Below are 68,849 nucleotides of genomic sequence, written 5' to 3' on the forward strand. Positions count from 1 at the left end.
ATCGACGAATGTAAAGTCATGATCTCTAGATTTGATCTTGACGGGGATGGGGTTCTTAGTTTTGATGAATTTAAGGTAATGATGTTGTGATGTTCCAATTCTTTCAATCATTATTCTTTGTTCCTTTGGGTTGCTTTGGTTTTTTTTTTTAAAGATTCATGTTCGAGTTAGAAATATCAATATTCTTGTGGACTAAGCTCCTCCGGCAGCAGGTTTAGACTTGTTAAAGAAGGCCAAATGTCCTACTTCAACAACCATGTGATGGTTATGGGCCTGCTTTGACTTGAACACATTAGCTCTTCAAACGATGGTTTTAGACTTGTTTATAGAAAATTAAACATGTATCACATTTTATTGAGTTGAACAAATTTTGTTGACACCATTTGTTATGGATTTTAATGTGTTCACATATATGGTCTCTTCTATCCGAATTTCACAATTTTTTTCTTCTTATCTCTCTTTCTTCTTTTTCCATCATGACCTATATATATATATATATATATATATATATATATATATATATATCTTATTTTATCTCTCTTTTATTCTCATCTCTCTCTAGGTGCTTTAATTTGATGCTTTGTATTGTATTATGATGATAAAAAAAGGGTTAACTATGTTTTTTGTCCGTATAAAATGAGTGAATTCTGATTTTAGTCCCTCGTAGGTGAAAAATTAATTAGAAAATCATCTAATTGCTTTTGAAAAGGAATCATAATCTTTAAATCATAAAAAGGAATGATATACATATAGAACCCCTCAGTGTACTCAGCACAAGGCCGAGCTCGAAGGAATATACATTGAATAAGCTACCCTTCCTATCTTCCTCAAGGCCTAGTTCAAACACTACTTCGGGTCCCTAAAACTTCTCTATCTACTCAACATAATCATTTAAATAGGAACCATTATCCACAAAAACATTATCCGAATTGAAAGGTATTTGCTGAGGAAAGGTCACTCATAGTTCTAAAGTCCTCGACTTCTATCCAGATTTCCTCAAATAAGGTTTGCAAAGACTCAAGGGTAGAAGATAATTTATCTAAATCTTTTTTTTCTTTCATAAAAGAAATAGGTTCTATAGTTCGAAGAGGAGAATGTGAAATTTCTATGGTAAGTTTTGGCTCATAATGTTTATGGCTACTAGACCATGAAGATGGAGGTTCAAGAAGGATCTCCACCGAATATAAAGTAAAAGAAGATGCCAGAATATTTGATGAAGTAAAACATAAGCTCAGACTTACAGAGTGGGCATTTGAATTCAAAGACATGAAGTAAAACAAAAGCTCTACATGAAGAATGTTATAAGCGAATAACCTTTTTATTGAAAATTTTAAAAAAAGAAATGTCAAACGTTTCGTATGTGAATACAAGATAATAAAGAGATGAGAAACTGAAGTGATTACTTTTTAATCATCATGTTTATCGTGATAACTTTGTAATATATCGTAACCATCAAATCATAACTGTTAAAAGTGATTACTTCTTTATTATAACGGCTCAAATTTCAAAACTTAACACCAACGAAATATAACTATGAGCACAACAGCTCAATCATAAAAAACCATGTCAAACACTTTATATAGGCTTGAAGGTAAACTTTGAAACGTTGATTTTGTATTCATCTCGGAATACACATTTTATTTGTTTATCTTAGATTGAGTCCTTATCAAATTAACATTGTGTATTCATCTTGACATTTCATTTACATTACATGTCATGTTATTGGATGATCTTGTTCTGGTCAGTTCAAACGACCACTCGTCTCTATATTATACTGGTCGGCTCGAAATGATTACGTGACTAATGTTAATCAAAAAGTTAGCCAACCTGGACGACGAAATACAAAGTACAACCAAGATTAGAGCATGGTTTCCATTCTTCTAACTAACTGGCTAACCACAAAGCTATGTTGTTAGAAGTGTGGTCAAGATAAGTTGTTCATGCTTAAGACCTCAATATAATGTCACATAATTGACAGGTTAACAAACGGTCAACCGCCTTCATAGCAACATACATTATTATATAAAAGCTTGATTGCACTATAAGAGATTCAAACAACTCTTTTTCTTCTCTTATTACTCTTCTAGATTTTGAGTTTCTCTCTCTGATCTTGAGTTGACTTGAGCATGACTTTTGTAGGTACATACACCCCCAACGTTGATGTTTTTCACGCCGCCATGCTCACTCCGTGCTCTCTGCCATACACCATTTAGCTCAACCAGAGATTGATCCAGCTCGAACTCTGAAAAATCTACATGTAAATGCAGGATACGGATACCACCTATGGCCGTTTTGGCCCATTTTGTCAAGTGATATATGCCCCCAGAGTTAATGCTAGGAAAATGTCAATTCGTACCGGTATAATAACAAAAGTGTCTGCTAAAACGCGTATAATTAATGTATCGGTTGAGTTTTCTGATCTTTCTCGAACCATAATTGCTATTTCCTAATCTATGGCTGAATCAATCAAAATATAATTTTTCTATAAAGACTCAAGAACAAGAACACCATTCTCTATCTTATCAAATATTAAGGAAAACATTGAACTACATAAGCAAAGGGCAAGAGATTTTTTTTAGGTATGCATAGCCTACAGGCACTCAAATATTAAACAAGGGCTGAATTCAATGACCAGAGACTTAAATCATTGTGTCTATATGATCTTTTTGAGTGGATTATTCACAGATTGTCCACAAGAGGTTTGCAAGAGCTTTCACTTATTGACACTTTTTGTTCCCTTTCTGGTAATTCCTCCACCAATATTGATAGCTTCTCAACAATTTCTCTTGCACTTGGCCTCAAAGATGAATCTTCCTCCACACAAGCTCTTGCAATTTTAGCCACTGTCATAGCTGCATCAATTGAGTAGTTCTCCCCTAATGCACTGTCTATCCACTCCCTCAGTTCATTCACATTTTCTGACACCAAAGTGGACCTTACTTTTTCAGTAAGCCAAACACTTCCTTCCCCTTTATCATTTGTCCTGCTTATAGGTGTTTGACCAGTTAAAACCTCCAACAACACCACCCCATAAGCAAAAATATCAATGCTTGGAGAAATCACACCTTGGTGCACATATTCTGGTGCCAAATAACCCAAACTCCAAGAGGCAGGGTTAGTAGAATAGAAATGAGGGTCTTCAGTGTCATAATCATTCTCAACACACCCAAAATTGCCTATCTTGGCACCAAATTCTTCATCTATAAAAATGTTCCTGCTCTTCACATTTCTATGCACATAGCTTGGGTTCATAACATGGTGCATGTATTTCAAGGCATTGGCTATGTCTAGGCAAATCCTGAGCCTTTGGCTCCAATTCAGGAAACAATAGCAGGAAGCAATGAACTGGTTCTTGATGGCTAAGCCACCATGAAGCCAATCTTTCAATGAACCATTTTTAGCATACTCAAGAACCAGATATGACTCTGGCCCCTCTAACAAACATGTCCCCAGAACCCCAAGGATGTTAGGATGGTGGTGAAGTGAAGAATAGTGGAAGAGGCTAAGATCTATCTTTGACACCATCTCTGTCTTTGTTCTTTTGATTGCTATGTCCTTCCCTTTTAAACGGCCATGAAACACTGATCCTTCAATTTGATTGCTTGAACTGAAATCCTCAGTTGCTTTTCTCATATCTTCAACAGTGTATGTCTCCAGCAACATCTTATTGGTATCAACCATTTTCCCATCAAGAGTGTCCTGTGATCCCTCAAATGAAATCTTCTTGTCACTTGTGGTTGTGGTTCTCACACTTTGATTCAGATATTGCAGCTCCATGTCTCTTTCTTTGCTTGAATTCTCTTTCACCTTCTTTTGCTTCAACCTGATCACAAAGAAAGCTGCTGCAAAAGCAATGAAGACTCCAATTGCAACCCCAGCTAGTGCAATGTACAATTCAGTTTTCCACATTGCTGACTTCTTGTGTGTTGGGATTCTGGTTGTTGGAAAACTTGAATTGGGTTCCATGGGTTTAGCCAGTGGACCAAAAATTGGTTTACCATTCAGTGGAATCAGAATAGAGGTAAAGGGTGCAAGTTTTTTTGGTCCAAGCCCTTCTAGTGATATGTTATTTGCAGAAACTATAGCTTCTTTTGTAATATTGAACTTTGAGGCCAAATTGGAAATTGTATCACCTTCCCTTACAATATAAGAAAGCAAAATTCTTGGTTCAGATGAAAATGGGCAAGCACACCTCAATGGGATAATCAATCTGAGATTATCATCAAGATTCCAAGGTGAAACATCAGGGTTATTTTCCCTAATAGCCTTGCAGGTTGTCAAGCCTTCCAGTGATTCAGCAATGGAATAAAAGCTCTCACCTTTGATGGTTGTTTTGGTTAACTCAGCCTGAAAAAACTCACCTTTGCATCTACAATCAATTGGTATGAGAAGAGGGTGATTCTGAGGGAGGAACTCAGTTTCAGCAGAGAATCCATTTGCTTCTGCTATGACAAACCTATTGAGTCCCAAGTAAAAGGTGAGGTTGGAGAGAGAAGGGTAGTGAGAGTTAGTGAGGAAGAGTGCAAATGTTCCACAATGGCTCAGTGAGTGTGACACTTTTTCATTGCAATGGTAGTAGCCAGAGGCATCATATGGTGATGTTGTCTCACAGGTTAGCAGGTTTTTACCCAATGAAGGGACAAGGAAGCAAAGGAAGAATACCAAAGCTCCTCCCATGTGGAAGGGAATGATGATCATTTGTTCTACTGTGCCAATGACCACTCAGCTAGCTCTAACATGGGGAGTGGCCTATTAAAATAGAAGGTTTTTCTTCTCACTCTTGGAGAGTGAGTATTTTGGGATCTATACAATGAAAGATAACAGAACTTTTCAAATTCAGAGACAGGGTTATTGGGAATCACTAATTTTATTTTGTGTATTTTGACTTGCTTCCAGCTGTTTGTAATAATCCTTTGGACTTGATTCCTTTGGCAAAGGATCTGCACCAACACCTCCCCCCTCCCTCTGCTTCACTTGCAAGAGACTCTAGCCTACACCCTTTTAACCGCCTGCTCTTAGAGGCGCTTCAAACCTGACTTTATATGCATTTCTTAAATACATGTAAAGAAGGTCACTCTTTTACATATCATTTATATGCCAGTGATGAATATTTATAATGTTGGAACGTATATACATAGACCAAAGATATGACCAAAAAAGTATTTTAAAAAGGGTAAAACAATCTTACTTCTAAACTAACTTTTAATGTGGAATTTGGCCTAACTCAAATTCTAAGATAATATTAGAGTATATCTTTATTGGGTCACCGGTCTGTTACACTGTGCTTGGATTTACTAATCTTTATTGCATGATGATACATAGATATAAGATAGCAGGATTGACCTATACATGTGATGAGTGCATGCAGATCATCAAGAATTTTAAAACGATGTATAGCCTTTTAAAGCAAAAGAGCAACATCAGATGCTATTTGAGGGGCCAAGGGAGAATAGTACTAAAGATTTAATTGTCAAAGTATATGACTTCTGACAAGTACATTTGTACTAATTAACATTGATCAATTATCTGATGGAGAATAAGGTTGGAATAGGGTAAGAACTGGTCCCCATGGTTTGAAAAACGATTTGATATGAAACACATGGTTTTGTTATAAATATTTGGTACCTATGGGCATGTAAAATGACCACATTAGATCGGACTCTTCTAAAATCGGTGTAATAATAGTATTTGATTGATTTAAGTAGAACATGTTTGATTCTTTTAAAATAAAAATTTGGATTGAGTTTTGTATATGAAAAAAGAATTCTTAACTTAAAGATCTAGCTGCACTTAGACATGAATGTTCCTTGCTTTGGGATGTTTCACAGGTAAAAAAATTGAAATCTCCCTTTCTTTAACCATGATTATCTTTCACCGAGTCAATTTTGTTTGATTCTGATAGGATTATTATGGGCGGTAAAACTCTTTCTACTTGACATTTAACAGCTTCATTTACATGGACTCTAACTTAAAACCTCTGTTTAAGCTAAAACAATCATGTGTGTTAGATAATCGACAAATTTAGTTGTAAATCGGTCTTTGCTTTTCGCTCATTCAATCAAGGATTAAATTATCCAAACTTAACATCTTTATCTTTATTTTCCCCTACTGTTCACCTTCAATATCAATCAAACGCCAAAAGTATGAACAAAAGACAGCCAAGGCATCAATATCAGCAACGACGGTCTCCCATATAAATGCAAAAGAAGCTTACACGGATAGCATTGTGCCTCCCTAGTACATACAACTTTTACACATAAAAAGCAAAGACTTGCAGTGCAGCATACAAATCCCAAAGAATATAATTTGTGAAGCAGTGTGGATAGAAATGATGTAAGTGGTAGAAAGTTTGGGGATGTAAAAGGAAGAAAACAGATTAGATTAAGTATAATGCATGGTAAAGTTAAGGCATAAAAGAAAGCCTAGGGAAAGAGTGGTCAGTGAGACCATTGATATCCTAAGTTGACCACCACCACTACCATGGAAAAAGACCGCCCATGCCTATAGCCATATTGCACTCAACATGCCTTATCTGTATAACCAAGTAGAGCTTATAGATGAGCAAAATCTTTTTCATTTTCTATGAGTTTATTTCCGCCCACCCTAGCTTTAGTATAACAGAATACTATGTAGGACACCATTTTTTTCTTTTTATAATATTAGGAGTTAGTAAGTTGTATGGTTTTGATTCGAGTGATCGAATAGTCACTTGTGAAAGATATAGAACTAGTCACTTTTGTCTAGGCTTGTTCATTAACCTTCGGCGTAACATGAAACCGAACAATCTGACGTTATCTTTCAAGAATCATATTGATCGTGATTTCAGTTTTTAAGGTCTAATAACCGTTTTTCATTTTTCACTGATGATTTTGGTTATTTCCATTTTTCATGGACCATATTGATGACTCCATATCCTTTAAGGACCAAATTCACTCTTTTGTTTCATGGATGAAACTTAAGTACAATAGTTTTATAGGTATTGTTTTTTCTACTATCCAATAATAAACACATCCACAACTTCGAACAGTAAAATCTATCTCTTGCAAAAATGTAGAGAATACATTTTATCGATTCATTAAGTGGTCTGGCCCTTCCTAAACTTGGCGTATAATAAAAGATATGATAATTTGCCTTGAATTTCCATTATTTTTAATTGGACAACCGTGGGAATTGTTTGGGTATTTGGGATTGGAAGTGTACCTGAGTTTTCTCCTTGAATCATATATTGAAGTATATTCTTTGGTAGTGAAGTATGGATTGGAAATTGACACGTATACAAAATAATTCATAAATACAGATACAATGATACAATGTTTAGGGTGTTTTATATATTGTGATTTAAGAATATATGTCTTGTTGTGTGTGGTTCAAGTATTTGATACGTGTGTTACGCATCTCTACTTCATAACTGATGGTGGGAGTGGGAGACATAAAATACTCCCTCCGTTCCTGATCTTTTGTTGTTTAAGGTTATGCACATTGTTTAAGAGTGCAATCATTGGTATATTTGTTGACATAAGCACCCCTATTTAATGTTCTCTTATAGTGAAGAGAGAGAATTATAGTTATTGGTTAAGAAATTTGTTATGATTTTGATTGGTGAAAATAAGAGGTGGTAGGTGAGAGGTATAGTATTAAATGAGGGTATATATGGAATAAATTGAGAAAAAATGCATTGGATTTGTAAAACAACAAAAGTTTTAAAATTTAGGCCAAAAGTTAAAACAATAAAAGATTAGGAACGGAGGGAGTAATGTAGAAAGTGATGAGGTTGGCATCTAGAACCAATAGATTTGAAGGAGGCAGAAAACTCAATGTGATTGGTACTTTATCTGCAATGAAGTGTGTAAGTTACTGAAAATGTGGTGAATGGCCTGGCTCAGATTCTCAGAAACTATTATTTTTGTACCAACTTTTTGCTCAGCTCGGATTCAGTGAAGTCAAAAGCAGTTCACGGGTATTCTTAAATATTTTCCTTGTGTTATTCCCCTTCACACATCTTCAAGAACTTATTATAGAACAGAGGAAAGAAAATCTGTGGCATTTGATTATGTTGATCCGGAACAAGCTTTTAAACAGTTGCCAAGTGGTTGTCATCATATTCTATTACGTACTCTGGCCTCAAGACTGGATTACACAGCAAAACTCATTGTGTTATTCACTGCACAATGCACATGACCCCCCAAATGCTTTATATTTCACACACACACAAGAACTTTTCTTAACACATTTTCATGAGAAACAATTCTGTTCTGGCCAGAAACATTCACATTCAGATAGAGTATTTTTTCATGTACAAAACTTGAACCTGACTTAAAAATCAAACATGTATCATTTAAACCAACAACTAATTTGTCAGTCACTTTTTTGCATGACTTTTTAATTTTTATTGATGCTCTTTCCACATTACCTTGATAGCTAGTGAGCATAGCTAGAGATAAAGATTAACCGTGTCTTTCTCTACTAGATATAAAAGGTGTTCATGTAAATGTTTACTTTCCGTATGAAATATCTTTTCGAAGATTTATTAAAAATAAAAAATAGCTTTGTTTTTCAACTAAAGGAGAGCTCTCTCAAGTCCCTAATTTGCAAATTTAAAAAAACTTATTACTTTAGAGGGGTGTATTGCTATGTCATGACATGGCATTATATTAAACTAAGCAATTATTTATTGGTCAATTATAGAAGAAAAGAAAAGAGTGGACATGGAAAAATTTTCCTTTTGTCAAAACAAGCTAATCTGTGGATCATAGCACAAACCAATATCAATTATCATGCATGTAATGTATTATCCCTCGTTTTTCCACACAAGATGTATAGTATGAGTTCAACTTACTTTTGGAAAAAAGCATGTTTTTTCATATTTGAATTCTCAGCAGTGAAAAGAATCCCGCATTCACACAATTTAAGTTGTAATACTGATAAGTAACTTGGAATGGTATCTCAATGTGAGTCATCCAATCTTTAATCAAACAACTCAAAATGCTTGAATGCATGAATATAAGATTTCCCTAGTGGGAATCCAAATCCATTTTTTTCACACGATCAAAGTATGGGAACTGAATGAATGGCACAATAAAGCGTGAACTTGCACATGACAACACATGCTACCCACTGTTCTTTGTAGACAGAAAATTAAGCAGATTTTAGGCGTCCTAGGAAACAAAACCCACCCCTGAAGACATTTCTAATTTCTTATTATAAGAATATGAAGGGTATCAGCAAAGATAATAGTTTAAAAAGGGTATAAAAATTGGGAACTTAAAATCTATTAATTCTGTCGATGAGGATGATTTGGTACAATTTGTGTGAAAAGAGACAAGTTGGGAGATCTATTCATGTAAATTTAATTTGACTTCCATCCATTCAAGGGGTTCAAAGAAATTGAAGGTTGGAATATTGAGAAATAAACATTGTGATCAGCATCCATTTAATCAAGAAATAAATATATGCTAGATTTCATGCGCCAAATTGTGCTGATAATCCCAAACAATAACATGCACTTCCATGAAAAATTTGTCAATCAAACAAATACGAAAGCAACACTTTCTTACCTAAGGATATTGTCAAAATACTGATATAGCATGCAGCTTCCTTCACACATCCAAACACCATGATAAATGTATCAAAATTTCAATTTAAATTTCAGCATATGTTCTTTAACAAGGGAATTGGTGAAAGCATCACATATCAATGATGTCATCACATCCATCCTTAACATGTTTATGAAGTGCAACACTATATAAAGATATGTATACTAAGAGTATTGAATCACTTGATCTTTTATTCGATTTATCAAAATGACAGCACATTAAACATGTTGAATATGTGAAGTTTGGAAGTGTACTGCAACATAAAATGAAGGATCTTTACTGTATCAAGTTAATGTGTTTGCTGGCCTTTCTCAACAGAATTCCTCAGTAAGGAAATTACTTGAGCTGGCTCAGGGGCTCCAAACACTGAACTTCCAGCAACTATGCAATTCGCCCCTGCAGACGCGGCCATGTCTATAGTTGAAGGCCCTAAACCACCATCAACCTGCAACAGGAGTAGGGCATGTTTTAATCACAGCAAAAGTTTATATCACATGCGACATGAGCATGCTAACACCACAAAGATTCCATCATCTTTATGAAGCAATAATTTAGCACCTAGAAATGAAGGTAGAAAGGAAAGTTTTGGTGAGAAACCTATATAAAAAACAAGTTTAAAATGCATAGGCAAGGAGAAATAAATAAAATTTAGATTGAGACTATTGCCACTCAACGTGAAAACATTACAAACAAAGGAGTTTAACGAGTTCAAGAATCAATCACAAGTGAAAATACTTAGTTTACAACCACAAAGAAAATATGCATTTAATTCAATAGGAAAGAAGTCACAGACAAGAAAACAGGCTGAGATACCTCTATGTCAAGTGATGGATACTTCTTCCTCAATATTCGTACCTGGTTTGAAATTTGAAAAGGGAGTTAGGGACAAAAAATTAACCAAAAATAGGTGCAATTGATTTATTGATAAGAGTTGTCAACCACAAAACATAATTTAAGAAGCTAAGAAAGAGTTATGGTACCTTGTCCATCATCTCAGGCATAAATTTTTGTCCTCCAAATCCAGGTGCTACAGTCATCACAAGAACCATTTCCACAGGATTTTCAGCTTCAACCTGTGAAAAGAATTAAGATGACACCACAGAAAAAAAAAACCGTCTTACGACTAAGATCCTCGAGGAAGAGATATTTTATCTACTATCAAGTTTATGCACAAATACTCATGAAAGTCAGGATACTCAAAGAAGATTACTGATGATAATAAAATCCTGCTATACAGGTATTGCCAGATGAGAAACAGAGGGAAAAAGTCCACACCAGAGGATAGACATCTTCGATGGGTGTCCCAGGCTTTAATGCTACACCAGGCTTCATGCCCTGTGACTTAATTCTTTGGATAAGTTCTTTCCAGTTATCTGTCCACAAGAACCATTTGTAAGAAGGAAGAAAAGAAAATGTTACGTAAATGGGGCAGAAAAAATAAGAATATGAGGAACATAAACCAAAAGAAGTTCAAGAAGAAACCTTTTGATGCCTCTACATGAAATGTAAAACCAGAAGCACCTGCTTTTCCCAAAGGCTCAACATAATCAAGAGGATTTGTAACCATAAGGTGACAATCCAGATATGCCCTGCAAGGGTTGACGACTAAGGACTCAAATGCATATGCGAATAGGTAAAATCTTTTCCGCGTAAAAACATTTATATCAGTGAATAAGTAAGATCGTTACTTTGTGTGCTTTCTCAAACTTTCAATGACCGGAGTGCCAATAGTTAAATTGGGGACAAAGTGCCTGCATAGGACAAAAAACGGGTAGGAAAGGAAACATGTTCAATAATTTAATAGTCACACACAAACAGAGCATAGTAAATGTTAATAAAAAACAAAATTAAGCACAATGAGGAGGCTCACTTTCATCCACAGCAGCCAACTCAAGTTGATGAACAAAATTTTCTTCCTTTTATTATGAATATAATTAGCAGCCAGACACAAGCTTGTTGTACATTTCATAACTATGCAAGCAGAAGCTTGAAAGAAAAATATCATAAAACCTCTGCTGGAGTGTGTCTTAAATAGCTCCAATCCAATTAAGACATCATCATCCAACTTGAGGTGTTAGTTAAATGTCCAAATTGTAGTCCCATTCATGTCACGTGTATAAGAAAGACACTCTTCCTAGGTTCGATATATCAGAATAACAAGTATGACTACAAGAAGTCTCACATTGTATAGATAAGCAAGTGTACAATAGTATATAAGTTTAAGGACCCACACACCCATTTCCTTGAGGTTTTGTGGTCGAAGTATATGGAAGATATCCTAATCACTTATATTAAATTCTAATATGGTATCAGGGCTGAAAAATATAAAAAAATTGATAAAAAAAATATAAAGAAAAAGGAAGCAAGTCAGATAGGCCTCTGAGTATCAAGTTAAGACAAACGAAGAGAACACGGTTAAATGATTATTAGCCAGAAACAGCTACTAGGTTACAGGCATATTTGAAATAGAGGAATATGAGATAGACCAACCTACTTAACAGGGTGCATGAAATAGTATACTATATAATACAGGGTAAGGTGAGGGAAAATTCAGTCATGGCCTCAAGAATGAGTCACGTTATAGGAGATAAAACCACAAAATTGCCTATGGTGGTTTATACATATGTTATCCAGTATACCAATGCACTATTGAGTATTGACTAAACTGTGAAGATTAAAATCAGGTTAAGTAGGAATGCAATAACTACAACACTACGGTAGTTGATATTGTGGAAATTTTTAGTGAAGAAATGAATACCCTAGCACAAAGGCAGAAACTACACTGAGAACTTGAGGTTGCTTCGGTCATGCTATTGTAGTTGAACATGATGAAGATAGACATCCTCTTTCTTCTGATAGCACAGCCTTTATGATCAGCATGATTTAGAATGCGGTATTCAGTAATATTCATGAATAACTACACCCCAATAGATAACATGGCAGTGTTGGTAACCAAGTTAGAACATAGTATATGGGTTTGCTCTTTGTTCGGAGCATATTTAAAGTACAACAGAACAAGACATGAGAGAGGAAACATGGTACATTTCAGTTCCAACTCTTTAGGTGGAACCAACGAGAACAAAATATAATAGATCGTTCTGTTTTATTCCATCTACGTGCCAAGCACTACAAGTGAGACTATTCACCATTGAACATGAATTCATAACCCTAATGGTATAAGTGAAAGTACTTAGTCTAATGAGCTAAAGAATATAATATTCAATATTAACCCAAAGCTACAACAACAAAAGTCATTTCCAATTAGGGGAGTTGACTGCATGGATCAAATAACGCAACAATGTCCTATCATAAAACATGTAAAATGATAGACCACTTTAATTAAAAGCTTTCCTAGTGGCTTAGTTTATAATTTGCCTAGCTCTCACTTCACCTGTAAATGATGGACTATCATCCATTTAATTTACCCTCCTTATTGGGGTTCCTATAGGTCTTCTCCACACATATCGAAACCACCTGAGCCAAGCCTCAATCATCTTTTCCACAATAGGTGCTATCTCAACTATCTTTCTAATGCTTTCATTTCTAATCCTATCTCTTGTGTGACTACTCATCCATCATAACATTTTCATCTCTGCAACACTAAGCTTAATTTCTCGTCGGCTCTTCACCATTCACCATTTAATTCCATACAACATTGAAGGTGTTATAGTTATACGTCCTTCGGGCTTCAGTGATGCTTTTGTATCACAAATTACACCCAAAGCATTCCTCCATCTTATCTACCAACTTGAAACCTATGGTTTACTTCTCCCTCTATTTCTCCATCATTTTGTATGATGGACCCGAGATACTCAAACTATGGGACTTGTGAAATGATATAGTCTCCAATTTTTACTTCTAAGCTAAAATTAGTGCCCCTTCTAAACTTGTATTCATATATACTATTTTACTTTCAGTTAAACAAAAGTCTCAAAGCTTGTCTACACAGCTCTAACATCTCATTTCTTTTTTCCTCTTGACTCTTCAACTTCTTATAATATCTGCAAAACGCATACATTGTGGCTTAACACTTACCACTTGGATATGTTCAGTAAGGACATCAAAGACGAAAATGAAAAAAATGGGGCTCAAAGGTGACCCTTGTTGCACTCTTATATAGTCTTCTACAGCCCTACCACTATAGGCACCCTATTGTACGCCTATTCAAATATACAAAAACCATGAGTAAATCTTTCTAATCCCCCGATATCTTTCCATCAGCCTGCTAAACACCATCATGATGGATACCCTGTCATAAAACCTAGTAATATGAGTCTCTTATTTTAATCCCTTCTTAATTTTCCTCTCCTATAGCTTCATAATATGGCTTATGAGTTTAATCTCCCAGTAATTTTGCAGTCTTGTATCTCACCCTTATTCTCATAGCAGGGGATTCAAATACTTCTCCCTCACCAGAACAGGACAACAATGTAAAAATAATCCATAGTTACACTTACACTGGCAACAAAACTGAAAATATAATCAGGCTAAAGACATTAAACAAGAGAAACCCAGTAAATTAGCATGTCATAGCAATCTCAGAACAAAGATATTAATAATAGCAGTGACTCCTTACCCATCCTGCAAATGAACCAAAATGAGGAACATCAGGAACCATTCTTGCTGATGAAATAAAACATGTAACAAATAATAGGTAGGGAATGAGTACCATGATGTCCATGTGGAGCCAATCGGCGCCATAATCAAGCATGCGTTGAGCCTCGGAAGCCAAATTGGCGAAGTCCGATGAGAGCATCGACGGAGCAATTTTGGGTGTCACTCCCATCGTTTGTTTGTTACGGCGAGGAGATAGAAGCGCGTTTTCGCGGTGGTGGGTGGTGGTTGGTGAAGGAGCAAACAGAACGCAGTTAGACACGCTTATGTTGTGGCTGCTTTGACTTTACGCTGTGTTTGTTTTAGTTGAAAAGGGGAGGAAATATTGAAGATGGAAGGAAAATAGGTCTAAAATATTTCTCTACCATTTGGTTCATTTGTTGACTCTGTTGCATTATTCTTGTATGTAGGATATAAACTAGTGAAACATTCTGATCCCAAGCCAACAACATTCTGATACGCATGATTGTTTTCTCTAACCAAGAAGGTAGAAACATTAAAACTCTCATTAAGAGCATTGACGACCTGTTTGCAATCCGACGCACAAGTAATAAACGTATGGCCAGGATCTCAAGCATGTTTCAAACCAACTTCCACGGTTAAAAGCTCGGCGAGGAATACACTCCCAAGCCCAAAACTAACAACCCCGCCTAAAGTCCAAACACCCATAAAATCCTTCAAAATTTGACAACACCCCATTTGGTTAAGGCCTTGGATTATAACTTTCATCAACAAACAAGAATTCGTAGCATTAAGGGGTATTTTCGCTGCAATAATAGAAAGGCACAACAACAGTCTCCATCGTTAAAGCTTGTGTGTTTGGCCATTTCCTTAAGCTCGCAACATCAACAAGAACTTACCGCAACAGAAAAATTAATCTGCCAAATCATGTCACTAAAGATACCATTGTTCTACCATGACCATGCCCACCAAAGAACCGCGAAGGCCAGAATATTTTGTTGCAACAAAATAGATTTAAGCTATTGTTGAAACAACTCGAGTGGCAAGCGAGCATAATCACACCACTTTGCGGGGAAATCCGAAAGACATGATTAATATCCTTTGTATATGCCTGACATCTATGACAAGTTACATTTTTAAACAAAGCAATAGTGTTCATCTTGTTGGGGGTAGGGTTGTTTTCTTTTTCCCGATTTTGTGTTGATATAAGATTGCTTCAGGGTTCTTTAAGATTGTTTGTTGTACGATATTCCCTTTGTAAAATTTTGTCCGCTATCGAAATCATGAAATGATAAATCTGTTTCATTCTATTATAAAATGTCCCAACAATGAAAAGTAACTTTTATTCCACTTCATTTTATCTTGTTCCATTTCATTATGTTTCCTTTTGTTCAAAATATAACTTTAAGTTTAGGTTTCCATGAATTCTTAGATTTGGATCATCTCAATCAAATCTCCCTCAATCTCTCAATCCATATATATGGATTGTTTGTTCTGCTTCTCTTTCTCTCTCGTCAGCATTCGATCCGAGGCCATCATGGAATCATGGTATATTGCTTCGACACAATTACCATCAAACCGCTCCCAATAATTATCTATCCACACCTCTAAATTGAGGTGGAAAGAGGTGAAGGAGGAGAGAGATAGAAAGAAAAGACAAAGTAAGAGAGATAAAGTATAAGATGTGATAGATGATAAGAGGAGAGAGATATAAATAAAAATAGGTGAAAATGAAGTGTATAAATAAGGAGGTGTATATATCATTACTCAACCGCTCCCATCGGTGATTAGCTGATTATGGGTTTGTTTTTGCCACTTTTTGGACAATGTATTGTAGGTGAGTTTTGGGCCTTGCCCCCTCCTTTCCACAAAAAAGAATTGAACTGGTTTCCTGGGCTTTTTGCTCTTTATTCTGCTGGGCCTTTGCCTTTTAATATCATTCTACTTTTACCAAAAAATAAATCAAATAAAACTTGTTTCGACCAAGAATTGTATATATACAAAATGTCATGACCAAAAAAACAATAAAGATCCGATCATATCTAAATAAATAGAACTGTCAAATTTTTTTGTGGGAGATTGCATGCCGACGGTCGCTATCACTGCAAAAGAACAGAATCATTATAATTAAAAAAATATTTTTAAATTCGTAAAGCTCTTAATAATTTTAATTATAACAAATTAAAAAAGCCACAGTCCTAATTATTCTTTCATTTCCATTATACATGAAAAATTAATTTTTATACACATAACTATTACAATTGATTGTTTAAAAAAAAACTATTACAATTGATTGTAATATTTTAGATTAAATTATAATATATTGTGAAGTATAAAAAAATAAAACTAATAATCATATATAAAGAATATAAACGTAAAAAAAGTAACATACTCAGACCTTGATTTATTAATATATATTTTCACTTTAAAATAAAAATAAAAATAGTAACCAATATTATCTTGTGTGTGGGAGTTTTTCATTTATTTATATTTTTCAAAATAATGTTATGTATCACAACTTAATTTAAGGATATCCCATTACAGCGGAGATTGGAGCTCTTAAGCATGGTTTGGTTTTATTATGGAACGCCAACATTCGAAAAGCGATCTGTGAAGTCGATTGTCTTGAGATTGTGAAGGCTTTATCTAAGAATAGGTATCAGTTCCATGAGTATGCCTCAGAGCTCCTTGATCTTAAACTCTTGTTGGATCGAGATTGGTGCATAGAGCTTACCCATATTTCTAGGGATGCAAATGCAGCAGCGGATTGTCTTGCTGGCATTGGGGGAGGGCTCCAATGTCCTATAGAGTATCTTGAGGCTCCGCCTCAGCAGTTAGCTCCCATCTTGGCTAGGGACTTGTTAGCCTTGTAGTTTTTTTTTTTTTTTTTTTTTTTTTTTTCTGTTGTCTTTAATTTTCCGATGTACCAAAAAAAACTTAATTTAAGGATATATACAGTAAATATGATTATACAATATAAAAACTAAATTTAATTTGTTCGTATATTGAGCAAATTAAAAATAACACAAAAAGCATTTTTTGTGTGGATAAACAAAAAAATTATTTATCCAAATAACTACCTCTACGAAATGATAGCTATCAAACTTCAAGTTGTCTTTTAATTGTACTTTATCATACCAGACTCATTAATTTCCATTTGAACAAAACAGAGAACAGAACAAAATGGCATTCTATAATTTGTGTTTAAATAAACCAAATAGCCCTCATGAGGGCCCACTTTTTTGTTTTATGCAAACAAATTAGTCTATGATAGTAAAGAAGTTTGAAAACTAAAAATATCCCATGTCACATAATCAACAACAAGCTTGAAAAAAATACATATTTTGTGCCTAATTACCCATAAGGTCCAATATAGTCTCATACAACCCAAATATTCTACAACTAAGAGTATCTCCAATGCAAGGTTCTTAGTTCTTATTTTGTAGTTAAGAACTAAGAACTAAGAACTTTACCGTTGGAGGTGCTGACATGGACTCCTTAGTTCTTAAAAATAAGAACCCAGTTTTATATAAGAAGTTTTGTTTTTTGAATTCTTAGCTTAAAATATTAATTATTTCTCTCTCATCCAAATTACTTATTACTTTATGAGTTTTGTTTTATTACTTTATGAAAATAAAAAGTATAAATAATGTGGTTTGTGAGACCAAATGAATAGTGGTAAGAACTAAGAACTAAGAACTCATGGTTGGAGCAAAATTGCTTGAGAGTTGCTTAAACAGATGTGACAATACGGACCCACATGAATAGTGCTAAGAACTAAGAAATAAGAACTATCATTGGAGATGCTCTAAGTGAACATTACGTTACTAGTGGAGTGATTATAGTGAAAATTTATATCGTCCAATTAACTGAATTAAACAAAGTCAATACGCTTGTTAAACAAATAAAGCTACTCAATCATAATTATAATCTCAAAAGTTTTACATAAAGACTTCTTTGAGATTCCACTTTTAATCATGATTCATATTCATAATTCATGCGTATATCCAGGAATTGAAGCTTAAGCTTGCAGGTAGTCAGTCGAGAATGCAATAGGCCGGCAGATGCCCTCGCTAAGATAGGAGTTCGATCAACTTTGGTGGACGTTTGCTTCTTGAAAGATTCTCCTCCAGATGTTGAAACGCTAGTCCTTAAGGACTCTTTGTTTATTAGCTAGTTCTAATAGTTTTGTCAGTTTTCAGATGAAGTAAAGAAATAATTCATGCGTATATGTATTACTCATTTTACTATTTAAATATTCTTCCAAGATAAAAAGTGCTCAAATTAGTTCAATTTCTGAGACAACAATATCTGAGAATCACAATTATTTGTTGAATGGGGAAACTTGAATTAATCACCAATTCACCACCAGACGAAGACACGCTAGTGGGTCGGTGAGAAACAAAAAGCATAGCAACCGGGCTTGTCCCACACCACCAATTAATACCATAATAATCTTAGCTTTTATTCTTGTTAATTTGGAATTTAGCACTTGGATTTCGTGGTGTTTGAGTAAGCACCTACAATGATTTGAAGTGGGATCACATCACTCAAACTTCTTTATTGCTTATGGGCAACGAATCCCTCACCCTCCAACCCATGAGTTTCTGATTCTCACACAGTGCCTTGTGTTATGCTCATGTCTAAAAAAGTAGAAGTACCCCTCATTCTACTTAATATGCTAGAGTTATACTATTGTAATTAGTGTCCAAATTTTGAAGCTTTGCTCTAATATGAAAAGCCCTTAATACCGGTGTAGACGTTGATATTTATCTCAAGTTGTAAGTGTAACCTATATATAGACAATGTAAATAAAATAACTTAGTAGGAGAATATTATATAGCTAATATTTGTCAAATCATGGTCAATTAATTAAGGAGATAAGCCAAGAAAGTGACAAATTTGTATCAACTCTTTTGATGCTTAACACGTATTTGGACTAATTGCCACAAGAAGATACTAGCCCGCGACATGCTTGCCGACCCTCTAATGATGGCGCAACAATTCTTTTGATCAATATTTTGTAGTATTCTCACATTATGAGTAAAATTATTGAATGTGACTTCTCATATGATTTAAAACTTTTAAATTCATAGAACAAAAATATAAAATTCAGACTAGTATAAGTGAACGATTTACCTGTCAATTCATATAATATCTCGATTATGATACCATATATATATATAAGTCAAAATCCACGTCAATATCAATAATGTATAATTGTATATGTATTTCTTTTATGACTAATTTAGTCAAATTTAATTTATTAGATTTAAAATAAATATTATATTTTAAAATCAACTTTCTAACTTTTCTAGAAAAATGAATTTTATATTATTGTAAGTTGGAAATAATAGTTATTTTACATTGATTTTAGATAGTAAATAAACTAATTCTAAATAACTTTGTAGGCTCATATGAACACAAATTGGACTTGCAACACCTAACTTTTAGACACACAGAAAGCCATCACCTACATACCCTTAGTTGGTTTTCGTTCCTTTCGATGTTGATAAATGTGTATATGTTAAATCTTTAGATAGTGAATGTGTTATTATTTTTTTTATGTAAATGATATGCTTTTTTGGTACTTGCATTGAAATTGTAATTAAGACAAAATAAAAATCTCTCGTCAAAATTTGACATGAATGATATGGGTGAAACAAGTGTTATATTGCGAGTTAAAATCACAAGGAAGGGAAATAGTATCATACTATCCCAAGAACACTATGTGGAAAAACTTCTTAGGAAGTTTGGTTATTATGATGTAAAACTTGTGAGTACCCCTTATGATTCTAATACTCAAATGAAGATATATAAATGAGACCTTGTTTCTCAATCGAAATATGCTAAAATTATTGGGAGCTTGCTATATCTGATGAACTTTTTCCGACCAGATATAGCATATGTTGTTAGCAGATTGAGCAGGTATATATACTCATAGCCCAATAAGGATTATGATATCAAATATAGTAGATTTTCCGTTGTACTCGAAGGATACAGTGATGCTAATTGGATCTCGGATTCAGACGAGAAGAAATCCACTAGTGGTTATATATTTACACTTGGTGGTGGTGCGGGTTCTTAGAAATCAACAAAGCAATCTATTATTGCTAGATCCACTATGGAATCAGAGTTTGTAGCTCTGTAATTGGCTGGTAGTGAAGCCGAGGGGTTGAAAATTTTACTAGCTAATTTTCTTTGGGAATGAAACCCAGACCATCGGTGTCAATGCATTGTGATAACCAATCTGAAATTGCAATTGCTAAAAACAAAACATATAATGGAAAGAATCGATATGTTTGATTAAGACACAATGTGGTAAAGCAGCTGCTGAGAGATGGAGTCATCTACATATAAAGATTATGTAAAATTTGAGGTAAATTTGGCCGACCCTCTGACTAAACCCTTGGGTAGAAAATTGATCATTGATACATCGAGAGGAATGAGACTTGAGCCAATTGGAATCCGTGAATAATGGTAACCCAACCTTTGTGATTGGAGATCCCATGAAGAAGGTTCATATGGGAAGAACAAGTTATTAATATTGATCTGACATCACTAAATATTTTATGGTATAGTTCATTCCTAGGGTGTAAGTGTTGTGATGCATCTAGAGAGGATAAGCTCTAAAGCTTTTAATGATTTTCATAACCCTTATGGGTGGTATATAAAGTGCGACATATACTTGATGGAATCACCTATACGAGTGTCAAGTGGAGGCGCTTGCATGAGATTTGGCTAATCTCTAGAGCACTCAAAGAATACCAGACAAGTGCATAGCTGTTTAGCGCACCACAACGACAACGATGAGAAAATCTGGGGGTGTGATAATTAGTAAGGCCTCTAGCACACACCAAAGCGTCTTGGGTTCATAGAGCTTGCTCCACCAATTCACTTGTGTGTTAAGTCTTATTTATCTAGGTCTGGTTCATAGCTCGAAAGGCACCAGATTCGAAAAATTGCACTCTCGGTGACTGCCCAGGAAATCTTCTCTTAAACCCTTTCTTGAAACTTTTGAAATATGTGGGGGGTTGTTGGAAAATTTGAGATATTTGAATAGCTTCAAGTCCCACATTGCCTAGCTCACCAAACTTTCAAATGTTTATATATCTAGCTTCCCATTGTGATGGTAAAGAGCATAACAAAGGGCTTAGGCTCGCGTGCATGAGATTGGGCCTCATGGGCTCAATACAGTGGAAATTGGTGGATTTCCCCCTGTGCGCACGATAATGGGCCTTGCTGGCTTTTTGCTGATTTTATTTTTGCCCTTGTGAAGCTTATCTAAAAACCCTCATTTTTCACATGTGCACCGTCCATCACCGTCTAACATTGGTTTCTCCGTCATTGTTGACTGTGCTAGAATACCTTGAAACTTTCAAGCCTAATTTTTATCACCCGAAATTCACACAGCAAGAGCATCCCTTTTCTCAGAGCCTCTCCTCTATATCCCTTACCTGTTCCAGTTCCTGAGCAATCACAATTTTATTTTGTTTCTCACCAATTCTATTACCCGACATCACCGGAGGAAGCTGTTTAATCCTGAAAAGGTGTTATGGGTGTACCAAAATAAAACCTTGAAGGACAATGAATCGATTTTCGCAAGTCAGCTTGTTTTGTTGTTGCAGGTTCTATTCATGTAGCTTCGGTTCAATTTTCCCAACAATAAGTCTGCTATAAATATTGCCAAAATTCCAATCTTACATGTAAGAAGCAAGAACATAGAGACACACTTCCACTTTATTACAGAACATGCAAAGAAATGGAAATTGACATTAGTAAACTATCCAATTGCAGAACAAGTAGCTTTTATATTTTGACCAAGGCTGTGAACCAAATCAATTTGTGAATCTGAGAAGGGAACTTGGAGTTGTGTCATTTAGATAGTTTGAATTAAGGGAGTATGTTGTACTGAGTTAGTTCGGAAGTTGGTGAGTTTGTTAGTAATAAACTACTTGATGTGTAAATTGATAAGTGTTAAGCCAACAGTATAATTAAATACAAAGACTTATGTGCAATCATGTCTGTGAATAAAAGAGTTTCGCATCAGATGCAATTACAGTTGATTGCACCAACACATTCATCATACATGAGAGAGGGAATTTAGAATCCACATCATATATGTATTCTGCACATTATTTCAACATGATGTATGCATGATTTGAGATATAGTTATAATCTTACTACTATATTCTAATCCGCTTTTCATGTGGCTGCACCAAGAAAAAAGTTATTTGGTGGCTGACTTTGATCGATGTAGCCGCCTCTGATTTTTGGGTCACCAATTAAATGTGTTCAAAGAATCAAAGGTATAGAAAAATAATTTTACACTCTTTCCATCCGCGCGCCTAATGGAAATACCGAAATATAAGAGTATGAGAGAAAAATAAAAAATATATATTTATGGTTTGTTTGGCATGTAGAAGAAGAGTAAGAGAACAGAAAATGAGAAGAAAGAAAGAGAAAGCAAAAAAAGAGAGAAAAAAATGAGATAATTTTTAAGTTGTTTGATTAGAGAGAAAGTGATATAAAGTATAAAGATATATTTATAAAATGATATAAATATCCTTAAAGGAAAAATAAAAATGATATTAACTTAATAAAAATATTTTAAAATTATAGTCAAATGTTAATTATCATAAATTATCATTAATATTTATCAATATTATTTATAATTATTATTAATTTATAAAATATAAATAAAGCTTATAATGGTAAAATCATAAAAGTGGCTCCTTAGTTGATTTCTTCATGTTTAGAACATATAGTTGGAAAAACAAAGTGTTAATGATATGAAAGGAAAAGAAAAATATGAAATATTATGAAAATAGGTGGAAAAGGAAATGGATGTTGATATATCAAAGTTGTGTAAGGTCAAATTCAATTACCACTATACTAGTTTCACAATAAAGTGCTCATTATCAATTTTGAATAGAAACTACAATCTAAGGACATATTTAGTTTTTTTTTTAATAGGCAAATGTTAGTGGTTAGTTGTTAGTAAGTTAGAAAATCCCTTCAAAGTTCCCTTCCAGGATTCGAACCAAGTACCTTCCCCTCCCCACCCTTATGTCCCCTAGCTCTTACCACTTGAGCTAACCCTCAGAGACATATTTAGTTTTATGATTTGCACAAAATTCGATTCACATGTACTCAAAAAATAATAGTATGTTTGGATCATTTTTTATTTTCTCATAGTTAATTCTAACACAACATTTTTATTATTTGTGCAAGTTAATGAGAAAGTAGGAGAGAATGTGTGATTTTTACTCAGTTTCTCTTTTTTATTTTTTTATCATTAATTATTATATTTATTATAAAATTCATTTTGCATAAAAGAAACTTTCTCTCGTTGTACAACCAAATTAGTTTTTTTTTTGTTGAGGAATTGTACAACCAAATTAGTGGAGAGAGTATTAACATCATTTTTTCTCTTCTCCTTCTCTTATAGTTCTCTCTTATTATACAAATTACATGATTTACTTTTTTTCTCTACTTATCTTTATTTATTTATTTAAAAAAAAAACTTATCTTTATTTTTTCAAACACTTATATCTTTCTCTTCCAAATAAAGCATAAATACTTGTTAAACATACGATATAGTACTATGGTATTACATAAAAAATTAGAGTCCCTAAACATGCTTCTTGACCTGTCCAAATTCCAACTCGAGACAAACCTTTCATTTTCATGTGGCAGTGGGGCCCCAGTCCACATACGATATAGTATGGTAGCATTATAACTATACACAGCAAAGGATGCAGTCATGACTCATGATTCATTACTCACTCACGAGATGAGACACCACACATACCTTGTTTAATGTTTAACATAACATGCCATGAAGAATGCAATCAACACATTATTTCCATTCTTAGATCAGGGACAATTCACAAGTATACAAATCTAGAGTCAAATATAAAAAATGAAAAAATAACACTTCTCAGAAAATAAAAATCTTTTGTGAAAAAAGTTACTTGATGTGTGTTTAACAATGTGAACCGACCTCAAAAAAAAAAAGTGAACCAGCACCCCTTTATGCGTTATTTTTCTCTTTTCATGTTTTCCAACCATAAACAAAACGAACATTTAGCGTTAACTTTGAGTTGACAAGTTGACACAATTTATCATATGTTTCGAGTTTAACTTTCATTTATCCATAAGTGTAGAGTTTGAATACTCTTGTGTGTTATAAAATCACATCTAGTAGACAATTCTCCACAGAGAAATTTCATGGCTCTCATACCTGAGAATGAGTTTCTTCTAGTCTTTCTAACCCAACTGATCCACCCTACTCGACTGTCTAAGTGTGTGTTTGGAAAACTCATCCAGGATTCACGTTTGGCCTCGATCCACGTTTTCAGAAGCAAGAAATAGTTGCTTTTGGATTTCTGGATTAACGTTTGACATCTCCAGTTTTGAAACCAAACACACACTAAAGATGTTTTTTCTCGGTTCTACCACACTTTTCGTAATGTTGACAAAATAAATAAATAAAGGGCATTTAACTGATAAGAGAGAAAAACAGTAAACAGAAAGGGTGTCAGCATTATTAGCATTTATCATCTACCCACTTCTCTTTCCCTTGAAGGCCAATCCTCTCATACTTTCACTCATTCTCTCTTTACTTTCCTCTTCCATTGGCGTTTAACTTTTCTTATCAACGCATTTTTTCCCACAACTTTGCCATAACGTCAAAACACCCTCTTCTCCTTTCTCTTCTCTCTCTCACTTCCACTCCACTCTGTCTCTTCTTCTTCTGTGCAGTGCATAGCATGAACCTTTATTTAAGCTGCAGAGTCCTTGAACCTTGATGATGAAGAAGTGACTGTCTGTATGATATTTTGCTGATATGGGTTCATGTTCTTCCGTTCACAGAAACCAAGAAACCAACATGAAGCATCTGGGTCTTTCATTTTGTTCCAAAACTGACAAGCTTGTGATTCCTCCAACACCCATCAAAGAAAAACCCAAAAATGGAAACTTTCTCAACTCTCAGTCGCCACCTTCTCGGTCAACCACCATCATCAATGGTAGGGTCCTTCTGGGTTCTTCCTTGCTTCAAAAAAATTTCATTTTCACTTATCATCATCATATAAAGATCATATTTTTATTGATATATTTGTTATCAGAACTGAGTCTTAACTGTTAAGTTTCTTTCTATTTTTGGGTTCTTTGGATGAGTGATCTCAAGTGTTGTGGGGTCTCTCAATATTTGTTTATCTGTTATTCTTCATTCTTGAAGTTCTTTCCCTGTTATTTTGGTATTTTAATTAAATTTGCATATAATGATTATCTCAATTCCTTTTAGATTGATCTAATCTGATTTTTAATTAACTTTCTGGTGTGCTTGCATATGATTATTGCTTTGGTATAATACACCTACAGGTGGTAGAAAATGATCTTGCTTATTTAATCTTACAGTCATTCTTACTGCCTTTAACAGTAACTATTTGTTTGCAATTATGCTGTTGTTGCTTCTTGAGCTCCATGATGCTTTTTTTATTCCATGTGAATATGGAGATGATGATGAATTTTCTTTCTTTGTACAGTCTCTGGAATATTTATCTTTATTTGGTATATTTTTGGGTAAGATATTTTCTAGTGAATAAAAGGTAATTGTCTGATGATGTGTGTGGGAGGTAGAAATTGAAGGGACAGGATGGACAGGAATATGTTGAATTATGGATAGATTATGACTAATTTTAGAGGGGGGTCAATTTGTTGTTATGTTGTTTGTTTTAATTCAATATACATAGGGAATGGGTCCTCCTTCTTCCATATCTTTGATGGTAACTTTTATCAATATGAAATTTCTTGTAGACTAATTTTCAAGCAAGGAATCCATTATATAGATGATTGCTTTAAAATATGGCAAAATAATGCCCTGAGTGTCCTTGAAGTTCTTGTTTTGCAATTTGGGCAATCTCTCTCTATGTGCTGGTTTGGGGGGTTGGGGGGATGATAGAGGTTTAGAAGATAAACTCCGTGTTTCTTACCGGATCCGTAATTCCTGCAGTCAAAAGCTCCTAAAGTCACTCAGTCATAGTTTGATATCCGTCGGATCAAGATCGGATTGGTGAGATTTAAAATGACAATCATACAAATAAAATTGATCTCTTTAAATTTGAACCGTCTGAAGATAGGAAAGCTATGAAGCTATGATGACTTTAGGGAATTTTTACAGCAGGAAATCCAAATCTGTAACTTACCACATCCTATTTGGGTGAAGGGTTAGGTTCAACATTCACAGACAACATTTACAGATCTGAAATGTGTGCTTAGGACATAGATAGTTGAATATCATAATGCACCATGGTTATTTGAGTGACTAAGTGGTAGCTGAATTGATGATATCTTTGGTTGCTATTTATTGTGATTTTAGTTTCATGTGATGGAGACTTTTGTGACAGTTACTGTATTAACTGTTATTGGTAGAGCCTAATTGCCTATAAGTGACCATGGTCCCTTCCTTTTGGATCTCTTATCCTTTTAGGGTCCAGTAGTTTAAGTACCATAGTGATGGAAGTACCTCTATCTGTAATTAACTAACTGACTATTATGCATGTTTGCTGTCTTTTTCATCTTATGGACCACAAAGGGAGGATCACATTAGAGTAAGTAATTACTTAGGAAGAGTACAAGAGCTTTCAATACCTTGAATTGAATACAAGACAATTTGCTATTTAATAACAGTGATTAAAATTAAATTGTGTTGGTGGTGCATTGTGACTCTAATTTATGATTTCCTACAGGTAAACAAGGCCTATCCAAATGCTGTAATCCATCTTTTCTTACCTGTCCTAACATTCATTGCTCCTTAATTATTTTATGTTGTGTTGGGTCTTCCGAGTACTCGAACGAAAATAGACTCATTGTTTGTCTAAAATTGGTTGAAGTGCTTGTTTACACTGAGTGAGTCTCTGTGTGTTATAATTTTGACTAATAACAAGTAGTTGAATCCAAGTTGTCTGACACCCCCTTCCAACAGAATTAACATCTTTTGCCAGTGTCCCCTTCTCTGTCTCACCAATCAAACTGTGTCATGCCAATTAAAGAAAACATGAATATGTCAATCATAACCTTAAGGGGGTAGTTTTTAAATGACATGGCACAATTTGCTTTGTCCTTATGAACTAAATACTTATCAAACATCAATCAGTAAAATGGTCAATAATAAGAGTTTTTGTCTTTTCTCTCCGCTTACTTGTAATATTGCTGAATCAAGAAGCTTATCAATCAAAGTTATCCCTTCATATGTCTTATATATTTTACTGTCACTAACTGATGGTAATGTTTCTATGCCAATTTTTCTGAAACGATTTTCTGAACTTGGACTCTTGTACAGGTAGCAAAGAGGAAGTGTTTTTTGAGTCCAAGGTCTGGTTAGACTCGGATTGTGATGATGATTTCTATAGTGTCAATGGTGGTAAGTTTTCCTTGCAATGCTTTTTCATTTTGTAGTTTTCTGCTGGAAAATCTTAATTTGCACACAAGCCATTCTGTTATATGATATCACAGTTAAGTTCTCAAAAATGAGTAGGATCACACTTTGCATTAGTTCAAAACTTCTGTAGGGGAGAATTATAATGAAACATAATTCTATCTTGGATGAAAGGTTTATGATATATAATATTCATGCACATAATAACTTAAGCAACATTTTTTCAATGCACTTTTGTGAAGAATGCAGAACCCATACAAGAACTATCATAGATGATAGATATTTATTTTCGTATCGCTGAAGTCTATCTCTGTTCAATGTATTTTAATGGCTCTTCTTCCTTCGATTGACTTACAAATTTCTGTTTTTATCCAGAGTTTACGCCATCTCGTGGCTCCACTCCAGTGCACCACACTTTTGGGAATAAAACCCCTTCTGTGCAGATAACACCTGGTACTTCAGCCGAACCATCTCCAACAGAAAAGAAAAAGAAATTGTTGGAACTTTTTCGAGAAAGCGTCAGAGAAGATCCAAATGATGATGTTGCTGGGAAAACTTCCAGCGATGAAAAGAAAGAAGCAAAACCAATCATAAATGACATTCTTCCTAAGTCTGCACACAGCACCCCTTATATCTCAGTTGGCAACTCTGCATGTAGCAGTGAAAGAACCTTGAATGGTGATGATCATGCATCTATCAGAGAGAAGTCAGTTAAGTCGGCGCAGTGGTGCCTTCCAAGCTTGACTTCATGTCGTAGCTTTAGTGAGAGGAGGAGGAAGACAAGTCCTGCAATAGCAGCAGCTAATGGAAATTCTTGATTGACTCCTATTGCAATGTGGTGAACAATGTATCTATAAGATAAAGATATCAATGAACTCAATATGGTAATGTACATCTTTTATCTTGTCCTTGTAAACAGCTGAATAGCAACATGAATTTAGAGCATGTATACATAAATGAAGAGATGCTTAATGAGTGTTTGGAATAGTTTATTTGAGCTTATCTTATATTACAAGTGCTTATGTGCATGTTATAAACTCATGAAAAAAGCTTATGACATAAGCTACCAGATTAACTTACGAATATGTTATTATACCTCCATATAAGCTATTTTTGAGTTTATTTCAATAATTTTATCGAATTAACTTTGAACAAGTGTTTCTGTGATAGAAGCTTATTGCCTTAAATGCACCCTATGTCAATAAGCAACGAGTGTTTTTTTCTTCTCTTTTTTCATATTCAATCTTCAGTGATTACTTCATTTACAAAATTTGTTGAATACAATACTATTAGGTAGTATTATTATATGTGGAATACTTACATAAACTTAAGTACCTTAGTTTGATGAACCAGTCAGCAATCATTTTTTTTGGAAAAGTCTATCCCAAATATTCACTTACATGTCCTTGGTATATTATGAGTAAACATGAGAAGAAATATTGTGAAGCGTGATTGTTTCATTGATTGGCAGAGGAGAAAATAAGAGAAGGGATAGTGAGAAGTGGGTATCATGGAAAATCCTCTCTTTCGTCTTGTTCATTTTGGCTTTGTAACCCCTTAAATGCCAGTCGTCCCCCTATATTTTTCACTCTATTTATCCCTTCATGCCATCTAGTAACAATGTTCGTCGAACAGGATATTACAGTTTTTACCTAACCTTAACTTAATTATTTATGTAGATCGGACTAAGTTTATAACTCAATCTGATCGTAAACTCGAAGCCGATAATAGATGAATTTTAATGAGATAATTATGTTAAGATAAGTTGATCTGAAGTAAATGCTAAATAATAAATTAAAGTAAATATATAACAATATTTGAAAGAAAATAGCCATATCGTATATCTTAGAACTTTCTTATTTAGGCGATGGTATCCCAAACAAATAATAATCCTAATTAAGTTACCCCTATCCCTTCTTTAATTAGCTATTTGGTTAAAAGTTGGCTTTCATCAGGTTTGCTGAAGTTAAAATCAAATTCAACCTTACACCTGATCAACTCATTCTTTTGTGGTCGGGAGCTCACATGCTCCACCAACTTTGCCCTCCTTCATATTAATCATCTCCTCGTCCAGTGAATCTAGGGACAAAGGGAACAACATCACACATCTTTGTTTTTTATGCAAAGGAAAGAAAAATGCTAAACCAACTAATGCAATTTAAATTGATTTAATTCAATTTGGAAATGTTCAATTAGTAAATGAAAAATAACGAATTCAATCCAAACCAATGTAAATCTCATTTTTTTGGATCAGTTAATTTTTTATCCCTAAATTCAAACCGAAACTTCTAGTTCAAACTGCCACCAATAACCTAACAATAATTCCACCTGCTTGTTTAAGAAATTGAGCAAGCTCAATTAAATTGAAGCTCAGCGTAAAACTTTGATTTTTTCAATCATCACTTTACATTTCAAATCACATTCAAAATCTAGGAGCACAAATAGAGGAGTTTGAAGGTTTCAAATCAATTTATTCAAGATAAGCAATTGCAACTTATAATATACTTTCTAAGTAGAAAAAATTGCATAGTTCTTCAAGTAACGGTTGTAAAATTGAAATGCTCTTTGTTTTTTTTTTTTTACTTATTATGGAGACAAGGTTGTCAAGATCGAAAGTTTACTCATAGGATCACACAATGCCACAACACACAATGCCACCACTTTTGCTGTGAGTTTCTAGATCCTCAGCAATGACATCCAAAGGACAATAGAGTTTGGTGGGGAAGATCCGAAGCAATTCTGAATTTGGAAATAGATATTCAGCCTAAAAGATGATCAAATTGTTTTTTGCTGCTAACAATGTGATATACAATTACCAATGACAACAGATTCAGAATACAACTACAATTTTTCCCCCGATGATTTTAGAATACAACTACATCACTAAAGTAAACGAATCAATAACTTCTCAGAATTAACTCATACAAAACACTAACAAATATAAATTTTGTATGGCTTGCTTGAGCTTTTGGTCACTCAATTTAATCAAATGTGTGATTTTGGTCTTTAACAAAAAATATTAGCAATTATCGTCCCTTACATTTATTGTCGTTTGCAGACTGTAGTTTTGATTTTCCGTCCAAGATTTAACGATTTCTACAAAAAATAAAATTAATAAAAAAGACAGATATCCAGAAACACTGAGAGTCTATTTGTTTGTAGTTTTCAAAACAGTTTTGATTTTTTTAAAACTGAAAATATGTATGATACGACATGTTTTTTAAAACAGTTCTAATTTTCAGTTTTTAAAACTAATTAACAAAAACAGCTAAAAAATGTTTTTAGTTTCTTTTTTAGTTTTCAGATATCAGTTTTCTAAATGTTGGAAAACATGTCATTCAAACTGTTTTCTTCTTCTGAAAAATGTTTTTAAAAATTGTTTATGAAAACAGTTTTAAAAACTGAAAACTAAAACTGCAATCAAACAGATTAACCCTAAAAAGTTCATCATCTTCACAATGGAGAAAGAGGTCGTGTGGTAGGATCCTACTGTGATTTAGGATAGATTTGGGCAAGCTTTTAAGAAAAAATTTCTTCTATTTAAAAAAAAATACTTAACCGTCTCGACCTATACTAGCAGGCCAGGACGAGGTTTTGCACAGGAAAAACTTGTGCATATTAGGCAAACCCTAACACATAGGATTAACTTAACTCTTAAACATTTTCCTCTTAAAAAAAATTTACTCTTAAACTATATAATATTAGATATTAGATTAGATTAGATTGATCGGATATATTTATGATACTCTAAATCTTTAAGACGCAGAGAAGATAACTTTTTTTCTTCTTAAAGATAACTCTTACAGATAGAATATGTTTCTTTTTTATAGGCACATATAGAATATGTTGACACTTGCTCTTAATTTGGCCGTATAAATATTAAAAAGTTTTTTTTTTGACAGGGTATAAATATTAAAAAGTTGGTACTTAGAAAATAGGCTTAATCCTCAAATTAGTCCCTGTCTTTGTTTCGCCGTCTGAACCAGGTCCCTGACCGGAAAAATTTGTGGCATCAATCCCTCTTGTTCAAAAATGTTTGGAGCCAGTCCTCGCCGGAGGTCGGAGCTCCGGCGAGGGATGAAGTGGCATGCTGACTGTGTAAATAAATGTGACGTGGCACTTAAAAAAATAAAAAAATAAAAAAATAATATAACTTAATATAATAAACACATAATTAACCCAATTAAACTTAATCTCATCCTAATTCCCCAGCCAAAACCTAAACTAACTAAACATTCCTAATTCCCCAGCCAATTTCCCAATTCCCAAATCAATCCCCAATTTCCCAATTCATCAACCGTGAAGAACCCTAGTTCTTTCTTCTTCTTCCATTTCGAGCCCTGCAATCAATCCTCTTCCTCTCGCCGATTCTTCCTCTCTCCGATTCTTCCTCTCGCTGCTTCTTCCTTATGCTGTGCTGGTGTTGTTCGTTCGAGAAGGTCACCGTTTAGGACAAGGCTCTTTGTCTTCGATTACTAAGTAAGTAGCCACATTCTCTTCTTCGAATACGAACAAGCTTGTTCGACTGGCTGTTATCTTGGAGGCTTTGGGTTTCCTTTTGGTTTTGTGTGGTTCAGGGTTTATGGTTTGTTTGGGTGGGTTTTTTCGTTTAGGGTTGCTATTTAGGGATAAATGTTTATTTGGCTTCTCTGGAGTTGCAGGATGGTGTTTACACTGATTGTTCGTCATGGTGGTTTGTTTGGGACCGCCCCTTACCTGCATTACTTTGGTGGTGGTCGAATTGAGCTTCTTGATCAAGATGAAGACATATGGTCCTACTTTGACACTGTAGCCATTGTGAAAGGGATGGGATACAAGGAGTTTAAGTTATGGTGGGTCACTGCTGAGGATGCTGAACGACATGTCTTCAGGGATTACAAAACTGATGCTGATGCTCTTGAATTTGCTAAATATGCGAGCACACTTGGTCAAGGTTTGTTGTTTGTAGAAAATCTATCACAAGAGCAACCTAGTGTTGGCAATGTTCCCACTATTGCCATGCTTCCCTCTGTTCCCACTGTTTCAGCACAAAACAACAAGGTACCAGCACAAAATAACAAGGTTTCAGCACAAATGAATAAGGTCCTACCAACAAAGATGAAATGTGTGAGAAGGTCCAGTCGTATACAAGCTGTGGTGACTAGAGCAAAATATTTGGGCAAGCCTTCCTTAGTGGTTCTCTCTGACGATGATGAGATGGAAGTTGAGCTGCCTGTGAATGTCAACACTAGTCCTGACAACAATGTTCCTCAGGTAGATGTTGCTCCTGAGAACATAAGTCCTGAAAATGACAATGTTCCTGGTACAGAGCAGGTCCCTGAGGTAGATGTTGTTGTTGGTCCTGAGAACATAAGCCCTGACAACAATGTTCCTGAAGTTATTGATGGAGATGGGGAAAATTCTGACAGTGATGTTTCTGTGCAAAGAGAAAGGCTTCAGGATAGTGATGAAGAAAGAGACTTAGGGCATGAAGATGTATTGGACAACACATCTTTTGCTGAGGCAGAGGCTCTTTTGAATGAGCATATCAAACAGATGCTTAGTAGTAGAAGTGAAGAAGGTATGGGTCTAGCTTTTGGGGATGAATCAGATTCTGAAGGAGGTTATGAGAGTGAGGATCTAGAGAGTGTGCCAACTGATTCTGAGGTGGAAGATGTTCCTAGAAGAAGGTTCCCTAAGTTTGTTAAGGAAAAAATGGGCCAAGATTTCAAATTCAGCCTTGGAATGGACTTTTCATCACTACTACAGTTCAAAGATGCTCTACATGATCACTTTGTTACTAATGGCAGAGAATTCGAATACATGAAAAATGATAGCATAAGGTGTAGGGTAAAGTGCAGAAGTAAGGGCTGTCCATTTGTCATCTTATGCAGCAAGGTTGGCAATAAAGAGACTTTCAGAATCAAAACTCTAGTTGGAGAGCACAATTGTGCAAGAGTGTTTGATAATAAGTCAGCTAATGTGAGGTGGGTGAAGCTCAAGCTGTTGAATAAAGTGAGTACAATGAATAAAATCAGCACAAATGAAATAGTAGATGACTTCAGATTTAACCATGGCACTGGTATAACCAGATACAGAGCATGGAAGGGTAAGCAGCTGGCAATTCAAGAGGTTGAGGGAGCCATTGAAATGCAGTATACCCTTCTATGGAGATTTAGCAATGAATTGCGGAAGAGGGCTGCAGGAAACACATGTAAAATTAATTTTGAATCACCAAGAAGCACTTTGTTTCCTAGATTCAGCAGATTTTACATGTGCTTGGATGGTTGTAAGAGAGGGTTTCTAGCTGGGTGTAGGCCATTCATTGGCTTGGATGGATGCCATCTGAAGACTAAACATAGAGGAATCTTGTTGGCTGCAGTTGCTAGAGATGCCAATGAGCAGTACTTCCCACTAGCCTTTGGTGTGGTTGAGTCTGAAACAAAAGATAGTTGGATGTGGTTTATGGAGCTATTGATGGATGACATTGACCCTGAAAGATCAAGAAGATGGGTCTTTATCTCAGATCAACAAAAGGTAATTTTTTTTTTCTTTCTTTGTCATGCTTTTGTATAATTTGTCTAGATTTTTGTCATGCTTTTCTTGGTCACTGGTCTGCCTTAATGTAGAAATTGTCATGATTTTGCCAAATTTTATGTGATCATAGGGTTTGATGGAGGTTTTCAAAGAAGATATGCTACATGGTAGTGAACATAGACTATGTGTGAGACATCTCTATGCAAATATGAAAACTAAATTTGGAGGTGGTGTGCTTTTAAGAGATCTGATGATGGGTGCTGCCAAGGCTACATATGAAGCTGCCTGGAAAGAAAAGATGCTTCTGATAAAGGATGCCAATGAAAGTGCTTATCAGTGGTTGATGGAGAAGCCAACTTCAAGCTGGTGCAGACATGCATTTAGCCTTTACTCAAGATGTGATGTGGTCATGAACAACCTCTCTGAGGCTTTCAATGCAGCAATTATGTTGGCTAGGGACAAGCCTATTTTAACTATGATGGAGTGGATTAGGACCTATGTAATGGGAAGGTTTCCACAGATGATGGAGAAGCTGCACAAGCATCATGGACAGATCATGCCTAGGCCATTGAAGAGGATATTACATGAGGTTGATCACATTAAGAATTGGATCCCTAGGGTTGTTGGTGCTCAAAAGTATGAGGTTCGACATACTATCACTTTGGAGAGACATGTAATAAGCTTGAAGGATAAGAGCTGTACCTGCAGATTCTGGGAACTTAATGGCTTTCCTTGTAGACATGCTGCATCTGCACTTACTTTCAATGGCAATGATCCTAAACAATTTGTAGATGATTGCTACAAGAGGGAAGCCTACAATGCAACATATGAAAATTATGTGACTCCATTACCTGGCCCTAACCAGTGGATTGTCACCCCTCATGATCCTGTGTGCATTCTACCACCCATGTATAAGAGAAGTGCAGGGAGGCCAAAGAAATTGCGGAGGAGAGACCCATATGAAAATGATCCTAACCCAACTAAATTACAGAGGGGGGGTGCAACTTGGAAGTGTAGTAGGTGCAAGCAATATGGGCACAACAAGAGAGGATGTAAGAACCCTGTTCCAGAAGAGCAATCTGAAGTTGTACCAGAAGTTGATGAAGCTGTACCAGGTGAAACACAAGCTACAACTGCACAAGATGATGGAGTACAACCTTCAACTGCACAAGATGATGGAGTTCAACCTACAACTGCTCAGAAGAAACCAAAGGTAATTAATTCAAACACTGCTTCAAAAAATATGAAACCTATAATGATGGATCTTGTTTATTTCTGCAGAACAAGGGATTTAAAAAATGCAGTAGATGCAAGCAGTATGGACATTATAAAACAAGATGCAAGAACATCCCAGAGTTAATTGTAATGCCTCAGCCCCGCTCTCTTCCTGGGATTGTTATAAGGGAGCCTGTCAATCCTAATGTCACTGCCTCACTCCCTCTTAATTCTGGAAAAATGGTATTATAATAATTCATTTTCTGGTAAAATTATGCAATGAGTAACTGGTAAAAATTATGCTAACAATTGAATTTAATTTCAGAAAGAAAAGGTAGTGGAAGATCCAAGATCTGTGGATGAAAATTGGCATAAGATCTATGCAGGGACTCATGGAGGAGCTACTACTTCATATGTCATGACTGGGAATCAGGGAGGAGCATCCACTTCTGGTTCTGTCCTTCAAGTTCAGATGGAGATTGAGACTTCCAGTACTGTTGAGAGGGTTGCAACTGAGATTCCAGAAGCCACAAGAGACCAAGTTATTGAAGATGGAGAAACTTTACCAACACAGTGCAGTGTTGTCCTTGACACAGCAATGGGGGAATCAACTTGACCTTGCATTGGATGAAGGGAAAGCTTTTTGAGTGTATGAAAAAAGCAAGGGAATCTTTCAAACTTTTTTAATGGTTCACATGGTTCTGAAGCAGTAGAATATGGACCACATGGCCACTATGGTCGACCCCTTACTTTTTTTGTATTATTTATGGGTGTATGTAGACCACTTACTTTGGCCACCAACTTGCTGAATTATAAGTGTTTTGATTATGTTTTAGGCTATGTTTTATCCTAGCCTTTCATCTTTGTTCAAACAATGACTAGTGGAGTAGTTTAACTCCTTATGTATTGCTGTTGATGGTTAACCTAATTCTAATTAGATGCCTCTTTTTGCTGTGTCATTTTAATCTTATTCAATGAGCCTATTCAATGTGTATAATGAATGAAGTTCAATGTGAACCAAAAGAAATAAATGACATCAATAGTAGCCCAACAACTATTCTTCTTTTCATTAACTTCAGGGAATCCTTGCAATAAGTACATGATAGATATACAAAATACTTCATTAGCCTACATACTTCCATACACAAGATACAGGCATACTCCATACTTCCTTAGCCTACATACTCCATACTACCATCCCTCAACTAAACTTTTCAACCCTTTCTAATACATAAACTCCACACTGCTACCATCATTGCAAGGACAGTGAACAAGCATGCAATCTTCTTCTGGAATCTCTCAACTTCAAGCTTCTTCTTGAGTTTGTTAATCTTTTTATTCAAATCAGGAAGAACATGCACAGAGGTGACAGGACCATTACCAATCTCAGAATTTAAACTCATTGCATCACTTTCAACTTGAGCATGCCTTCCCTGAGCTGCATTTCTTCCCATAAGTGGTTCATCAATCCAGAAAAAGAAACCACAAGAATCTGGAAACTGCAGCAGACATTGCAATTGGGTTACAAGATGAATACCATGAGATTAAAAAGCCTCAATTAAATACATTCATTCACTTACTTGCCATCTTCTGCACCTCAAAAATCTCCTATCTGGGTTTTCTCGAGTACCAGCTGTGTAGATGATGAGAGTGAGACCACATTGACACCTGGCCTTTCCACTTGCAGACATTGTCCTGGAACGGGAGGACGAAGCGGATGAAGAATTCATTCTTCAAGGCTCAAGACAACAGGAACGCACGCGATTCAGGGAGAAGAGAAGAGGAACTGGTGTGAAGAGGAAGTAGGAGAAGAGAAGAGGAACTGGTGTGAAGAGGAAGTAGGAGAAGAGAAGAGGAGAACGCGATTCAGAAGAAGGAGAAGAGAAGAGGAACCCGATTCAGGAAATGGGGAATTGGGGAAATGGGTATGAACCCTAATTTCATTCACTTTCTGATGAATTGAGGAATTGGGAAATTGGCTGGGGAATTAGGAATGTTTAGTTAGTTTAGGTTTAGGTTTAGACTTAGGATGAGATTAAGTTTAATTGGGTTAATTATGTGTTTATTATATTAAGTTATATTATTTTTTTATTTTTTTATTTTTTTAAGTGCCACGTCACATTTATTTACACAGTCAGCATGCCACTTCATCCCTCGCCGGAGCTCCGAGCTCCGGCGAGGACTGGCTCCAAACATTTTTGAACAAGAGGGATTGATGCCACAAATTTTTCCGGTCAGGGACCTGGTTCAGACGGCGAAACAAAGACAGGGACTAATTTGAGGATTAAGCCTAGAAAATATATCAACTAAAATTTGAAAAAGCCCAATGAGTTTAAACATGAAACCAGATTTAGAAGTCCAATAAATTCAACACAGAACAAACCTTAAAAAACCCTAGTCAGTGTCGATCAAACATTGAGTGTGGAGCAGACAGACAGATTACAGTAACAATGGATGATAGGATTAGCAATTTATCAGATGATCTTCTCCGTCACATTCTCTCGTTCCTTCCTACTGAAGATGCTTTTGCGACAAGTCTTGTGTCCAAGAGATGGAGACCACTCTGGCTTTCAGTTCTCAATCTCGACTTTGTCGAACATAGATATACTCGACATGGGAATAAACGTTTGCTACGACCATTCTCTTCCTTTATTGATGCATCCATTCTCAGACGAGGTATTCACCAACCCATCAAAACTTGAGAATCTCCAATTCAATTGTTTGGCCTTTGGGCAGGACTTACCCTGCTCCATTTTCAGCATCACAACCCTTGTTGTTCTCAAGTTAAAATGCGTGACTTTTAAGGATTTTTCATCTGTTCAACTTCCCTCACTCAAAGCTCTGCATTTGGACTACTTTGCATTTTCAAAGTCTCAACATTTTATAGACCTTCTTAATGGGTGTCCATTGCTTGAAATTTTGGAAGTAAGAAGTGTAGCTTTTGATTGCGTTGATGACCCTTCATCTGGGAGAAACTTTACAACTTTATCAAAGTTGGTCCGAGCAGATTTTTGTCACACGTTGACAGATTTTTATTTGCCCGTGAGAATTTTTTACAACGTAGAGTTTCTGCGCATAGAGGAGGTTTGTAATGATGTTTTTGTAATCAATTTAGTTTGTTAATGTTATCAATATTTCTGATAAATTTGTTATTATTCTTTGCAGTTCTGCGATGTAGACATTCCTATATTTCCCAATTTAATTCATCTGGATCTCATCTTTAGACGCAATCTTAAATGGGAATCGGTGTTTGATATGCTCAATCATTGCCCTCAACTTCAAATTTTTGTCCTTCACAACTTATATCGTACTCCTTCTATGGTTTGGCCAAATACACATGTTATTCCTGAATGCTTTTCTTCACAGCTCAGGACATGCTGGCTTACTGAGCTTACAGGCACAAAATGTGAGATGACATTTGCCAAGTTTATTATGCAAAATTCAACATTGTTACGTACCATGAAAATTTCCAGTAACCGTTACCTATCTCATGAGAAAAATCTTGAAATGAGAAAAGAATTGAACTCATGCCCAAGGAGCTCTGCATCATGTGAACTTTTGTTTCCAGATGGTTCGAATTATATTTGGTAGTACATATAATGTATCTGCTGGTTTTCGTCTTTTTGAAGGACTTATTCTGTGTTTTACTGTTGGTACATCAGTATTTTTTAAATGTAGCTGAAATTGAAATAGGAATAGATTTTTAAACTAGCTATGTGGATTGTTACCAAAAACTAGCTATGTGGATGTGTATCCTTGTGAGTCTTAGCCCTTTTAGTTGACATAGCAGAAGAGATCTTGAGGAGATTTTGTTTAATTCCACCACACTCTCCATTTCATCCACCTCTAGCTGCACAATTGCTCCATCCCGACTTTCTTCTGCTTCAATCACAATGTTCTTTCCCGATCGAAATCTGATGGGGAGAATAGCTCTGGAAGCTTGAACTCTCTAGCTTACAAACTAAAAAAACTTGTGGGAAACTTATTTACAACAAGGCCATAAGAATTTCGCTCTAAGTCATTGTTTTTCTTCTTATGAAAGAACACTAAAATTATGCTCAAGATAATACTCTAGTCTCACAATTGCTTCACTCACAATCTTCCTTACATAGAGCAGCACTCTGACAAAAAGCTAGTTATCTTTCAGGTATAGGTTTTTTTGGTCAAATATTTGTGAAGATTAGAGCAAGGGTGCCTATTATCTAGCATTTCTTCAATGTATACACTACTATATTATTACTCTTTATGAGGATTGAGATCCCTTTACATGTATGTCTTTCAAGTATAGTTTAAGGGCTTTGATGGTGCTGGCTTTAGTGGATTTGCCCCATTAATTTTACCTGTTATAGCCAGTTTTTCCAGTTATGTTAGGGTGAAATTAGGATTAGAAAAAAGCTGGGGTTGAGTTAAAAAATGTCTTTATTTTCCTTGTGTGCATTTGGGTGTCAACTGACCTAAATGTTCTCCTTTGCAAATCTGAAATCATAAGCATTTGTTAACTCACTGTTGAGCATTACGGTCACCGAATAAAGGGGACTAAAATCAGTGGTCAAAAAAAGGGAAACATTCATCTATGGCCAGTTTGTTGTCTGGAATTTTGAATAAATTGCAAGTGCCTCTTGTTTCAAATACTAGCATATTAATGCCTACTAATCTGATTAGTTTGCTATCTCAGAAATAACATCTGCTTCACCCATAAAACTCTTAGCATGGAAATGGATGAGTGCTTTCTATATTGAACATTAATCATAAACTTCTTCTGATATGCTTTAATTGAGATCTATAAGGTCATAGCTAGTCGGGTCATGCAAGGATTGTGTTCAGAACTGGTTGTGGAGTTACATATTGTTGCTTTGCCGTTGATAAATATTGTTCTGATTTTCACTGTTCAGATAAGTCATGATTCAGCTTCATGCCTTCCTGTTATATTGGGATTAAGTCATGGTTTTGCTTACCGCTTTTGGAATGTTTCTAATTCTCCTACTTTGTTTGCCACAAGTCTTGTGTCCAAGAGGTGGAGACCACTCTGGGTTTCAATCATCAGCCTCGACTTTGACGTGCATAGATATACTCGACCTCAACCTGGGAATAAACGTGTGCTACGATCACACTCTTCCTTTATCAAATTCGTATAAGCATCCATTCCCATAAGAGGTATTCACCAACCCATCAAAACGCTTCGCCTTGAGTGAAGAAGATGAACATATATCATGTTTCTGGGTTTGCTTTTTTTTTTTTTTCTTTTTCTAGAAACCGTTAAATTTTTACGGAAAACCAAAACTGCAAACAAAAGTAAACGTGAGGGGTGATAAGTGTTAATATATTTTTGTTAAGGACCAAAATCACACATTTGACTAAAGTGGGGAACCAAAAGTGCAATAAAGCCATTTTGCATTTATAGGATTTGAAACATTAAATACATGTTTGGAAGTTCGAAAACTAAAGACAACTTCCCTTAGCTTTGCCTTGTCCACCATTTTTTTTTCTTCAATGTGGTTTTCGAATGAGATTCAAAACATGCACTAAATAGACAGCTCATTCTCTATTGACAACAATTAGAATTCCTCCCAAGATACATTCCAATCTAAGGACTTCTTATCACACTACCATTAGATATAACTGATCCTACTTGTTTTGTCATTGTTGTGCAGCACCTAATTTAACCGCATGCCAGGTAAATCCTTACAGTGCCACACCAAAATATGAATTATTACTAGTAGCAAACACAAGGTTGACATCAAATACTTTATCATAACCAATAGAATTAAGTAATTAACTGAAGACAAGTTAAAAGGGCATAACTATGTAAATCCCTAGTAAGTGCGTTATTTAAAAATGAAAATGCAAAAATCTTACAAAATTATCAGGAAACATTGCTTTCTGAATATTCAACTAAAGTCTTGAGCTTCCTTTTTTACAATAAATCAGTAGCAAATATAACTATGAAGTACTTCTCAGAAACGATGTATCACTGAAGCCAGGCAGATATTACGATTCTAGAAGAGATGTAACAAGAAATGTTGCATATGATTATCTCCTTAGTTGCCTCTGCAAAAGAAAATATCAGTTGCATGAAAACCATTTCATTTGAAAAAATATATAATGCATATATATGTTAGGCCCAATGGTATGCAAGAAAGCCATATTGAACCTTTAGCCCATCAGAACCCAAAGGGTCCCAAGATATGGCAGGTGTATTCTAGAAGGGGGAAGAGAATGGTGACTAATAGTTAGTTAGGGAGAAGGTGACGTGTCATGAGAGAGAGAGAGCTATTGACATCAGGTTAGCTATAAGGAGTGAGGAAAGGATTGAGAGGAATCATTCTGTTAGAATCAAGTTAGTGAGAGGAGCAGATTGCATTGTGCATTTCTGTTAAGGAGCCTAGCTCTGGGCAGTTGAAGAGGATTCCATTCTCTTTTTCTGTAAATCATTCTCCATTTCCATTGATAATATAAAGCTCTATTTGTTCTAAATTCCTATATACTGTTACTTCATTTTCTGGTATCTAACAATTTGGTCCGACCTACCGGATACCAAATCGAGAGAGAACCAGTGGATGCCACCGAAAAAGAATCAGCCAGGAACAGTCAAGGTCATGGAAGCAAAGATCGCAACCTTGGAGGAAGAACTTACCGGGATGAAATCGACTCTGATGGCCATGGAGCAAGGACAAGCGGCGCTCCTTGCGTTGTTGGAACGCAACCTGGGGAAAACAACCATCGCCGACGATGGAAGCAGTTCAGGAGCAAGAGCTGGCGACGGATCGGATCGGAGATACCAAAGGATGGATCAACGCGTTTGCAGGGAGATGCTCTGGCGGAGTTCCGGCACTCGATGAAAAAGGTGGAACTTCCGATGTTCGACGGCGACGATCCGGCGGGATGGATCTCGCGTGCAGAGGTCTATTTCCGGGTACAAAACACCGCCCCGGAAGTGAAGACCAGTCTTGCACAGCTTAGTATGGATGGTCCCACCATCCATTTCTTCAACTCACTGAGCAACGAAGAAGAAGGCCTCACCTGGGATCGGTTGAAGGAGGCACTCCTTGAACGCTACGGCGAATATGGCGACGGCGACATTTACGAACAGCTCACGGAGCTCCGGCAGCGAGGATCGGTGGAGGAATACATATCCTCTTTCGAGTATCTCACGGCCCAAATACCCAGATTGCCTGACAAGCAATTCCTTGGGTACTTTCTACATGGTTTGAAGAGAGAAATCAGAGGACGAGTGAGGAGTTTAGTAACGATTGGAGATCCAAATCGCTTGAAGGTTCTGCAGATAGCTCGAGCTGTGGAGAGGGAGACGATGGGTGATTCTGGATCGGGTTATGTTAGACAACCCAGATCCGGGTATGGGTCGACCCGAACCAACAATCAGGGGTCCAGTAAAGGATCCGACTGGGTTTTTGTTAAGCAGGGGAAGGAAGGGACCACAGGCCCAAGCAACAACAACAAAGGAACCAATAATGGGCCCAGAGTGGATAAACCGGCCCAGATGGATAGAAAAAGAGGAAATCCACGTGACAGAGGCTTTACTCATTTATCCTACAATGAGCTGATGGATCGGAGGCAGAAGGGGCTTTGTTTCAAGTGTGGAGGGGCCTACCACCCAATGCATCAATGCCCTGATAGACAATTAAGAGTTCTGCTGATGGAGGAAGATGACGACAAAGATGCTGAGGGAAAATTGATAGCTATTGAGGTAGAAGATGAAGAGGATGAGAATGAGGGAGAGATGAGCATGATAAGTCTGTGTCAGATGGGCCAGGAAGAAGGACACAAACTGCAAACCATCAAATTGCGAGGAACAATTCAAGGGGTTCTCATTTTGATCTTGGTGGATAGTGGAGCGACTCATAATTTCATTTCCCGGACGCTGGTGCACAAGCTAAGTTGGCAAGTGGTGGACACACCTCCCATGCGCATTACATTGGGGGATGGTTTTTGCTCAAGAACCCGTGGTAAATGCACCAAGCTGCAGGTAAAAGTAGAGGACATTCCCTTTGTGACTGATGTACAATTGTTTGAGATGGGAGTTGTGGATCTTGTATTAGGAATTGAATGGTTGAGAACTCTAGGAGACATGATTGTGAACTGGGCAAGGAAAACGATGAGTTTCTGGCATAACCATGAGTGGGTCACTTTAAGGGGTTTGGATGAGGGGTTAGAGTCCATGGAAACTCTACAAAGTGTCATTGGCAAATCCCACCCTCATTTGAGGAAGTGGGGGAAGGAAAGTCAGAACCAAGGAATGTATTCTGCACTTGAGGCTGAGAAGCTGCAGGAACTTGAAGGGTTGCTGGAAGAATATGGAGACATTTTCCAGAAACCAATGGGACTTCCGCCAAGGAGAGACAAGGAGCATGTAATTACTCTGAGGGAAGGAGAAGGAGCAGTTAATGTCAGACCCTATAGGTATCCCCACCATCACAAGAATGAAATAGAAAAGCAAGTCCAAGAGATGCTGGAAACAGGGATAATTAGACACAGTACGAGTTCATTTTCAAGTCCTGTGATCTTGGTAAAGAAGAAGGATGATTCTTGGAGGATGTGTGTTGATTATAGAGCCCTCAACAAGGCTACTGTCCCAGACAAATTCCCAATTCCAGTGATAGAGGAATTGTTGGATGAGTTGCATGGAGGAAAATATTTCTCAAAGCTGGACTTGAAGTCAGGCTACCACCAAGTAAGGGTGAGAGAGGAAGATATCCATAAAACAGCCTTCAGGACTCATGAGGGTCACTATGAATTTTTAGTGATGCCTTTTGGACTCATGAATGCACCATCAACATTCCAAAGTTTAATGAATGAGGTATTTCGTCCATTTATGCGAAAATTTGTTCTAGTGTTTTTTGATGACATCTTGGTATATAGTAGGGATTGGCAAACCCATCAAGAGCATCTCAGAACTGTCCTTTCCACTTTGAGAACTCAAGGTTTGGTGGCTAATAAGAAGAAATGTCTGTTTGGGAAGCAATCTGTAGAATACTTGGGACACTTGATTTCTGGAGATGGAGTAGCAGTAGATCCCAACAAGGTAAGCAGTGTTATGGCTTGGCCTGTCCCAAAGAATGTAAAAGGGGTTAGGGGGTTTTTGGGCCTCACCGGGTATTACAGAAAATTTATTAGAGATTATGGCAAGATAGCCAGACCTCTCACTGACCTCACAAAAAAAGAAGCTTTCAAGTGGAATGAACAAGCTCAAGTTGCCTTTGATGCTCTTAAGGAGAAATTGACTACTTCACCAGTCTTGGCTTTACCAAATTTTGCTAAAGAATTTGTAATTGAATGTGATGCATCTGGAGGAGGGTTGGGAGCAATTTTGATGCAAGATAAAAGGCCTATAGCTTACTTCAGCAAGGCACTGGGAGTTAGGAATCTCACAAAGTCAGCTTATGAAAAAGAATTGATGGCAGTGGTTCTAGCAATACAACACTGGAGACCTTATTTGTTGGGAAGGAGATTCAAGGTAACCACTGATCAGAAAAGTCTCAAAGATTTGTTGCAACAAAAAATAATTACATTAGAACAACAAAACTGGGCAGCAAAGCTTTTGGGATTTGATTTTGACATTTGTTATAAGCCTGGGAAGTTGAATAGGGGAGCTGATGCCCTTTCTCGAATCAATGAGTCAGGGGAATTCAAACAAATTGTCACCAGTGTGAGATGGGACAGTAAACAAGATTTGTTATCAGAAATTGCACAAGATCCTGAGATACAGCAAATTATCAAGGATATTCAGGTGGGAAAAGAAGTGAAGTCAGGGTACACCTTGGAGCAAGGAATTTTATTGTATGGTGGGAGATTGGTCATTCCTCGAGGGTCTTCTTTGATCCCTGAGTTATTGGCTGAATTCCATGAAACACCCCAAGGAGGCCATTCAGGATTTTATAGAACTTACAGAAGAATTGCAGCCAATGTGTATTGGGTAGGCATGAAGGGTTCAGTTCAGGACTTTGTCAAGAAATGTGATATTTGCCAAAGGCAAAAATACATGGCTAGCTCCCCAGCTGGACTTTTGCAACCCTTGCCAATTCCTAATCAAATTTGGGAAGATATTTCCATGGATTTCATAACAGGATTACCCAAATCCAAAGGTTATGAAGCTGTGTTGGTGGTAGTCGACAGGTTGTCCAAGTTCTCTCATTTTGTACCTCTCAAGCACCCCTATACAGCAAAGGTGATAGCTGACATATTTGTGAGAGAGGTGGTGAGGCTTCATGGTGTGCCCTTATCCATTGTGAGTGACAGGGATCCTTTGTTCATGAGTAACTTTTGGAAGGAGCTCTTTAAAATGCAAGGAACCAAGTTGAAGATGAGCACTGCCTACCATCCAGAGTCTGATGGACAAACTGAGGTAGTAAATAGGTGTCTTGAAACCTATTTGAGGTGCTTCATTGCTGATCAGCCAAAATCTTGGGCACATTGGGTTCCTTGGGCTGAGTATTGGTATAATACGAGTTATCATGTATCCACAGGGCAAACACCATTCGAAATAGTGTATGGGAGACCACCACCAGTTATTACTCGCTGGGTACAAGGAGAAGTCAAGGTTGAAGCAGTGCAAAGGGAGCTTGTGGAGCGTGATGAAGCAATAAGACAACTCAGGCAACACCTTTTGAGGGCTCAAGACCGAATGAAGCACTTTGCGGACAAAAAGAGATGTGACCGCAGCTTTGAAATAGGTGAATGGGTCTTTGTTAAGCTCAGGGCCCACCGTCAGAACTCTGTGGTAGCAAGAATTAATGCCAAACTTGCTGCACGATACTATGGTCCTTACCCGGTGGTCGCAAGAGTTGGAGCTGTAGCATATCAGTTGCAATTGCCTACTGGTTCTCGAGTACACCCAGTTTTTCATGTGTCCTTACTAAAGAAGGCAGTAGGCAACTACCACAAGGCGGAAGATTTGCCAGACTTAGAAGGCGAAAAGGGGGTTATGATTGAACCTGAAGCCATTTTGGCCAAGCATACAGTGACAGTACAAGGGGAACAGATACAACAGCTTTTAGTTCAGTGGAAGGGACAAGGCTTGGATGAAGCTACATGGGAAGACCTGATTACCATTAAGAGTCAGTTTCCATCTTTTAGCCTTGAGGACAAGGCTCAGGCAAATGGACGGGGTATTGTTAGGCCCAATGGTATGCAAGAAAGCCATATTGAACCTTTAGCCCATCAGAACCCAAAGGGTCCCAAGATATGGCAGGTGTATTCTAGAAGGGGGAAGAGAATGGTGACTAATAGTTAGTTAGGGAGAAGGTGACGTGTCATGAGAGAGAGAGAGCTATTGACATCAGGTTAGCTATAAGGAGTGAGGAAAGGATTGAGAGGAATCATTCTGTTAGAATCAAGTTAGTGAGAGGAGCAGATTGCATTGTGCATTTCTGTTAAGGAGCCTAGCTCTGGGCAGTTGAAGAGGATTCCATTCTCTTTTTCTGTAAATCATTCTCCATTTCCATTGATAATATAAAGCTCTATTTGTTCTAAATTCCTATATACTGTTACTTCATTTTCTGGTATCTAACAATATATGACAGAGCAAAACATTTTTTCTATCATTGTTTATAAATTAGTTTAATTTTCATGCACTATCATGGACTCAAGGTAAATCTCCTTTATATTGATATCCAATTTATGCCAAATCAGCTTACAATTTACCTTGAGTCCATGATAGTGCATGAAAGCAAATGCATCCAATTCAAACTGATTTTTCAAGCTGATGTGGCATAAATTGAAACTACATGATTTTTATTTGGAAGAGCTTATTTGAGCTAGCATAAACGCTTTTGTAAGTGTTTGAGAGAGCTTATGCAAACAGCTTATGGCCTGCCATAAGCTGTTTTGAGCTTACTTTCATAAGCTACTCATGATAGCTTATGAAAAAGCGCTTATGTTTATATATAGCTTATTTAAAATTTATTTCAATAAATTTTTAAAAATAGCTTATGAATAAGCGTTTATGGTCTTTTAAGCGACCATAAGCGTTAAGCTGTTTTTCCAAACGGGGCCCAAGTAGTGTATATATGGCTTTCCAAAAGTTGCCCTGTTATCACAAACATAAACAAAAAATTTAAGTAATTTCTAGATTCTTTTTCTTTTTTGAGTATAGTAAACATTTCTTAGTATATCAAACAAACATACTCTTGGGGCATTGTTGTTGGCAGCTTGTGGCCGTCTGTCAGAAACTCTCTCTGGGTCTGGGATCAAATCTGGGCTATCATGCTTATAAAATGCCTGTAAAGCTCTTCCAATAAATGGCCGAACGATATTTACTTCCATGGCAGATAAATTTTTTATCTGCAATATATCAAGAATTATGGTGTTCAATGTCAGTAGCGAAATAAACAGACACGTAATGAGACCTATGGCTTGTGTTTTCCAGCCAGATTTTCTCTCCCTACCACACCAAAAAACTCTGAAAACAGCAAAACAGCTTAACAATCAAGAGCAGGCAAGCAAATGCATCCAATTCAAAATGCAATTATGAAAATTCAAGTGTAAGAAAACCAACATCCCAATTTCTCTCCACCCAATTCGAATCTTAAATTCTATGATCTTGTAGATAATTTTAACCTTCTCTAAGTAAAATGCAAAAGTTGACATCAACTCTATCAAAAGTGGCCTTTTATGAGGGAAAAATCCTCTTGTTTGGTAGCTCAAATTCGGTTTGGAATGTCCTAATACGAAATAGATATGGAGCATAAAACAAAAATACAAAATTAAAGATTGAAAATGCAAAATCTGTCCTGGATGGATGCAGAGAATTTGGATCCTTGTGCTTCCTAATAACAAAATTGGTTTTAGCAGGTGGAAGAGTAAGTTATGGAGAGAGAAAGTAATGTGGGGGATAGACTATAGAGAACGTCCATATGCAGACTAGAGTGGGAGAGAAAATATTGAGAAGAATTCTGCTAGTAGTGGGAGCCAAGGGTTTGTATCTGTTACTTTATCATATATTAATCCATATGCTCTGGTTTTCTTTCAAGCATCACAGTAATAGCTCTTGGAGATCTCTTTAAATTCAATTGAACTTATTGAATAAGAACTCTATATATCTATCACACAGTTGTGTAAAATTATGTCAATAGATTAATATTAAATTAAATCCTTATATTAGAGGCTCACACCATCAAAGCAGCATTCCAGACTACAAATAAATACCCTGATAAATTAGAGAAATTACCTTAACAGCAATTGTACGACCATTAAATGCCTCCAAGTCAGTTTCAATTTTATGAAACCTAACATTTCTGATGTCCTCAATGAGAGACCTCACCTTAGGAGAAATGAGTCAGAGTGTCAGAAGAAAAGCCTAGTGCATATTTCTGGAAAGTGAAACTTCTTTAAACTCACCATATAATCATCAGCAATGTTGTCACGTGCGCTAAAATGCAAAGTGAAATTAGTTAATATTTTTTGGTTACATAGGAAGATCGAAATTACTTCAATATAGTAAAATAACAGTATATATAGAAGAATTGGATATTATTGGCTCTAAACTTACTGGTTAAAAAGAAGTCTTGAGATTTCTATATAATGAAATGGCAATTGTTCTGACATCTCTTGAGAGTCTCGCTCTGCCTCCAAAATTTGAGTCAACTTCTCTAGTCACAAACAAATGTGTTGGAGTAATATTAGGTCGTTATTTGCTGTTACTTTTACCTTAGCATAAAACCATAATCCTGACAGATTTTAAACAAGCAAAAGATCCAATCTACAAGCAGAAGTGTCAATGTGGAATGAATCACTCAAAGAACAAGAAAATTTCAAAATAAAAATGTATTCATGTTATCAACCAGGTAATTATTCATCATAACCCAAAAACAAGTAATGTAGAAACAAATTGTTGAATACCTAATTCCAAAATAGAGTTAACTACAAGCTAGTAATTTATGGGCACCGAGTAAAATGATTAAAAAAACTAAAAAACATAGTTGCTGAAAGAAAAATAAAAGTTATGGACATGTTCTTCAAATTTCCCCTCAATCTCTCTACTTATTCTCATATCATAATTGAGCACTTCTAATATATGGCCTAGTCAACAACTATAACATAACCATCTTCGAACATAGCGGTTAAAAGTACGAAATGAAGGAAGCTCACCTACAGTCATCCATTGGGGAGGGCGAATAACACACTTGCTTCTCTTCTTGAGAGCAATGGCAAGCCAAATTGGTACTTGAGTAGGAACATTTGGCGAAAATGGGCCAAAATCTCCCTGCCAATGTCATCATTATAAAAAAATAGTGTACATGTATCTCAAAAAAGAACTAGTAATTTTGAGTTACTGCTTACCGAGATGAAACAAAGAGGGTCCATTTTGAATTTGGGTACGATTTCGACCGTCTCGTCCTCAGCAATGAACTCAAGCTGAGTGACAAACAAAACCCTAACATATTAATAATTTTTCAACAATGCCAGATATGAAGAGTAAATGAAAATTCCAATTTCTCATGATCCTAATTGTGAATTGCCAATACCATACCTCCTCTGCTGAAAACAATGAGAGCTCATTGTCCGATTGCCCAGCCATACCTTCTCTTCCAACTTTTGAGAAATCAAAGACAATGCCCTAAATTGATACTGAAGACAATTACGTAATTGAATTGATAGAAGAACAAAAAATACTTCGATTCCACTTGTAAGATTTAAACACAGTGAATTTCCCCTCTTAGATACTAAACTGCAAGTGAGATAGCAGAATTCGAATTGGAAATTGCTTAAGTTTAGACTCACCGGAAAATTGGCGGCGGCGGCGGGATCCGGCAGAGATACAGAACGATGAGTAGTAGCTAGCAACGGAGGCCTTGCGACAGTGGCCGGACTTCGAGCGCGGCGCGGTGAGGGTGGCGCGACGATCGAGGTCAGGAACGAAACGCGGAGTGTGATGTACAGTGCGCGAACGACGTCGTTTTGTGGAGAGAATCCGAACCACAAGCGTAAAGGGTTTCTTTCTAGAAAATAGAGGGAAATTTAGGCGGGAAGGAGATGAGAAGCGGCCATTTCAGAATTTCCCCACAGTGAGTGAAACAGTGCTGCTGGGTTCAGAAAATTTGGTTCAATTAACTCCACATTCTTTTCTTTTTTTAATTTTTTATAATATGAATTAATCCAATTAATTGATTCATAAATTTTCAGAGTATGGTCTACTAGTTTTATTTTAAGGTTTATAAATTTTTTGAAACCCATATGTAAATGAAATGACTCTTTAATTATACTCCATCCATGTTATTTTAATTTTTAGAAAGAAAAAATAACAAAAATATTAAGAAATGCAATTAATATTGTTAACTTTCATAAACATATGTTTTTTTAATGAAAGCTCATAAAAGCATAATATTATTCAGGTGGTTATTCTTTGGTGGGCTACAACCTAGACCTAGTGTTGCGATCACTGATTCTGTTGCGGCGAGCAATGTTGGGCCGCGTTTTGCGTGGATGGTAGTTGAGATCCGCATACGAGAATGATGAGTTTTAGTGCAATGCTTCTTGATGCATCATGACATTGGATTTTTGGGATGCCTATGAATTTTGAGCATGGGAACACATTCTTGGCTGAACTTCTTGCATTTCAGGCTGCAACAATGTGATTCAAATCCTCCGGAGCCAGGAGGATGTTCACGCATTTTGGGCTAGAAATGCTATTTAGAGCATACGAGCTATCTTGAATTGTGATTGGAATGTCGCTCTTAGCCATATTTCTAGAGATAGAAATAATGCAGCTAGAGATAGAAATAATGCAGCTGATTGGTTGGCCAAACACACGTAATAAATAAAAAAAATACTATGTTTATTTGAACTGGCTAAACAATTTATTAACTCCAGATAAAAATATATGAAATTTAATAACGAGTTCGAGTTCGCATTATCGCATATATTGAGCTATGATTGAACTGGCTAGACAAATTGTATTGTTAACTAAGCAATATTTTCCACGTAACCTTCACTGAACTAAGTGGAATGTTTTACTCCAATTTTTTTGTATGAACATCAAGATGAGAGGATTGATATTATTCTAAGCTGCAAATAAGCTGCAAATCAAACTAAGAGCGAGTTGCATTCATATTATTCTAATATGCTTGCCTCAAATCACAGCCAAACTGGCTAATGCTGAATCTAATGTATGATTATAATGCAGTGAGCTGCATTTCAAGTTCTTAATCAAGCAACTGATATATCAAAAGGTGTCTCCACCTTAGGACATGCTGCATGGTCAATCATCAGTGCCAAAGTAGCGGTCGCCAAACTCGCCCAATCCCGGGATAACACGGTACTCTTCATTCAATGCAACATCAATCTCAGATGTGACAATTTTCAATGATGGGAACCTTTTACACACACAATGGATTCCCTCAGGAGCCTGAATTCAAAAACAAGATCCGTTTAGGAAAACAGTGAAATGATAATCAAATTACTATGATTATATCTGTAAAGAAGGCATCAAAATTAACTCACAGAAATGAGATTCAGAAATATAATATGGGACTCTGGTACTCCTTTCTGAATGAGCAATTCAATTGCCTGGTTGGCAGAGTTACCTACAGTGGAAGTCATTGATATTAATTTTGTTATCAGTAGTGAACACAAAGTGGATTAAGTAACCATCAGCTGAGAATGATTCTGGAAGGTAGACTCATAAGCTGGTTCAACTTAGGGTGGCACTACTTCCACCTTTTACCTGTTCCTTATGCAGCAGTATCGAGTTAATACTTTTATGTGTGTTATTTCAAATTCCTAACAGGGTTTCTTTCCCATGAATTAAAGAAAGCAAACAAAAGTATGGGCATTTATTGATGGAAATAGGAAATAAAGCCTATTGAAATATGACACAGTAAAGTAGACAAAGTGGAAAAATAAATAGTGGGAGGGCATTTGAAATCATCACCTGTAGCAAGGACAGGGTCAAGAAGCAAGACATGCCGTTCTGAAATATCCTTAGGAAGCTTCTCATATATAAGCTGCTCAGAGAAGCGAAGAGTTTACCATTAAAGACTAACTACGTCATGAACCTATAGATAAGGCTTCTCTAAGTCAACTTCATGCACTCAAACTAATTTATTTACCTGTTTTCCGTTGTCTCCATCCCGGTGAATCAGAATTTTTCCAATTTTAATGCCTTTACAACATGCACGAAGGGCATTTTCCATGCTTTCACCACTATAATGTAAGAAAATGAAAAATATTCAGCAAACAGAAAATAGCCTCGAGAGCGTGTGGAAGTTAATAACTACAATTTTAGTATAGGGACTAAAAATTTGCAGGATGGTAAACACACCCAAAGTGAGAATCTGAGATTATTAATCTACCAAGGGAACTGGTGTTGTTAGTTCCATCATTGCATTTCCACTAGCAACCTATGATTTAGACTGGAACTGCCAAAATTAATACCTGGTTCAAAGCTCACCTTCGAACAATTGAAACACCACACAATTTCTTGCAGAAATCAACACCAGTATAGACAGACCCTGTAACATAAACCTCATTTCAGTTAATTAGCATTGTCAACACAAACCTCGATTTGTGTACTACAAGTCTACAATTGCTTCTTTACTAAATAATTTGCAGTTCACAAAGCCCAAATATTGTTCCCCAAACAAGAGAAAGATAATGAATATATAAGTTAGAAACTGCAAAGACCGAGATCAAGGACAAACAAACAATTACCTGTTGGAGTAACCACTTGCATTTCAGTGAAAGGCAGATGACCTAGACCGTGCTCAACAACCTGAATATCAAGATCAGCAAAAGTAGTTATAGCTCATGTATTAAGTACTAAAACCCCATGAAGTAAAAAAGACCAACAGAGCTATAAAAGCATGCAGTACCAGGCGTATAAGTCGATCTGAATAAAATACAAAGTCATGCTTTGATATGTCTTTGTCACGAATCAATGTATGCATCCCCCTTATCTGAAATGTTTAAGCATAACTAATAAAGGACCGAGTATAGATTAAATAAATCATCAAACCAGCTTGTACCATATGAGCAGAAAATAGAGCTGCATAAATTACCAATGTGACAACAATCTAAGTTCCTTTCTTCTATAAAGGATATTACACCCTCTATATTGTAGCCTATGCATTCATCTCACTTAATAATTACTGTAAATAATGACAAGCCGTGGCCTTGAAACATAATTACCCTCAATTTCTAGTTTCTTCAACACCTTGATTATATTCCAATGAAATATAAAAAATCAACCAATTTCCATTTATAATAAATAAATCTTCGCTCATAAAGTACTTTTATAACATTGAAACAACAATTCCAAGTGAACAGCCCATCAAAGACATGGTAAGGTTTCAGCATGCATTTAGCAATGCTACCTACGACTTGAAAAGTCAAAACTTGAGCACACTCTTTTTCTTTTAAATCCAAGGAAAATAAAATATTGTGAAGGGTTTATAAAATTATTCATAAAGGCAATCCAGTTTCTTTGGGTGAGCAGAAAGGAAAATAACAAAATTGACAAGCTATGATAACACAGATACCTGAAATGTAGACTGAATAACATACACGTTTGGATATATTTTGCATAGATCATGCTGACCAAGCTTTGTGCGGATATGTTGCACAATCAAATCAATGGCAACATGATTATCACCTCCACGAGGAATGATCACATCAGCATACTTCTTTGATGGCAGAACAAAATCATCGAATGCAGGCTTAACAAACTTTGCATACTACAAAGCCAATAATACAGGCAATCAGGAACAAATATGCATTGTAAACGATCATATTTCATGATAAATACAATATTTCCTCTATATTATATGTCAAACTTTCTCAAAAATATATAAATTAATATAGAAGAGTTATAATTATTAGCCAAACTGCTGGTTACTAACTCAGTTGTTGGACACACCTGTTCAAGAACAGAGTTTATATCCCTGCCCCTCTCCACAGTGTCACGTCTAATTCTACGAGCAAGCCGCACATCAGCATCTGTATGCAATTAATAACCAAATATACTATTAGACAGGACGAGAAGGGGTGGGGGAGCTTGCATTACTATATTAAATAAAATCATAGCAATTTACCAGATAATGGGTGTAGGGAACATGAGGATAAATGGGTTTACTAAACCCTTTAATTAGATGACAGGGCATATACCAGATATGTTGCATTTCACAAAGTTATTCATGTTTTCACGAGACAGGGAATATAGATCTAAACAACATATCAAAGTGAAACCTGTAAATATTAGTTAGAAGATTTAAACCATTATACATTCAAAAATAAATCTCACAATTTCTTCAACAAAGATCACTTCATCTACTCTTTTACTTCTACAGATATTCTAGGAAACTATAGCCATCATAGCATTTAAAAAACATCAAGCTTTGCAGAAGTAACTAAACTAAAAAAGTTAGCATTGCAATGAACTTTTTAAACTAAGACAATCTTTAGCTTCCCATGGCTAGTCCAACAGCAAATTATACTGGAAATTAGTCTTTTCTAGGAGTTTACTTTTTCGTATGCTTAACAAATGATTCATTTATGTTATCAAGTATTTTACTTTACCAAGCACTAATAGAAATAGAAATGCCACTCAAAACATGAAAAGGGAGAAATGAAGAGGCAGAAAATTGTTCCATATAATTAGTAATTATAGCACTGTACTGCATTTTCAAACAACAAAAAAGTACTCAACAAGACATATAATTAGAGGATGGGATGAAGACATATATGTATCAAACCTGTATCAACAAAGATCTTCATGTTCATCAGATCGCGGACACCTTGATCATGGAACACAAGAATTCCTTCTAATATGATGACATCAGAGGCATTGACCTGTGCACATAGTACAGGTGTAAATTAATATTAAGCAAAGAACCAGAAAAAAACATCAGGTAGGAAAAATGAAAGAAGTTAAATGGTAGAGCAACCGTCTGATACATGTCATAGTGACACAGTCAATTAAATACAACAGAGATCTCCTCAGGTTGTAGAACTAATTAATTTTAGTCTTCTAGTACACATGTAATGAGTAATTCTAAGAAGGAAACATTTGTGCAAACGCTCCTGAACTGCTCATCAGGAGGGACGGAACCAAAAAAAAATAGGTAAGGCCTAAGGGGCCGGAAATTTAACACATTAAGCAAAATTAACAATGTCTAATCGAAAGATATAGTATAAAATTTTTAAGGGGGGGAAATACAACATTAGCATACTATTCTATTAAGAAAAAAAAAATCTCTTTGAGAGCGGCCGCCTATTTTGGAACCACTTGGTTTCATCCCTACCCATCAGTCATTTCCATGTAGAAAAGGATTTTCATCATGCACGGTGGAGCTTGGCTTTGTCCTCCGTTCAGAACTATTCATTAAAAGTTTCCAAAGCCTTAAAAGTAATAAGAATGAATTTTTTTCTCCACATGCGACATTCTCAAGGATCTAGTTGGGGTTCAGTAAAAGGTCTTGGGAAGAAAGTCCCCTGCTCCTATTTTTCACTAAATATATCCTTTCTTTGCTTCCCTTTCATTAAATAAAACAAAAAAACCTGTTGACCTCCTCCTTATTAGTAATAGGGCAAAGGTATATACACAATGCAAAGGGTTGCACCAGTTTCAGCATTACTACTACTACCTTTAGCTCTACATGGTTGTTGCCTATTTTAAGTTTTAAGAACTTCACATATAGTTTTACCCTTGTTTATACCTTTTCTTCCAATCCAACAATATTTCTTAGTACATAAAAAGAAACACACCCTTCTACTACAAATGTCAATTTAACAAACTAGTAAATCCGAGACAAATGTCAATTTGGTTAAAACCACTGTATTTGAAAGTAAAAAACAAACAAACTTTACAACAAGCAGTAGTACCCACCTGACGAAAACTATCAGAAGAGCGTTGATGCTTCTTAAAATCGTAAATGGGAACTTGAACAATCTGGCCACTGATGAGTTTCCTCATACACTCTAACAGCTGCTCAGTGTCAAAAGCATCTACAATACAACAACAACAACAAAACGAACCAACTCAACACTCACTCAGAAACCTGACAAATTTGAAAAACGGTGTGAATAATTTACCAGGATGATCGAAATTGTACTCGTGAACGCGTTCAAGCTCTTCAGGCTTCAACCCGCGATAAAACGAGTCCTGATTGACGAGCACGACGCGGTGGTCGTGAAGCTGCTGAATGATCATGTCGCAGACGGTGGTTTTTCCAGAAGCGGTACCACCGGAAACACCTGCACCATCACACACACGATCAATCATTCAAATTTCGGAGAGAGAGAAAGAGAAAGGGGGAAGAAAGTGGAGATACCAATGACGAAGGGTGGATTGGGAAGAAGGGAATCGAGGGTTGAATCGGCGGGAGGAGTGGTTGAGGTTGACGGAGACGACGGTGAACGGCCGTCGAAACGGAGGCCGGAGAAGTGGGGGCCGGAAGCTGCCTCCATGACGTAGTCGATCGACGTTGTTTCCTCCGGCATTGTCTCTCGCTCTGTCTGCGGCGGAGGGTGAGAGTGGTAATAGTTGATGAATCAGTGCTTTGATTGGATATCAACCCAAAGATGGAATTAAATCAAATAAAATTCAAAATTATTTAAGCTCATAAAATTGTTCTTAATGTTTATTAAAAATAATTTTTTAAATCATTTAAGTCGAGAGTTCGTTCTTATAAGATGCATTTTAAAGAGTCATTTGAACTTTATCGCAACTGAATCAAATAGGATTGTGTTAAGTGATGACGGATGACTATGGTTTGAAAAAAAATTAATGTTTAGTTCCTCATTCATTTCCACCTCCACCTCTTTAAAATGTGAAGAGAAATGAGAGAAATAAGTGATATGATATGTGATGTGACAGGAAATGCAGAGAGAAATAGAAAGAAAAATGAGGGGAAAAGAGATGGAAGAGAAAGTGAGTGTGAATATATCATTACTAAAAAAAATTCTAATTTGGAGGGTCTGCACTAGGTTTTTCTCTTCTCATTTTTTTATTTTATTTTTTTATTTTAAGTGAAGGGAATATGCCTCGTATAATGCCACTCATTTCCTAGTTATATATATTTTTGTCTGCTGCCATCTATATTTGACCGTGCAGAACAAAGCTTTTGTTGTTTGATTAATTAATTGATAGTATCCAAAACATGTGGGAAAAATTGGTTTCCTAGGTAGAAGTAAGTTGTTAAGGTTCAGACTTCAGTGTGTCTCACTCTCACCCATCATCATCTATCTTTCACTACAAATTTTTTTTTGATAATTTGGAGGGCTTAAAGCCCATCTTTCACTACAAATTTGAACTGGGAGTCCAAAATCTACCAAATCATGTTACAGAATGAAGAAATCAAGATTTTGGAGATTTTTGCTATTATCTAGGGTTTTCATTTTGTTTAAAATGTACAAAGGGACCAAATTGAAAAGAGAAAGATTGGAGAGGAGAGATAAGTTGTCATGTAGGCACATTAGTGGCATGTCCAGATGACCACTTAACATGCTACATTAGGTTGTGTGTTAATGTTTGAGCAATGAAGAGCTAATTTGACAAACTTTTAACACAATTGAAGCGTGTGGGGAGAGGTATTTCCACTTATGAGGGGCTATTTTCTCATTTTAAGGACTAACTTACCCGATACTTGCACTTTTGGGGATCAAATTTGGGTATAAAATAGGATCTGCACAAGTTGAAGTAGAAGTTCATAATCAGTGCTAGCAGCTAGCTAGACTAATCTAAGAGACGTGAAGATCTCCAAAGAATCCTTACATCAAAACATCTAACGAAATATCAGTATACGCTTATCAATTTGATCAAGAAGATATAAGTAAATATAAATGGGAAATTAATAGTTAGAAAGATAATCTTTTATTGGAGATGTTTTCATGTGAACCGCAGCCACAAATTCGAGATTTTAAATCAGACTCTTATAAATGCCAAGACTCACAATGAATTTGACTCTTCCTTAAACAAAAGAAGGAGAACCTTGAAATTATTCATGGTTGGAACTTGGAGTTGTTGATTAGTAATGGACAAAATACAAGTTAATGCAAGGTAAGATTGCCCATAATAGAAAGTTGCGCCTTGGAAGAACCACTGTCTTAAAAGCAAAAATTCCGGCAAACCTCCGGTGCAATCCAGTGTCGGGTCTGCTCCCTAAGATTAACACAGCTGCACGCCAGATATTGTGCACTCAGAACCCAAACGTACTAGAGACTCAACAACAATGCTAAGAATTTTAGTTAAAAAACCAAGTTGTATCATTCTCCGATGACGTGGTCGTTGTTCGCCAGTTGCTGTTTTTTTTCTTTCTGTTTCTGTTTCTCTTGGGTTTCGGCACTATGACTTTATGTTTCTCTTGGGTCTCAGCACTATGACTCGTGGGTTCTTGATTGTTTGGGTTTTTGGTTGCTCAATTGGTTGGGCCTCTGTTCGGTAGGTGTCGTGCGGCAATTCGATCGTTGATTTTCGATTTGAACAGAGTGCTTTCTAGTGGGGTAGACGTTTGGTAATTCTGTGGGTGGTTGTTCAAGTGTTTTGGAGGTTTTTGTCATAGTGCTCGAGTTTTTGTCAGCTTTTGTTGACTACGTTACTGTACCCATGTTGAGAGAGGATATTTCTCAACACTCTATTATTAAATATATTTCTCTTTCGAAAAAAATAAAATTCATTACAAAACAAAGTGACCCCTTATATAAAATACACGGCCACATGAAAAGCTGACCAAGACTCTCAACGGAACCTCTTTCCAATTCAAAGGCAATAAAACCATTTTAAGATTCATAAAATAATTAACGTTGAAATCATAAAGTAAGAAAACGTTAGCATTAGAGGAAACAACCGTAAGAATTAGCATTGAAAACCAATTGAATATAATGAATGTAGTGTTGGATACTTTAAGGCAGTAAGGCAACAGATACAAACATAAAGGTAATCTTAACCGTTTGAATATGTGTAACCGAAAACAAAATTCAAACACAATTACTTGTGTCATTACTCATTCAATCCTTTCCTTCTCAACCCGGCCATGGTAGAAACTTTTTATGAGAAATGTGCTTTGGGATGAAATAGTAGTTAAACATTTGCGGAGACTCTTGTATATATACATGTTTCTTCAAATGTAGTTCAATGATGTAATTAGTTTATAATTCTATTGATATTTTCCATGTCTTTCCCTGGTTGAAAGCTATGGCTAATTGTACGTGGCATCTGAATTAGAATCCGATATGTTAGAAGCCTAGCCTTTTGCAGCATTAAAATGAATCATATAAGATACTTCATTGGTTCTGTAATTCGCCATTGGTTAATCTTTACTACATAACTTATATTGATCCCATTGAAGCCCTTAGCACATGACATTTGTTTCTAACAACTTGCTTCTTTGTAAGTTGGTTCTGATAAGTAATTTGAAGCCGAGATTCTCAATTTCTCATCATTGATTAAAAAATGAAATGATATTTTTACACATCTCACTCGATCAACGATTGAAAAATGAAATAATATTTTTATACACCATGTCATTCGCATTGAACCCCATGACGAAGTCGGCATGAGCGTAGTCCTTGATGAACTGGACACTTAGCTTATCCTGATCATGGTTCTTAAGTATATCAAGTAATGTTGCAACATCACCAACGTCAGCAAGTGCATCTCGGCCTCCATAGCTAATGAAAAGAGGAAGGTCATGGGGAATGTTGGCCAGGTTATACACTGGAGGGCTTATTTGTCCGTAATGAATAAAATTATGCGCTGGTAACACATAATTGTATTTTGCAAGAACCCCATGTCTAACAACTGCAAAAGTGAAATTTCACACATAAGAACATAAGCTTGCATGATCAGTTGTAAAAGCAACTAAATCTGCTAAATGACTTAGAGTGATGAGTAAAGTAACAAGAGGAAATCTTACTCTGAGCCAAGTGAATGAGATTTTTTCTTGAGGACGACTGAGGCTCGTTCAACAAGAATAGTTTTAGGGTTGAAGAATTCAGACAACAATTATCACCTGAACAGGATTATTCCAATAAGATATATAGTCAAAAAACCTGGATAATTTAATTTTATAAAGATGTGCCCTGTCACCGAGAGCATTAAAATAAAATCGAAAACAAATCATAGAGTTTGGCCAAAGACGTAGACCTGTTATTGCAGTCATTAAGTCGCTGCAGTCTACCCCAGGGTGAACGCAGAGAGAATTGAGAAAGGCACTACCAGGTAACCTATTTATTGAATTGTTGAAATAGCATTTAAATTGTATATATAATCAATAATCATATGAGAAGACAACTATTGATTTGTTAAGTTCTATGACATGCTCTTACCTTTTGATATCAAATTCCGCCTGACCAAAGGAAATGATCTGTTTTACAAAGAAAAATGTTCATCTGAGTTGGATTTGTGATTTTAGACTCAAGGGTAAGAATTTGTCAAAAAATAACAGACTCAGTTAGAAGGGATAGTGGTATGTACCTGATCAATAAAGGTATTCGCTGCAACAACTAAAAATTCAGAGCTCATGTGGCTCAAGTAGGCAACAGGGCTCAGCAAAGCTGCAGATTTCAGCTGGTTAACCAAATTCCCTTCAGAGAAGGAAGCCAAAGCTGTCAAAGTTCCCTGCCAAACATGGTCTTCTAGTATCAAATGAATTAAATAGAGTCATAGACTCTAAACTTGATTTAAATTTTCCAGACATTACAGTTAGTATATTTGCTAAAAGCCTTAAGTTTTACTCTTTATGTGAATTTTTATTTATATAAAAAGAAAATATAAAGAATGTAATGTTGTACCAGAGAATGGCCAACATAGTTAATCTTCTGCCCTGTTTTGTTGGTCACGTAGTCAAACACAGCAGGTAGATCATAGGAAATCAATTCATCAAAAGACCAATCCCAAAAGGCCTGTCATATTTACATAGAAGTGTTACTTAAAGATAGCGTGTTGCTTAGGAATATTTTAAGATTTTGCTTAGCAAAAAAATGTAACCATAACATTGTTAAAGCTAAAGAAATTATATAATTTAAGAAAACCTACTGGGTTAGAGGGGTCTAATGAGATGTGTCGGCGACTATGTCCTGTTCCTCTGGTGTTAGCAATCCACACATCAAAGCCATTATCAGCTAGAATCAAAGGCAGGTCCTGCTCTGGAGAGTTCAGAAGCCATGTCATGCCATCCTACATCCATACACAAAACATAGCATATTAAAGAAGTTTCAATAGTAAAATAAGCACACTAAAAGGGTGCATGCTTTGCATTTACCAACTTACCACTAGTACTCCGTGTTGTAATATCACTGGCTGCTTTTTACCACTGCCACTAGCTTCAGCTCGTCCTTCAGGAATCCTTTGCAGGCTCAGAATGTACCCATCCTTGGTCGTAACCTGAAGATGTTATAACAAACATTTGACTGAATTGTTCTCAAGTTTTGCACCATTACAAATCACAAGTTTAGACTTCATATAGTCTCACCTCAAGTTCCTCGCACTTGTATCCGTGAAGAAGGACAGAAGAGGCGCATATACCTTCCTCAGGAGGGGAAACCTCAACAAGTGTTCTTCTTAAGAAGCTACGAGTTGAAACCTGTGCTCCATGATGCACAGGTGTTAAGACCAAGAGACAGAGGCCTGTGAAAGCAGCATAATGCATCAAGCCTAGAACAGCCATGCTGGTCAGCTAGTTTTGATTTTTGAATGTTTGGGGTTCGAGGAGAAGTTGGATTTCTTTACCTATATGTGTGTATTATATATAGGGAAAGAAAGGGAGTGAAATTACATAGAAGCTTTAAATGCAAGTTTCAGGATATCCGGACGCAATTCTCGTGATTCATCGCGTGGAAGGAAAGACATTGTAAACTGTGGATCTTCTTCGATACGGGCAAGTTAAATGGGGGTGAAATCATTTAAATGGTAGTTTCAGAAGCTCCGGATGCAATTCTCGTGATGCCTAACGTGGAAGGAAAGAGATTGTAAACTGTGGATCTTCTTCTATACAGGCAAGCCACGAGTGAGATCATTTTAAATGCTGATGGGGATGGGTCAGATTTACTATTGGGTGACAGTTATTTGTAGAAAATAACTGATGGCAGATTTGTAGTTTTATTTTAAAGGAATATTTAATATTTAATTATAGGAAACTGTTTGTTGGCAGTTATGTGTAGAGAATAACTTATGTCGGTTACGTTTTAGGAATTTATTTCATTATTTCTAGTTTTAGGCAGAATAGGGATATTGTTGTTGTTGTTGTTAGCAGGTTGTGGACAGGGAATATTCTCTGTAGTAAATTGCTGTATGTATGTTATCTGTGTTCAGTTTAATGCATATTTCATCCGTTAATTTCTGGTTTTCTATCAAATGCTTTAATTTATAAGAACAAAGAGATTACAGGTCCACTTTGGGTATGGCTTGTTCTCCTTATCTTATGGGGCGTGTTTCTGATTACCAATGCTATAATTTAAAAGAGCAATGCAAAAAAAGAAAGAAAGTGGACTGAATAAATTTGAATAAAAGAAAGGAAGAACCATCAAAACGAATGAATTCAGACAGAGGAAGAGAAACAGCAATAGGAGATCGCTCCATCAAGTTGATTGATTTTTTCTTTTTTGACAGCAAACATAAACATTTCATTAATCAACAAGAGACATAATGTCTTTGAGTACAAAGGTCTGAATACAGAGGGGAGTAAACCCAATCCATACTCTATCAGCATTTTCCAAAGACAACCTAGACAGGTGATGAGCCACCATGTTTGCATTCCTACTGATATGAACAAGAGAAAAAGACATGAAACTACTAGATAAACTAATTACATCCTGCAAGATATATCCTTCATAAGAAACATGAGAGGTCCTTTGTAGCACAGCATCTACAAGACTACAACCCTCTTGCAATCAGATTCAACATGTTGATTGATTTGAATAAGAAGTGGAGGAACTTTTTATATATTTTTTAATGAGCACTTGTTTTAAAGCCTAGTGACGTAAATAATTTACTTTCATGTGTTATATGTTAATCAGATAAATACTTATCATTAAAATTCTTACTAAAAGATTTGAAATAGGTACTGAATAAACAAAAAAATACTCAATATATCAATGATATTTTTATCTTGTTAAAAAAAAGATTTTTATCAAATATTTTCACTCTTTTAATTCTTTGATAAAACTTTTAAATCAATTTCATTCTTTCAGTAAAGGCAAAGCAAACTGAAAGATGGATATAGAGAGATTTAGACATTAGAGAGCAGGTACTTGCACAGAAAAACTAAATGGTACCTTACACAATGTAGCTTTTCTCTAGGCCTTTTAACAGCCGCCACTGTAATTAAATCAGCCAAAGAAACTTGCTGTCAACCACATTTAGTCCATAGCACCTTATCATCATTCACAGAGGAAATAAGTTAGCATAATAGATAAATCATAGAAGAAAAACAATACCACCATAGAAACAATGCCACAGATACCTCATGATATATAGTCTGACATTACTGAGTCTACCAAAAACTTTCACACTGCTAAGATGTTCTAACTTCAACAACCAATTTGTATACTCTCTACATCTGTGTAACACTTCTATAAGCATGAGTGCAAAACAAACACTTAAAAAGATGATATTGATACAATAAGCATCAATTTGAAGTATAAACTTCACCCTGTAGAATAGAAGTTCACAAAAAATTGAATATGGTATATAGATAACGCGAACCAACATCTAAGTCATTTAGTGAATTTTATAATTTCTGTCATTCATAAACAACACATGCATGAAAAATGTAATCATGAAGACCAATTCAATTCCTAACTCCATCATTCTGTAAATCAATTACTTAGACAAAACTTTAAATCTCAAATACTAAAATTTAGGAGATGGAAAGATAGGCTCTGTATCAGAGTGTAGAATTTAAATCTCTAGTACTAAATTTTAGGAAACTCTGGAAACTAGTCAAGCTTTTTTTGTCTAGAACAGCTAAGAAAAATCAGAGTGTCGAATGGTGCGAAGAGAGCTTAGAGAAGTAGGAATTAAATTTGCAAATAATAACTTAAAAAGAGAAGAAATCCCACTGTCCAATTTTTGGGGATTATGAATAAAAGGATAATAGTATGGAGTGGCTTGGGTTCCCCCTCCTTAACCATCTCATTAGATTGTTTCAAAAAATCCAAAACAATATACCACTCTACTCCTTCAAACATCCTGAAAGGTGAAACTAAATAATTCATGTAACATTTCCATGTACCAGTTGGCCAATCCTGGATTAAGAATTGAAGATTAAAAGAAAAGGTCTACAAGATGCTTGTGAAAATAACAAAATGGGACTTAGGAAGATAAATGAGTGAGACATGCCTCTCTGGCTGCAGAAATTTCAAAGATTGATTTAGGACTATCATCAGTGATATAAGCAGAATATGCCTCAAAAACAATGGAATTGTTTGGATAACAGAAGAATACTAGTTCTTTCCAGTTTTATCTACTAACTCGAAAGAATGAATGTGAAAGAATTTTATGTTACCTTACCCTTAATCTACCATGAGGTCCATGACTCAATTTTTCCAGAAATAACAAGAAAAAGGACAATAGAAAATTTGAAAATGTAACAGGAATACAAACTAGAAATAGTTGACAATAGAAAAAGGACACTTTCCAGAAAGGCATCAAGGATAGGAAATCAAAGGAAAATGGGAAAAATAATCGAAATTGGAAGATGAAATCAAACAAAAAGCTCACCGATGAGAGATACATGCACTGTCACTGTTTGATAATAATCTCAAGGTGCGAGAACCATGGAAAGCCAAGATGAAGTCGACAGAGACCTAACTCCATTTCTGCAAACGAAGAGCTTTTTGTTTTTTTTTTTTGTACAGTGAAGAAGAGCCTTTTTTGCATGACTATTCCCACCATCCCTTATTTTTCATTTTTTCAAAAATACCATTTTTTAATGTAAACGAAAATTAATTTCCAGATCACCGGAATATACTTTTTTTTTTCGCTTTACTAGGTTGAATTTGTGTTCATCTGATGCACGACCGAGTGGTGACTTGGCTGATGTTTCAGGTTTTGAACTAGTTTATGGCCACGTCAGTTTTGATGTTGTTGTTCTAGATGATTCGGGGGTTGTGCTAGATCAGCGTCAAGTGTTGGACCATCATGTTCCTTCGGAGGTTCCCCTCAATGTAATTTTCTCAAGGTTTGAACTTTTCTCTCATTTTCCTTATGTGGAGAAAGAGCCCTCTAAAGACCTATGTTTTTTATGTTGGCAGAAAAAGAGGTCAGGCTACGAAAGTCACTAAGAAAAATAAAGATTTTTAGGTGTTGTTTTTGATGTCTTGGAGGCATCAGATGTGACGGGAACTACAAGGAGTGGACCCTTTGGTCATGCATGCTACTCAGCCATGGGACTGTGTTTATGCAAGAGCTTGCTAGATGTGGTTGGTTGGTAAAGAGGGAGAATATTGTTTGGGATGAACCTAACGAGGAGGTCATTAAAGGGTGTGTGAATCATCTCAAAGGCTCCCAAAAATCTTCTAAAGAAAGAAGGGGGTCCTAAAATCTGCGTAAGTGTCTTCCCTAAGCGCGCGTCCTTCCGAATAGAAAAGAAAACCCCGAATCCGATGTCATCTATCAAAGACAACTTGAGGGGAAACCTTAATAAGTACAGGGCTCAAGGAAAACCCTAATAAGTATAGGGCTCCTTGAGGTGCCAGTTATCTTTGGTCTGGTTTACTTTTTATTTTATTTTTGTTATTTTCCTTTGACAGGAGTGGCAGAGGTGTTCTAGGGTGCCTCTTTTAGTTTATTTTGTTTCACTTTGGGTAGTGTGTGACTTGATGTAATTATTACTCATATGAGAGATTTGGTCTCATATATATTATCTTCATTGAATGAAGTTGTATTAAAAAAAACATTTGAAAATTCTTAATTTGTTTAGTCTCTCAAATTAATTTGGAGAATCTTCTCTTTTGCTGCTTCTTTCTTTAATCCTATAATCGACAATTTTTATTCATCACCAATCGACTTCACTAATGGCTTCACATCCTCTGCCTCTAGATTCCAATATTCCTCTTCTCACTCAGGCGACACATCCACTCGAACAGACATACACTCACAACTAAAATGAATTAACAATACCTACCTTGGATGGCGAGTATACCTTACATAATTCACCCCGGATGGCGAGTATACCTTATAAGGCAGGCCATGTAATCTCTATTGCTCCATACTAGAGAAACTATCTTGGAGCTTGACATTTCAAGCATCCTCATGCTTTAGATACTCAGACTGGAAGGAAGTTGTTTAAATAATAATATAAACCATTTAATAGCTTAAACTCTTGGAATAATTGATTGTTTAGTATGGTATCTAGAGCCTCTATGACCAAGCGGTCTAGAGTACAATCTTTGCCGCTCCTAATTCTTATAATAAAAAGTTGAATATCAACACATGGTAGATACGTTTGTGCACTGTCTACCTTTCAAAATCCAAACGAGCTCTTACGTGAGTGGTGTGTTAAAAATAATAATATAAAATTATTCATGTGTCACTTACCCAATTACTTAACTTTTTGGGATGATTAGTTGTTTGATAACTTACAACTATTACAAAATAATATTATAAACCCAACACATTGGTCCAAATAGAAGAGACCATTCATAGAATAAAGATTACTAATCAAGAATATCTACTTGGTTGAAACACAAAACTTCCTTTGTCATTTTTATGATAAAAAAATTAGTTTTTCTGCAGTATAAACTCATTTCAAGATGCAAAAAAAAAAGGCAATTTTAATTTCTAGCGTGAATTAAAATTGTTGTGCATTTCTCTCGAATTAGATCTTACTTAACAATGAACATACTTCACACACACATACCCAAATCCGATGGTTCAAAGATTGACTAAAAGAAATATGCCATTACCAATGTTATCCAATTATTTAAACCATACACAAGGAGGGAAAAAAATCTAATTGCTTTTCAGTCTCACAAAAAGATGAAATTGTCTCACTCATCACTAAAGTTCAAGAACTCGATCGATTCTTCTCTTAAGCTGCCGATTTTTCTACTTGGTTGTAAAATAACATATAAATGCATAATGGTCAACAAGTCCATGCTCGAACGATTTGCAAACCCAACTTCACATCATGAATCAAAACTGGGGAAGCAGAGAAGCAATCAACAATGCAGTAGCAATGAGCACAAGAGAGATGAAGCCTTGTGAGGTTGAAGCTGCAGAAGTAGTAGTAGTAGAAGAAGATGAAGGTGCATTCCCTTTCCCTGTTGTAATCTTCACCTTCATGCCTTGACTGCAGTGGCCCGAGGTACCACAGGCAAAGTACCGTGTACCAGGCTTGCTCAGTTTCACCGCATCATTGCCGCTACTCATGGTGTTGACTGCACTTCCAATATCACAGTTCTTGTAGTCACTCTCGCTGCCTAGTTCAACCACACTATGCAACCCAGAAGAGTACTTGAAAACTGCCAAAAGAAAACATAAGAACAAAACCATACTGATCTTATTGTTGAAAACAAAGTTGATTAAAAAAAATGCTTGAATAAGTATTTAGTTCCCAACTTTGCACTCAAATTTGTTTTTGTTCATTACTATCTAATATTTATGGATTTGGTTTCTATTTATTTAACTTAGGTTTTATACAAGCAAAGAATTAGTACCAAAACCAATAAGTTTAGATGGTAGAGATCATGACCAAATTAAACTGTAAAATAACTAACTTAATGATGGGTAAGAAAGAAATGTACCAAGTTGATCGCCAACATTAAATGTTTTGCCTGAAACCCAAGAGTTGAAATCAGTGGATTGATCCCAACCTTGGCTTCCACCAACTACATGTTGTTCTGCCAAGGCCTCCTTTGTGATCAAAGAAACAACAAGTGCCAAAAAGATTGTGTTCTTGAGCCCCATCCCTGTCTCTGTCTCTTACTTTCTTGTCTCTTGGTCTCTGCCTCTGCCTTTGCTTTCTACTTTTTGGGTTATGTTTGAGGCTTTGAGCATTACAAGTCATTACTATTTATACTCATAATAAGCAAACCTCATACGATGGTATACACAAATGTTGACATAAAATATTGTTATTTCGTTATCCCTATATGTTGAAAACAATATTAAATATTGCACTCTTGATCTAAAGAATAACATTATTTAGAAAATATAAAGATTGCTTTCATCTAATTGGCTCAACATAGCTTGGCCATCACTTGTTACTGGCAAAACATATAGAGCACTCATAATCTCCGTAAAGTAAGCTCTTGGTGGGTAAAGGTTGTCAAAGCTTTGCTTTGAAACCAAGTTAGCATGAATCATCTTGATCTTCAGGAGATCGCCAGTCTGAATTCTGAAATTTTAATTCAGATCATAGTAGCTGGCCGGAAAAGTGAATGGCAAGTGTTATTATATATAAGATCATTTACATTTTATTACAAACCACGGTTTGATGCGGAACCGTGGTAATAACTAGTATGTTTACGAAAACACAATCGTGCCGTCAATGTAAATTTTGTTTATATTTTCTTTTAATTTAAATTTAAAACGAGAGTAATATATGTCTATTAAA

General features: G+C 36.0%; 11 protein-coding genes across 17 annotated transcripts in view; 4 read left to right on the forward strand and 7 right to left on the reverse strand.

Moving 5' to 3' along the window:
* The window catches only part of LOC130732508 (putative calcium-binding protein CML19), an 858-nt gene extending 427 nt beyond the window's left edge, over positions 1-431 (forward strand). Inside the window, exon 1 of the mRNA XM_057584541.1 lies at positions 1-431. This exon is cut by the window's left edge and continues 427 nt beyond it. Coding sequence (XP_057440524.1) covers positions 1-90 — 90 coding nt within the window. The 3' untranslated portion in view covers positions 91-431.
* A 1,923-nt stretch (positions 432-2,354) lies between these two features.
* Positions 2,355-5,043, reverse strand: LOC130729681 (protein LYK2). The gene has a single exon (XM_057581500.1). The coding sequence runs from the start codon at positions 4,696-4,698 to the stop codon at positions 2,680-2,682; it is 2,019 nt and encodes a 672-aa protein (XP_057437483.1). The 5' UTR covers positions 4,699-5,043; the 3' UTR covers positions 2,355-2,679.
* Positions 5,044-9,617: 4,574 nt separating this feature from the next.
* On the reverse strand, positions 9,618-14,585 carry LOC130729682 (ribulose-phosphate 3-epimerase, cytoplasmic isoform). 2 transcript variants are annotated; one of them, XM_057581502.1, is made up of 8 exons: positions 14,263-14,379; positions 14,170-14,174; positions 11,282-11,344; positions 11,076-11,182; positions 10,869-10,966; positions 10,574-10,666; positions 10,407-10,448; positions 9,618-10,038 (listed from the first exon to the last, which is right to left on the reverse strand). In XM_057581502.1, exons 1-8 carry the CDS (start codon positions 14,377-14,379, stop codon positions 9,883-9,885), a joined length of 681 nt encoding a protein of 226 aa, XP_057437485.1. In that variant the 3' UTR covers positions 9,618-9,882. The 2 variants fall into 2 exon arrangements, with proteins under 2 accessions (XP_057437485.1, XP_057437484.1); XM_057581501.1 differs by lacking the exon at positions 14,170-14,174 and having other exon boundaries at positions 14,263-14,585.
* A 10,128-nt stretch (positions 14,586-24,713) lies between these two features.
* Positions 24,714-28,599, forward strand: LOC130729683 (uncharacterized protein At3g27210). The gene is made up of 3 exons (XM_057581503.1): positions 24,714-25,201; positions 27,517-27,597; positions 27,988-28,599. The coding sequence occupies exons 1-3, from the start codon at positions 25,021-25,023 to the stop codon at positions 28,428-28,430; spliced, it is 705 nt and encodes a 234-aa protein (XP_057437486.1). The 5' UTR covers positions 24,714-25,020; the 3' UTR covers positions 28,431-28,599.
* Positions 28,600-31,556: 2,957 nt separating this feature from the next.
* On the forward strand, positions 31,557-35,959 carry LOC130729684 (uncharacterized). The gene is made up of 4 exons (XM_057581504.1): positions 31,557-34,128; positions 34,259-35,341; positions 35,410-35,586; positions 35,669-35,959. The coding sequence occupies exons 1-4, from the start codon at positions 32,245-32,247 to the stop codon at positions 35,957-35,959; spliced, it is 3,435 nt and encodes a 1,144-aa protein (XP_057437487.1). The 5' UTR covers positions 31,557-32,244.
* Positions 35,960-37,654, reverse strand: LOC130729687 (uncharacterized). Its single transcript, XM_057581506.1, has 2 exons — positions 36,924-37,654; positions 35,960-36,842 (listed from the first exon to the last, which is right to left on the reverse strand). Exons 1-2 carry the CDS (start codon positions 37,071-37,073, stop codon positions 36,558-36,560), a joined length of 435 nt encoding a protein of 144 aa, XP_057437489.1. The 5' UTR covers positions 37,074-37,654; the 3' UTR covers positions 35,960-36,557.
* Positions 37,655-37,723: 69 nt separating this feature from the next.
* On the forward strand, positions 37,724-39,599 carry LOC130729686 (putative F-box/FBD/LRR-repeat protein At4g13965). Its single transcript, XM_057581505.1, has 2 exons — positions 37,724-38,427; positions 38,509-39,599. Exons 1-2 carry the CDS (start codon positions 37,798-37,800, stop codon positions 38,932-38,934), a joined length of 1,056 nt encoding a protein of 351 aa, XP_057437488.1. The 5' UTR covers positions 37,724-37,797; the 3' UTR covers positions 38,935-39,599.
* Positions 39,600-41,130: 1,531 nt separating this feature from the next.
* On the reverse strand, positions 41,131-50,387 carry LOC130729688 (DNA replication complex GINS protein PSF2). 2 transcript variants are annotated; one of them, XM_057581509.1, is made up of 9 exons: positions 50,080-50,387; positions 49,829-49,915; positions 49,639-49,713; positions 49,451-49,561; positions 48,848-48,942; positions 48,697-48,727; positions 48,527-48,619; positions 47,485-47,640; positions 41,131-41,391 (listed from the first exon to the last, which is right to left on the reverse strand). In XM_057581509.1, exons 2-9 carry the CDS (start codon positions 49,874-49,876, stop codon positions 41,374-41,376), a joined length of 627 nt encoding a protein of 208 aa, XP_057437492.1. In that variant the 5' UTR covers positions 49,877-49,915; positions 50,080-50,387; the 3' UTR covers positions 41,131-41,373. The 2 variants fall into 2 exon arrangements, with proteins under 2 accessions (XP_057437492.1, XP_057437490.1); XM_057581507.1 differs by having other exon boundaries at positions 48,848-48,947; positions 49,447-49,561; positions 50,080-50,386.
* Positions 50,388-51,249: 862 nt separating this feature from the next.
* LOC130729689 (uridine/cytidine kinase UKL1, chloroplastic) lies at positions 51,250-56,898 on the reverse strand. The gene is made up of 13 exons (XM_057581510.1): positions 56,625-56,898; positions 56,386-56,547; positions 56,180-56,298; positions 55,047-55,143; positions 54,212-54,291; positions 53,835-54,029; positions 53,169-53,252; positions 53,008-53,068; positions 52,748-52,808; positions 52,407-52,500; positions 52,229-52,301; positions 51,799-51,881; positions 51,250-51,703 (listed from the first exon to the last, which is right to left on the reverse strand). The coding sequence occupies exons 1-13, from the start codon at positions 56,791-56,793 to the stop codon at positions 51,557-51,559; spliced, it is 1,425 nt and encodes a 474-aa protein (XP_057437493.1). The 5' UTR covers positions 56,794-56,898; the 3' UTR covers positions 51,250-51,556.
* A 2,817-nt stretch (positions 56,899-59,715) lies between these two features.
* On the reverse strand, positions 59,716-65,159 carry LOC130729690 (triacylglycerol lipase 2-like). 5 transcript variants are annotated; one of them, XM_057581512.1, is made up of 12 exons: positions 65,012-65,158; positions 63,753-63,848; positions 63,565-63,662; positions 61,764-61,874; positions 61,562-61,675; positions 61,328-61,468; positions 61,084-61,194; positions 60,767-60,910; positions 60,619-60,656; positions 60,437-60,516; positions 60,207-60,302; positions 59,716-60,091 (listed from the first exon to the last, which is right to left on the reverse strand). In XM_057581512.1, exons 6-12 carry the CDS (start codon positions 61,460-61,462, stop codon positions 59,775-59,777), a joined length of 921 nt encoding a protein of 306 aa, XP_057437495.1. In that variant the 5' UTR covers positions 61,463-61,468; positions 61,562-61,675; positions 61,764-61,874; positions 63,565-63,662; positions 63,753-63,848; positions 65,012-65,158; the 3' UTR covers positions 59,716-59,774. The 5 variants fall into 5 exon arrangements, with proteins under 5 accessions (XP_057437495.1, XP_057437498.1, XP_057437496.1 ...); XM_057581515.1 differs by lacking the exon at positions 65,012-65,158 and adding an exon at positions 64,802-65,005; XM_057581513.1 differs by lacking the exon at positions 63,753-63,848 and having other exon boundaries at positions 65,012-65,159.
* A 2,013-nt stretch (positions 65,160-67,172) lies between these two features.
* LOC130732509 (mavicyanin) lies at positions 67,173-68,285 on the reverse strand. Its single transcript, XM_057584542.1, has 2 exons — positions 68,038-68,285; positions 67,173-67,755 (listed from the first exon to the last, which is right to left on the reverse strand). Exons 1-2 carry the CDS (start codon positions 68,198-68,200, stop codon positions 67,427-67,429), a joined length of 492 nt encoding a protein of 163 aa, XP_057440525.1. The 5' UTR covers positions 68,201-68,285; the 3' UTR covers positions 67,173-67,426.
* Positions 68,286-68,849: the final 564 nt, after the last annotated feature.

The sequence above is a fragment of the Lotus japonicus genome, chromosome 1, assembly GCF_012489685.1.
Source record: "Lotus japonicus ecotype B-129 chromosome 1, LjGifu_v1.2".
NCBI lineage: Eukaryota > Viridiplantae > Streptophyta > Magnoliopsida > Fabales > Fabaceae > Lotus > Lotus japonicus.

Bases quoted from the DNA above. Each gene is read 5' to 3' on its own strand.
- LOC130729690 (XM_057581511.1), bottom strand. From the start codon at position 61,958: ATGGCTGTTCTAGGCTTGATGCATTATGCTGCTTTCACAGGCCTCTGT. The intron at 61,676-61,763 runs GTGAGACTATAT...TAACATCTTCAG, and splicing joins ACAAGTGCGAGGAACTTGAG to GTTACGACCAAGGATGGGTA. The intron at 60,303-60,436 runs GTCTACGTCTTT...AATCCTGTTCAG, and splicing joins CTTAATGACTGCAATAACAG to GTGATAATTGTTGTCTGAAT.
- LOC130729682 (XM_057581502.1), bottom strand. From the start codon at position 14,379: ATGGGAGTGACACCCAAAATTGCTCCGTCGATGCTCTCATCGGACTTC. The intron at 10,967-11,075 runs GTTTCTTCTTGA...TCTTGTGGACAG, and splicing joins TCATGTAGAGGCATCAAAAG to ATAACTGGAAAGAACTTATC. The intron at 10,449-10,573 runs GTACCATAACTC...ATTTCAAACCAG, and splicing joins TGCCTGAGATGATGGACAAG to GTACGAATATTGAGGAAGAA.
- LOC130729681 (XM_057581500.1), bottom strand. From the start codon at position 4,698: ATGATCATCATTCCCTTCCACATGGGAGGAGCTTTGGTATTCTTCCTT.
- LOC130729683 (XM_057581503.1), top strand. From the start codon at position 25,021: ATGGGTTCATGTTCTTCCGTTCACAGAAACCAAGAAACCAACATGAAG. The intron at 25,202-27,516 runs GTAGGGTCCTTC...ACTCTTGTACAG, and splicing joins GTCAACCACCATCATCAATG to GTAGCAAAGAGGAAGTGTTT. The intron at 27,598-27,987 runs GTAAGTTTTCCT...GTTTTTATCCAG, and splicing joins TTTCTATAGTGTCAATGGTG to AGTTTACGCCATCTCGTGGC.
- LOC130729686 (XM_057581505.1), top strand. From the start codon at position 37,798: ATGATAGGATTAGCAATTTATCAGATGATCTTCTCCGTCACATTCTCT. The intron at 38,428-38,508 runs GTTTGTAATGAT...TATTCTTTGCAG, and splicing joins AGTTTCTGCGCATAGAGGAG to TTCTGCGATGTAGACATTCC.
- LOC130729689 (XM_057581510.1), bottom strand. From the start codon at position 56,793: ATGCCGGAGGAAACAACGTCGATCGACTACGTCATGGAGGCAGCTTCC. The intron at 55,144-56,179 runs GTGGGTACTACT...CTATGTGCACAG, and splicing joins CTTCTGATAGTTTTCGTCAG to GTCAATGCCTCTGATGTCAT. The intron at 52,302-52,406 runs GTAAATAAATTA...TTCTCTGAGCAG, and splicing joins ATGGAGACAACGGAAAACAG to CTTATATATGAGAAGCTTCC.
- LOC130729687 (XM_057581506.1), bottom strand. From the start codon at position 37,073: ATGAATTCTTCATCCGCTTCGTCCTCCCGTTCCAGGACAATGTCTGCA. The intron at 36,843-36,923 runs GTAAGTGAATGA...TGTCTGCTGCAG, and splicing joins TGAGGTGCAGAAGATGGCAA to TTTCCAGATTCTTGTGGTTT.
- LOC130729684 (XM_057581504.1), top strand. From the start codon at position 32,245: ATGTTTATTTGGCTTCTCTGGAGTTGCAGGATGGTGTTTACACTGATT. The intron at 35,342-35,409 runs GTAATTAATTCA...TTATTTCTGCAG, and splicing joins CTGCTCAGAAGAAACCAAAG to AACAAGGGATTTAAAAAATG. The intron at 35,587-35,668 runs GTATTATAATAA...ATTTAATTTCAG, and splicing joins CTCTTAATTCTGGAAAAATG to AAAGAAAAGGTAGTGGAAGA.
- LOC130729688 (XM_057581507.1), bottom strand. From the start codon at position 49,876: ATGGCTGGGCAATCGGACAATGAGCTCTCATTGTTTTCAGCAGAGGAG. The intron at 48,948-49,446 runs GTGAGCTTCCTT...GTTTGTGACTAG, and splicing joins TCCCCAATGGATGACTGTAG to AGAAGTTGACTCAAATTTTG. The intron at 48,620-48,696 runs GTGAGTTTAAAG...ATTTCTCCTAAG, and splicing joins ACATTGCTGATGATTATATG to GTGAGGTCTCTCATTGAGGA.
- LOC130732509 (XM_057584542.1), bottom strand. From the start codon at position 68,200: ATGGGGCTCAAGAACACAATCTTTTTGGCACTTGTTGTTTCTTTGATC. The intron at 67,756-68,037 runs GTACATTTCTTT...TTCTTTTGGCAG, and splicing joins TAATGTTGGCGATCAACTTG to TTTTCAAGTACTCTTCTGGG.